Source organism: Choloepus didactylus, chromosome 7, assembly GCF_015220235.1.
Source record: "Choloepus didactylus isolate mChoDid1 chromosome 7, mChoDid1.pri, whole genome shotgun sequence".
NCBI classification, from domain to species: Eukaryota; Metazoa; Chordata; class Mammalia; order Pilosa; family Megalonychidae; genus Choloepus; species Choloepus didactylus.
In genome coordinates, this window is record NC_051313.1 from 12,600,014 (window position 1) to 12,672,102 (window position 72,089).

Consider the following 72,089-nt stretch of genomic DNA (forward strand, 5'->3'; position numbering starts at 1 on the left):
GTGGAGAAAAAATGACTAAAAATAATTCCTGTCCTCAAAGAGCTCACAATGTAGAGAAACAAAGAAAGCTAGTCAACAGAGGATTATAAGGCAATGAGATACATACTATAAAGGAGGTGTTATGTATTGTATTAAGGTAGCATGAAGAAAGGAGTTTCTACTCCATTGAAGGTCGGGATTCACAGGTGACATAGTCACTGAGTCTTGAAGGATGTGTAGAGGTCAAGCAGGAAAGGCAGGATAGGGAGTGTCTCTGGGATTGTGGAAATGTTCAGAATGAAGGACGTTTGAAGCAGCAAGAACATATGTGCCAAAGCACAGGTCCATGGTGGGCTTGGGAGAACTCTATTGTGGTGGGGCAGGTAACTTGAGGGGCAGCCGGGGCCCAGGTCCAGACAGGTTCAGGGGCACCAATAAAGAGTGTGGGCTTGATTCTGTAGACACGGTAGTGCCAGTGGAGGTGTTTAAGAAGGTGAAGTGATCCATTTTGTTTGACTTTTAGAAGAATCACCCTGGGATCCAGGCAGAGAATTCATAAAGGCCTGTGTTAGGACAGCTGCTGTAGGCATGGAGGAGAAAGGATGGATCTGAGAGATGCCCAAAAGCTAGAAGAAACAGGACTTGATGACTGGTTAGATGTGGGAGAGGCACTGGTGAGAAATGGGTGCTGCTCACTGAGCTTGGGCTCTAGGGTTCTAGCTCTTTAAGAGAAATAGTGATCCAGATAGGATGGTAGGCTGGAGAATGTTTTAAAAAAAATAAGACTCATTTGATTGGATAAGACCATTTTTTAAAAAGACTACCCCTTCTTTGTCATCATCTTCTTCTTTTTCATATGTTGCCTTTTAAATATTTAAATACTTTTGTTCCAGGGATATGTTCTACTAATGCTTTTGATGAAGTCACACTCTCTTGAGTTGGACCGCTTTGCTGGTCAGCCATGGCACCACCACCCTTATTTGTGGTCTTGTGTTTGATTTTCAAGAAGGGCTCTGGAGCTTTATAATCTTTGCAGTCACTAGTCTAAATAGTAGTTACTCACACAGTATGTCTTCTTAGATGTACGTGCCTGGCTGAAGGTCTATGTTATTGCATGTTAGTTTTGTTTTCTCTTTGTTTGTTTGTTTGTTTGTTTCTATCTTGTAAAATGTAATCATGTCAAGGGAGCTATATCCATAAATATAGTATGTTGTGCCTGATGGCTTTCAATTGCAGATAAGACATATTTCTCTTTCCTGATAAATGTAAACATCTCAGGCCACAATGGCCCATGTTTTTCTTAACATTGGCATTGGGGTAGAACATCTGGACCCAGAGCAGACCATGGGGCCTCTGCTGCTCCTTTGCAGTCAGTCACAATGAGGTGAAAAGTGAAAGCGAGCCAGGAATCAGCTGAGAATTAACACAAGCTGTTGTTTTTGAGATTTCCAAATATTTTCCAATTCCCATTGTGTGTTTTTGTATTTTGTACTGAAAATTCCTGCCAAAACTTCCCCCAGTGGCATTCCTTCCTGGGTTCCTAAGTCATTTGGACAGCAAACAACACTTCATATAGGACATTCATCTCAAGGAGATATTTATGTTTGTTAAACATGAGGAGATGGCTGGAGTATATATTTTTACCACTTTTGGGTTCACATATTTGTTTTTGAAAATAAGACCTTTACTAACCGAATTTGTAGTCTGCTTTTATTTGAATCTTTTGGATGATGATCAGCTAAGTTAATATTCAAACAGTATGGATCTAAAATAAAAATCATACCTCTGTGGAATTAGAAGGTATGGAGGTTGAGGAAAGAATGGATCAAACAAGAGAAGTCAGAAAGTTGGGGTAACCTTAAACAGACGGTGCAAAAATATACACATTGCTATTTTTCTGATGGACATTTTATTGCCTAATGACAGACTATTCTTGGGAAAAGGCTTACGCTTATATCCATTTTGTTGAATACCATGAATTTCCCATATGTCTCTTCCTTCCATATAACTATCAGTAAATTCTCTAGATAATAACAAGACAGTTTTCTTCCTTCCTATCTATATTTATGGGAACTGCATTAAAATTGATTAAAATAAATCATGTGTGTTCAGTACGAATCTCATTTTTCTTTCTTTTATTCCCCTGGCCAATGTAATAAGTAATAGCATAGATACGATGCCTCTGTGCCCCAGGAAAACAGAAAACGGAGGTTGTCCATCTTTGCCAAGAACTGTCATGTCATAATTCATATCACAGTGGAACACCTGGGAAAAGCTGTCTCCCTCCTGTCCCCACAAATCCTTCCTGAATTTCAGCTAGCCAGTAATCATGACCTCGTTCCTTTCATTATTATAAAATGGCAATGTCAAGCTTTAGTAGCTCCTTATTCAAAATACCCTTGAAGAAAGGCAATGAGATATCAAAAAATAATAGATTCTCATTATGGCTCCTCCACAGACCTTTTAAACCTTTGTGGGAATTTCTGTTGTGTTTGACTCAGTTTCCCCTGGCTTGTAGATAGCAGATGTTACAGAAACCCAAGGAGTATTTTGAGCTTGCCTTTGATACCTATTATAGTGACACAATAGTAAGATCCTGTTTGTAATATCACACTCACATTTCATACTGTCTCACTGAATTTCAAAACATCTAATGAAGACCACTAAACCATAATTTAAAGTTAACTCTCTGCCTTGAAACAAGCCAGTTCCACCCCCAGCAAAAAAAAAGGGGGTGTGTGTGCATGGGGTGTTGTTCTAAAGGTTAGGCAATTTATTTCTTAGTATTTTATATCTCATTGTCTCATTTTTTTCTTTGTAGATTCTTTCATCTGAAATCTGTCCCAAATCATTTAAATTAACCTAAAAAGTATAGGAAAAAGTTTGGAAGGAAAAAGAAAACATCTTTGAACACACTACTCCAAATATTTTAAGTCCCTTTGGAATGTACAGATAAAATTGACTGTAGCTTGTGTGTGGGATCTTGATTATGTAACTATGAATTATTTAAAGAAAGTTTATGCAACATAAAGTACAATTGTCTGAAAAGATGAAGAATTGTGCTCTTACTTTTGAGGTTGCGTGCTCATCGGTGCTACAGATGTCACAAAGGAATGCTTTATTCTCTGAAGTCTTAGCTTTCTGACGAGCTTTTTTGGCTCAGAATTTTGGCTAAGATTGGCACAGTCAATTAATGAGTTTCTCCAGGTTCGATCTGTTGTGCATGAAAATAGTCTCATATGGGACAAAACAAGGGCTCATGTGCCACAAGCTTCAGGTTGGCTTCCAAGATGTCCAGGCTGATCCCTGTTTTACCAAATGTCTAAAGTTATAGCATCTAGTTGATCACTTTTCCACAAGGGAAAAAGCATAGGAAAATCACTCCAGGTTCTGAAAGTCATTGGAACTTTCAGTTTTGGGTTAGCTTTTTTATATTTTAGGGTTCAATTGAGCTCTCTGCTTAGACTACCCTTTTTATATTTTCTCTCCTAAAATAACTCATTAGCTCTATGAGCTAATTAACATGTCATTTGAATTCCTTTACTGTCCATAGAAAAGTCTTGTGGGGTGGAACGGATGCAGAATATACTTTATTTCTCTCTGTGGGCTCAGGAGGGATACACCCATTAGTGACAAATATTAAATCTAGCACTTAGGTTCAAAAGAATAATTTGAATATATACCATGGGGAGGTTCAGTTTGATGAGAGTTTGCTATGAAATCAAGTCCCTCCAGAGTACAGGTGAGCACTGTGGATTTGTCACGTAGAGATGTTCTCGCTCGCAACGGGAAGTGCTGGCCAGTTTTGGGAGCAATCCCTGAGCCCTCTTCTGGCCTCTGACAATTGTCTTTGTTTGCAAAGCCTACATTTCATATAAGGTTTAACCCAAATTTAGGAAGCCCAGTGGAGTGTGCCCAGGATGAGCGAGGAGCGAGGGAGGATGAGATTTAGGCTGGTGCATAATTGACCCACCCAGATGTTTGAAGGGTATTATGAAGAACAGGGGTGACGTGTCTTCACGTGGCTTCAGAGAGCAGAACTCTGTCCAGCGGTGGAATGCTAGTACAGACTATTTTAGATTAAGAGAAGGAAGCCATACTTAATGGTGTGAGCTCTCTGCAGTGGCTGGAGAGGGCTGCTGTCCCTGGGGTGAGCAGAGAGAGCATGGCCATACCCTTGGGGGGATGGGGAAGGGATTGAACTGGACCATCTCTATAGAGCCTTTTGATTCAGACACACTTCGATATTGTTAGTAAATAAGAATTCTCTATGTTTCTAAATATGAGAAGACTCACCTTCTTACAGATTATCTACAAAAACAAAGTGGAGATGTTCACTGTGGAGGCATTAGGCAAAGTTCTCTGGGCTGGAGCTGGGCCACCTGGGTTGCCATTTATAAGACAATGCACTTAATGTGTCAATTTCCACCTGTGTAAAATGTGGGTGACAATAGAAACTACATTTCAGGTGGCTGTTAATAAACAAGTTAATTTAGGTGAAGCCCTACATGGTGGTCAGCTCTCGCCATCGTTACCTGGGGACTTAGGGGCAGATGCATTGAGTTACTATTGCATCTCATCAGAATTCCAGGAACCACATTTGCACCTGGTGGAGCCCCGATGCATGCTCAGGTTAATGCTCAGCTGCTTGAGACTCCATAGAGAACATCTAACCAGAGAAACTTTTTGTACCATTGGTAGAAAAAAATGATTTTTCAGACAAAACAAATGCCAAAATGCATGGCACTTTTGTTAAACTGATTGTTTTCACAATGAGCTAATAAAGAGTTTAGTTAACATCTCTTGGACTCCTCTAAAATATCAAGTTTTCCAGTTCCCCCATGTTGGCTAAACCCCCAGTTATTATTCTGAGAACAAAACTGGGTGCTGATTCAGGGAACCAGGATGAATTTTAACAAAAATAAATAAATACATAAAAGCATTGTGCCTCATTTTAGAGGCAAATGAAAAAGAATATGCTTGATACAAGCATGTGCTGCAGCAGAAAAAGGATCTAGCAGGGGGAAGGGGACATTCTGGATCAAGAGACAAGCACCAGAGGGTCAGCGGAGGTTTCCACCGGCAAGTGATGGGGCTGAAGCTAAATTCGGCTGTTCGGCTGGCTTTCCCCGCCGCCCATTCGCTGTCTCTTCCTGCATCTGCGTCTGCTTGCCGAAGAAACTGAGCAGGCTCGCAGTCTCTTCCCTTGGGTCCCTCGGTCCCCGTTGGCATAGGCTTTGAGTCCCTAATCGCCACAGCTAACGGCTGCGAGAGATTGAGACCGGAGTAAGTGGAATAAATTCAGGGACGAGAGAGAGTTAAGGCGAGTCGGAAGCTTCCTTCCCCTCAGCCGCTTCGGTGCTTTGCATGTGGAAATTACCGGCTGCCGGCATTAGCTGTCTCCTTCCGCACTCCCCACTCCTGGGAGCCGGCGAACTTCCTCTTCCCGTCCTCAGCTCTGAGCTCTTCTTGCAAGACTGAGTGGCTGTATGCACTAATACTGACATTCATATCTGCCGAGCTCTAGCTCTGAGTTTCAGGGGTCTCAGAGATACGCATTATGACAGGTTGGAATCTAGGACTGTTTAGTGATTCCCGTTACTTGAATTATCCTGTTAAACCAAGAAATGAGTTGTACAATTGAAAAGGCACTTGCTGATGCTAAAGCTCTTGTTGAAAGATTGAGAGATCATGACAATGTAGCAGAATCTCTTATTGAGCAAACCACAGCTCTCAACAAGCGAGTAGAAGCCATGAAGCAGTATCAGGAAGAAATTCAAGAACTTAACGAAGTCGCAAGACACCGGCCACGGTCCACATTAGTTATGGGAATCCAACAAGAAAACAGACAAATCAGAGAACTGCAACAAGAGAACAAAGAATTGCGTACATCCCTGGAAGAGCATCAGTCTGCCTTGGAATTAATAATGAGCAAGTATCGAGAACAAATGTTTAGATTGTTAATGGCTAGCAAAAAAGATGACCCGGGTATAATAATGAAGTTAAAAGAGCAGCACTCCAAGATTGACATGGTACATCGTAACAGCTCCGAAGGATTCTTCCTTGATGCATCTCGACACTTCCTTGAAGCACCTCAACATGGACTGGAGAGGAGACACTTGGAAGCAAATCAGAATGAATTACAAGCACATGTTGACCAGATCACTGAAATGGCAGCAGTAATGAGAAAAGCAATTGAAATTGATGAGCAGCAAGGTTGCAGGGAACAGGAACGAATATTTCAACTTGAACAAGAAAACAAAGGCTTGAGAGAGATCCTTCAAATAACTCGAGAATCATTTTTGAACCTTAAGAAAGATGATGCGTCAGAAAGTACATCTTTGTCAGCATTAGTGACCAATAGTGACCTGAGTCTGCGGAAGAGCTGAAGAGCCTCTAAGTCTATGAGCTTCTTATAGAGCTTCATATGGTTACTAGGACTTGCCTACTAAATGAATGAATTAACGAAAAAAGTCAATCTCTATTAACTCTTTGTTTTATTTTTTATAAATACTATGTACAATACACTGGCAATGACATTTTTAAGAAATAGCAACAAAAAAAAAATGTTTACTTAATGGTCATAGACTTTATTCCAAAACATAATTGAAAAATAGAAACTGAGCCCTTGTTAACTGGAGAACACATGAAAGGTTTTGACAGTTACTGCTGAATATATCGAGAACTTTCAGCACTGCTTTTGGCATTCTGTATGATACTTGGATAAACTTGAGTATTTCCAATAAATGTTTGGAAATTTATAGAATTATTCCATGTTAAAAATACAAATTTTGCCACCATATTGTAAATGGAAGATCGTCATACTAAATTTTATCCTTCCTTATTGGTATTACAGTTAACAAATAGCTTAGGCACCATGAGACTTCAGATTCAGTGATTGCCTATCATCCCATTAATTTAAATTTTTGTCAAAGAAAATTCAGTTTAAAAAACTAAGAATGTTTCATATGCACCATAAATAAAAGGTTGATTTTTGCTACTTTATGATAATTGATACTTCGCTGATGACAAATACTTGCTTAAGTGTATGAAATATTTCAGGAATGAAAGAGAAAGAATACTACTTTCTACGAAAGAAGATCATATAAGAGACATATTTAGTAGGTTAAACTACTCTGAAAGAATATGTTTTAGCTCTGAATGAATAATGACGATAAATTTTCTCTTCTCTGGTTGATTTTTAAGAATGTTATATAGCTCATTTAGCTTAACTGAGTTGAAATGTTTGATATGGTAAGTTAAGATATGGTAATTTCAAATTAAATTGGGAATTCCCTTGGCATTGACTCTAATTTAAATAATTACTCTTAAGGGATACTAACAGTAGAAAGTAAATTATGGAGGTCAGAAGATGGTGGCATAGAGAGGAGTGGAATTTAGTCAGTCCCCTGGAACAACTAATAAACAACTAGGAACAACTAGTAAATAATCTGGAATAACTGTTGGAGGACAACCATGACTCTCCACACATTGTACACCAACCTGGATTGGGAGGAATGCCTGAGATCGCAGCACAGAATCTGTCAGTAAAAGCTGCGGAACCATGCTGGGAGCCCCCTCCCGCCATGGCAGCCCAAACTGCAAGAAACTAGCAGCACTCTCCAAGTGGAGTGAGCAAATATAGTTCAGCTGAGCGCCACCTGGGGTTTTAATTAACAAATGTAGATTGTGGAATACAAGCTACAACCCACCCTCCCCCAACAAGCAGATAGAGGCTTTTAGTGACGACTGACCTAAAAGCCAGAAGACTGGGTGTTACCTCTGGCTGACAAGTGAAACTGAGGGGCCACATACTGGCACCAAAAGGGGTCTTCTGGCCCCTCTCTCTCTCTCAACCTGAGGGGCTCAGAGGGGAGAGCCGTAGCCATTTTCAGTTCGCAGTGCTCTGACCCAGATGGGTGGAGATAACAGTCAGAAAGACAATGATTCAAATGCAGATGATAACTCCCTAGGGGGGTTATCTTCCCAAAGAGTAAGGAGGTGAGGCCCAGCTTTCCCTTCAGAACCAAACCCCATAGCCTGGGCGAAAACAGCCAAAACTGAAACTGAAGGGACCACATCTGCTTACACCAGTTGGGAGTGACAGGCTGACAGGAGCCACCTGCTGGGCAGGTTAGAAAAAGCACAGCAACTGGAGAGCTCATGGGGTGTGTCAATCTTCTAAGACTCAGGTTTCCTCAGGGAAACCCTTCTGAGACCTGAGCCCATGCTGGTTTGGGAAAACTTGATTGAGGTAACCAAGGAAACCAGATGCCTAAACAACAGAAAACTACAACCTACACTAAGAAAAACGAAGATATGGCCCAGTTAAAGGAACAAACTTACGCCTCAGTCAGAAAGAGTTGACATATTGTTTCACTTTAATGAAACAATCTATTAAAGAATTTCAAAGAAATGCGCTAAACCAAATCAACAAGTTCAGGGAGAATATAACAAAATAGATGAAGGCTGTAAAGAAAACACTGGGCAAACATAAGGTAGAAATTGAAAGTTTGAAAAAACAGGCAGAATCTATGGAAATGAAAGGCATAACATGAGATGAAAAACACAATGGAGACATGCAACAGCAGAGTTCAAGAGGCAGAAGAAAACAGGAACTGGAGAACAGGACGTCTGAAATCCTAAGCACAAACAGATAGGGAAAAGAATGGAAAAATATGAGCAACATCTCAGGGAATTGAAAGACAACATGAAACATGAATAACGTGTCATGGGTGTCCCAGAAGGAGAAGGGAAAAGGGGCAGAAGCAATAATAGAGGAAATAATTGACAAAAATTTCCCATCTCTTATGAAATAAATAAAATTACAAATCCAAGAAGCCCAGCATACCCCAAACAGAATAGATCTGAATAGACCTATGCCACGACATTTAATAATCAGATTATCAAACATCAAAGACGAAGAGAGAATTCTAAAAGCAGCAAGAGAAAAGCAATCCATCACATACAAAGGAAGCTTGACAAGACTATGTGGATTTCTCAGTAGAAACCATGGAGGCAAGAAGGAAGTGGTGTGATATATTTAAGATACTGAAAGAGAAAAACCGCCAACCAAGAATCCTGTATCTGGCAAAACTGTCCTTCAAATATGAGGGAGAGCTTAAAATATTCTCTGACAAATAGGAAAAGAGAAGTTATGAACAAGATACCTGCGCTACAGGAAATACTAATGGGAGTGCTACAGACAAATAGGAAAAGATAGGAGTGAGAGGTTTGGAACAGTTTGGGGTGATGGTAGCACAGCAATGTAAGTACGCTGAACAAAGATGACTCTGAGTATGGTTGAAAGAGGATGTGGGACACCAGAAGGAAACAGGAAAGATAAAGACTGGGACTATATAACTCAGTGAAACCTATAGTGCTCAACCAGTGTGATAAAACATACAAATATGTTTTTACACGAGGGCAAACGAATGTCAACCTTGCAAAGTGTTAAAAATAGGGTGGTATTGGGGGAAAAATACAATCAATGCAAACTAAAGACTATAGTTCACAGAAACTTTGTATTATGCTTCCTTTAATGTAACAAAGGCAATATACCAAAGCTAAATGCCTTTAAGAGGGGGACGTAAGGGAGGGGTATGGGACTCTTGGCATTGGTGATGTTGTCTGACTTTTATTCTACTGTAGTTTCTATCTTCCCTTTTGTTGCTTTTTAGCTGTCATGTTTGGGTTTTTTTTTCTTTCTTTCTTTTTCTTTTTTCTCTCTACCCTCTGACTCTTCCTCCTCTTTTCTGGAAGAAATGGAGATGTCCTTACATAGATAGTAGTGATGGTGGAGAATACATAAATATGTAAGTATACAAGGAACTATTGATTGTTTACTTAAGACAGAAAGTAAGGTGGGTGAACAAAACCATCTTTAAAAAAATGGTTTGACGAAGAAACCTTGAAGGCACTACATTGAGTGAAATAAGTCAGACACATAAGGACAAATATTGATTTGAACTAATTATAATATGTAAACATATAGACATGAAGTATAAGTTAACAGGATATAGAACAAGGCTAAAGAATGGGGACCGGTTGCTTATTATGAGTAGAACGTTCAACTAGGTTGAACCTAAGTGTTTGGAATTAGAAAGAGGTGACGGTAGCACGTTATTGTGAGAATAACTAACAGTGCTGAATGGTGTGTGAATGTGGTGGAAAGGGGAAGCTTAGAGTCACGTATGTCACCAGAAGGAAAAGTGGAGGTTAAAAGAGGGCAATGTATAAAACAGTGAATCTTGTGGTGGACAATGTCCATTATTACCTGTACAAATATTGGAAATCTCTCTCATGAACTATAACAAATGTATGACACTATAACTAGAAGCTAATATTAGAGGGGTATACAGGGAAAAAATATATACCTATTGCAAACTATGTACTATAGTTAACAGTATTTTAACATTCTTTCATCAACAGTAACAAATGTACTATACCAATACTATGAGTCAATAATGGAGGGGGGTGTGGTTAGCAGGGGAGGAACTGAGTTTTCTTTTTTGTCTTTATTTCTTTTTTGGAGTAATGAAAATGTTCTAAAAATAGGAAAAAAATTAATTGTGATGGTTGCACAGCTGTATGATGGTACCATGGGCAAATGATTGTGCACTTTGGATCTTTGGATAATTGTATGGTATATGAACAATGTCAGTAAAATTAAAAAAAAAAAAAAAAGCAAGGAAAAAAAAAAAAAAAAAAAAAAAAAGAGACAAGCACCAGCACTGTGTCATTTGCTCACTCCCTCAGTAATGTTTAACGAGGCTTTATTAATTACAACACCCTTGATTTGTAAACGGGTGTGCAAGCTTGCACTGCTGGCCTCGGACCAATCCTTGTATACAGCAAATGAAGGCCAAACACTTCATTGATAATTGATTGTAGGGAGACTGGACAATTATTATACAGGCCTGCTTCTACCAGCACACAATGTACAGTTTCATTTATGAACGATCGTCTGGAGGGGACGATGGACTGGAAATTGGAGAACCTCATCAGTGCAGAGCTGGATTCAGGCTTCCTGACTCCTATTTGAAAAGGCTTTTCCTAAACCTATGTAGGTGTCTCTATCAGTAGAATCTGAACCTTGGCTGCAGATAAAAAATCTGACAGCTCAATAATATGAATCATTTCTCCAAGCAGCTCGCCGTAGGAACCTCTACACATTGTTGACTTCTTCTAAGCTTCTCAGCTAGGCTGAATCTCATGTAAGGGACCTTGAGGATGAGGTTCAGAAATTGTTTGTTTAATGTAACACAGTCCCTGGTAAAGAAGGAAGGGACTCAGGTAGCCCATTTCACAGTCTAGAACTCCATCCAACATCTCATTGCGTACTCACCTGGAAACTACGACCCTTGCTACTCACTAGTACCCAGGATGCAGGACATGATCTGCCGGGGGGTCTGGCTTGCTCTGCCCCTCATTGCCTGTCCCACTATCTCATGACGAAAACCTCATTTTGCTATTTAAATCCCACCTCTGCCCTCTAGCACCCATCTGGCATCTTCAATTTCTAACCTCTGGTCCTCAATATTGGTGCCTTGTGTTTCTACCTTGCTGTGCCATGGGGACCACCTGCTTGGGGTTCAGATGATGGTCCCCAGCTCCATGACTTGTGGGCCAGGACCAGATCACTCCTGGGTCCCACCTGGCCTTTGTCTGCAACCAGCACTTGTTTGTCTGGGAGACCTTCAATCTCTGAATTGTCAATGGCATGATGATAGCGTATTTTAACCTATCGGCAGCCCCTGGCTGGAGTCCACCTTCAGCTCCCACTGGTTCTTCACACAGCTGAGTGCTTTCTGCTCAAGGGAACAAGAGGGGGATCAGCCCACCTTCCTGTGCCCAACAATAGCAACTGCCAGCTAGAAACAGGGCTGGACCTTAGGCTGCCCATCATGGCCTACTAGTGCCTTCCAGTTACTGGGTGTGCCAGTTTGAATATATTGTGTCCCCCAAACGTCATTATCTTTGATGTAATCTTGTGTGGGCAGACGTTATCAGTGTTGATTAGACTGTAATTCTTTGAGTGTTTCTTTGGAATGTGTCCCACCCAGCTGTGGGTGATGACTCTGATTGGATAATTCCCATGGAGGTGTTGCTCCACCCATTCAGGGTGGGTCTAAGTTGATCAGTGGAGCCATATAATTGAGCTGACATAACAGAAGGAGCTCAGTGCAGCTGTGAGTGACGTTTGGAAGAGGAGCTACAGCCAAGAGGGACACTTTGAAGAAAGCACAGGAGCTGCAGATGAGACACATTTTGAAGATGGCCATTGAAAGCAGACTTTTGCTCTGGAGAAGCTAAGAGAGGACAAATACCCCAAGTGCAACTAAGAGTGACATTTTTGAGGAACTGCAGCCTAGAGAGGAATGTCCTGGGAGAAAGCCATTTTGAAACCAGAACTTTGGAGCAGATGCCAGCCACGTGCCTTCCCAGCTAACAGAGGTTTTCCGGATACTGTTGGCCATCCTCCAGTGAAGGTACCTGAGTGCTGATGTGTTACCTTGGACACTTTATGGCCGTAAGACTGTAACTGTGTAACCGAATAAACCCCCTTTTATAAAAGCCAGTCCATCCCTGGTGTTTTGCATCTTGGCAGCATTAGCAAACTAGAACACTGGGGAACCAACTGCCTCCCAGAACATGAAACACCGTGGCTCCTCCAGGCAAGAGACAGCCAGCAGGCTTCATCAGGGGTGGAGAATGACCTGCCATAGCATTAAGTCTTGATATAGGAATAGAATGTGAAATGGAACAAATTGTAAAGTTCAGTGAAGGTCTCCTGATAACAGTGGATAGAGCGACCTGAGACCCTGAACTTAGCCTTACAGAAGCTCGTGTTATGAGAATAAAAGTGTCTCTTCTCAGTTTCAGTCCTCCCTACCACCTTCCTAGCAGCATGGTGGTCCCCTGCACCTTCCCCTCTCTCAGGGAGACTCTCTTGCTGGCTAGAAGTGCTCACAGCTTCCTGACGCCCAGTCTGGACCCATGGCCAGGTTGGGTGGGTGGCCTCTGCTACGCCATTTGGCACCCAGTTCTCAGTCTGGAAGAGGAGTTTCACACCTCACTGAGATGCTAGACTCGGGGATGTTGGGTGGCTTCATGGACCAAACTTTGTTGATCAGACTCAGCTTTCAGCCTCCTTGCGGGGCATGGACCCAATTCACTGCCTGCGGAAACTAGTGGCCTGTAGGAAAACCTCATCCCAGGGTTTTATCATGAGCTGCCCCAGCTTCTCTCTGATCCCTCCAATGAGGCCACTCTCTTCTGAGAGCCACATCCTCGGCCTCTGTCATCAGTGATGTTTCTGTCTCCGGGCAGCTCCCCCCACACCATACGCCTTGTGCTCTGGTCTCCAGTCAAGCACATCCCCCTATGAAGGCATTTCCAGTGGTAGAGGGAGAAAACTGGGTCCCCAGCCCTGGAGTCTACTGTGAAATCACAGCAGCACCGTGGCCTGGGTCCCTGCTCTGTGCATGGGTGGACTCCCTAGAGTCCCACAGGTACATCGATACTGCTTGGGAGGGGCTTCACCAGGCCCCCCAGCCCTGAGAACCAACGGGAGACAGCATGAGGGCCATCCTTGACTGTCTTACACCCCTAATGTCTGGCATGTGGCCTCTTCCTCTGAAGGCCCTAGGCCACTCGGAAACCCCTTCCTGATGTTTTGTGAACTCTTGGTTCACACAGTCTCCATCAGCTATTGCAGAGGTCGGCAAACTTCTTCTCTAAAGGGCCAGATAAGAATATTTAAAACTTTATGGGCCACATGGTCTCTCTAACAACTACTCAACTCTTGTTATAGTGGGGAGACAGTCACAGACAACAACATATAAATGAACGGGGTTGTGTTTCCAGAAAACTTTATTCACAAAATCAGATGGTGGGCCAAATTTGATCCTTGGACACAGGTTGCTGATGCCTGAGCCATTACAACACCCCTTGCCGGCCGCCCCTGAGAAAGGTGCAGTTCAGACTCCAAGCCATCGTCTGTAGAGTTAGCAGGTCATATCACAGCAGATGGAACCTCAGCAGTTCTAGAACAGCAGGCCTGCTGAGGTCAGTCAAAGACAGCCAATCACTCTGGAGTCTGCTCCCCTCAACTCTGTGCCTTCAGGACCCTGGATCCCTCCATCCCTCCCTCTGAGTCTCTGTTGAAAGACCACGTCCTCTGGGAGGTCCTTCCTGATCCAGACCCCAGACCAGGTTTGCTCCTTTGCTGCTTGTCCCCTGCCAGCTACACTGAGAGGGGCCATGTCACGTCTATCTCGGTCACTGCCCGGCGCAGCGCTCAGAGTGGGTGTTTGTTTATGCTCTGAGTCTTCACTGTTGTATCCCACTGAACTTGTTTTCCACGGGTGCCTCTCCTAAAAGGTGCCTCCAGTGAACACGAGCAGTTGCACTTGGAAATGGCACCCACCCTGTCCCAGCTGCCTTGAGGCCGGGGTGCCACTGCCCACGGACTGGTACCCAGGGCAGGGCTATCAACAAACTCTGAGTCTCACCCACTCCATCCTGCCCTCTTTTTTCAATGCTCAGAGTGTTCATTTCTTATTTGTTAGGCAATTAAACCCACAGAGCAGACACACTTCTCCAGGAGCCCAGGACTGGAGGAGAAATTCTCCAGCTTGAGAAACCTGGGGTTGTCTGACTCTGTCCGCAGGCCGATGGCTACATCACCCATGCTTCCACGAGTGCCGGGGTCACCCAGGGCAGCTCTGAGAGGGGCAGAGAACCAAGGGACAGGCCGCTCCCACCTCCCTGTGGTCAGCCTGCGCTACCACTTTTCTGGAAGGAGGATTGAGAAACGACCCACCCAGCCCTGTGTGCTGGCGCTGCGGCTGGGCCAAGGAGAAGCTGGGTGCGCCCTGCTGTCCTCTGTGGTCTGGCAGCTTCGGAAGCATGGCAGCTTGTTCTGTTTCCTGTCCTGCTGGGTGCTCACTTGATGAATGGGACGTCAGCCTTGGCCTGGGATACTAGGGCAACAGCATTGGCCAATGCGGCGGCTCACGGGATTTCAGCTTTTAGCCCTCTGTGAAGTGTCCGGCATTCATTTGGGGGAAAATATCAGCTCAGACACATATCTCACATTCTCTATCACCAAAGTATGGAGAATGGAGCAGAGCTTTCCAAGAGCTGACACTTGCATGAGCACAGATAATAAGAGAGCAATAGCAGGGGTGGTGGTCAGCAGTTCAGCAGGTAGATGCTCTGCTGGTAGAAGCAGAGCAGAAATAGAAAACATTGGCCTGGGCCCAGAAACACTGTTCTTGAAACGAAGGGTGGCCTCCAGGTGACCAAGTTAGACTGGATTGCCATGAATGTCTCTTAATGACACCTACTTATTGTCTTTTCCTCTGACACCAATAGGACTGAGACCTTCACAAAGCCAATGGAGCCAGAATTTTTTAGAAATCTTTACACGGTTGTGCTTTCCTGATGTTTAAAGTGACCTTTTCTGCCTCTTTATTCTTCACCAGTGTTGATTTATATTTGCTTCGTTCTCTTTTTTTACTTCCTTTAGTGTGAAAAGGTGCTGACTGTTTCCCAAATAAGTGTTTTAAAGTAGAACAACTGACAAGGATGATAAGTTTAAAAAGGATGATTGTGAGTACTTAAATGTGCTTTTGATGGAAAATTGGAGGAAAACTCAGAAAGTTTCTAACTTAAAATTCTTTTATTATTCTTATAAATTTTTCATGCTTTTAGCTAGCTTTTTATTACAAAGAAATGGATTAGAAGCCAACAAGTCTGTGTTCTTGCCCCAACACAGGCAAATAATTCATTTCAGGGCCTACTTTCATAGCACTTTATGAAGAGAACAGCCCCAAAATGGCTACAATTAATAAAGTAAAGTATTCCTGGAGATCTCAAAACACAGTCTTTTTGCTGTGGCCCATAATATGATAGTGTCTCATTGTATTTGAAGTCCAAGTTCTCTGGGATGGCGTCTAAACATCTTTGTATTTTAATTTTAAACTGGCCTTTTCACATCACTTGCCATCAGCCTTCTTCTTGGGCCCTCTTGGAACCCACTGGACCATTTCCTGATCCGCCATTGTGTTTTGTGTTCTCCTGACTCTGGGCCTTTGCTTATGCTGGTCCCCCAGCCTGGATTGCCACCCCCACCTCTGCTTGGTCAGAAACAAAAGACTTGCTCATCTTCAAAACTCAGATCCAATGTCTCCTTTTTCATGCAGCTCTTTTTAAGCCCAGCAGAATGAGTTTCTCCGTTCTCTTTGTGCTTACTGATAAGAGAGTAATAGTTTGCCAGGGCTGCTATGACAAATACCGTACAATGAGTTGGCTCAAAGAATTGGGAATCATTGTCTCATGGTTTTGGAGGATATGAGTCCAACCTCAAGGTCTTGACAGGCCATGCTTTTTCTCAGAGTCTGTAGCATTTTGCTGCTGGCTTACCACAATCCTTGCAATTTTTTGGCTTCCTTCTCTGCTTCTGTCACATGGGAATCTCTCTTTCCTTGGTGTCTTCCAACTTCTGGCCTCTGGTTTCTACTGACTAGCTCTGTCCGAATTTCCTTTCTTTATAGGGCTCCAGTCTTGTGGATTAAGGCCCACCTGACTCAATTTGGTCTCATCTAAAAAGGATTTTAAAAGATTGTGCTCAAAGACTAATCATACCATCTTCAAAGGTCCCATTTACAAATGGGTTCTCACCCACAGGAACACAGATTAAGAATTGAACATGTTTTTAGGGGAACATGTCTCAATCCCCAACAGAGCATTTAGCATATGGGATACTTAGTTTATGTATTTTGCTTTCTACCTGTAAAGTTAGGGTCCTGAATGTAGAATGAGATTGGTCAATGGGTGAGTGTGGAAAAGGTGAATGAATGGAGGGCTTCAGTAGAATGGACTGAAGTTCATCCACTCGCTTGTACATGGAACTGTCCTGGGCAATACCCAGAATTATTACCAAAGGTAACAAAAGCACCTGGACTTGGTAGGAAGGGAATACCAAGAGTTTTCTCAGCACAGCTGAATGAAAAGCTAATTTGGCTCCTCATAAGAAAAGAGAAAAAGTTCTTTGATTAGACACACAGATTACTAAGAGGACTGAAGCCATGGTTAAGGATGGTATTTTGTGAAACAATGACTCAAGATGCACTCCCAGGATGGTAGCCACAATGGATATGGCCCTGGAGGTGGGTGATTCCTGATTGTCCAAAAGCTTGGCATGAGAAGGGATTGAAAAATACCAGGGAGAAAAGGTTGTTGGAGGGTGTCCTGCCGGGAGCTGCCTGGGCTTTAGAAACCTGAGAAGAGAACGTGGTCCAGAAATGTTGTCCTCATAGATAAGGGACAGCAGAGTTGGAGGACAGGGGGCTGTTGTCATGCCTGTATATGGAGTCAAATCACAGCTTGTCTAGAAGACTCAAGTCAGTGGCCACTAGATGTTGCTCTTTCTCCATTAGGCAAAGGGGACCCGGTACCCCAGGGACTGAAGAGGTGCTGGGCTAGGGCCAGCCTCTTGGGGAGGGAGGCCTGGAAGGAGCAGGCCACTGAGTCTCCAGATTCCTCATTTGGACAACAAAGCCTTCGTGGACTGGGCAATTTCTGAAGCCCCCGGTTCCTTTTTTTCATAATTAAAAAAAGAAAATTAAAATCATAGAGATATTTTTTTTGCCTTCTATGTGAACATACCTTTTGTATAAAAATATCAGTTTTTATCTAACAAAATCTCATTTAGATAATTAAACTCTGTAAAACAGATGGCAAGAATTAAATTTTGCAAGGGCAAATCTGTATACCTCGGCATGCTTCCTGGACCTAAACAGACATTTCCCCTGTTAAATCTTATTTATATATGCAAAGAATTGTAGAGGTAGAAAGAATCATAGAGCTTGTATAGTTCAAGACTTTACTTTTCATAGTTAGTATTTAAGCGGAAGCTTCTTCCATGAAAAGCCTTATTTTTTTCCATCACTTTAATTTCTTTTAGGGTTTGTCATTCTGGAATGACACAACTGTGCTCCAGGTCTGCTCTGCACTGCATTCTATTATGCAGGCTCTTAGATGTGACACCAAGAGATCCGAAGCTCAGTTCAAACTTGCTGAATGAAGAAATGAATGGTACCAACAACTCGCTGTAGTGCTTCAGTTTCTTTCCTTGTTGCTACTCTTGCAACAGGGGTCTACAAAGCAATGCTTTTCTCTGTGTTTGCTTCAGATCTGTTTCCAGTTATTCAGGAATTAGACTCTGAGGCAAGAGCATGGTGGAGGTTCAAATCCCATAACTGTGTCCAGCCCTTGCACAATGCAGAGGAAGTCTCCAGCTCCACGGCTCTTTCTCCTGATTGTCGTTGGTGGAGCCCAGACCACTTGAACACAGATGAGGCTGCCTCACTGCTTAACTGGAGAGCCCCAAAGTCCTTTATCTGCCGCTTCTTACAGAAATTGTAACAACCGTCTATCCATTTTAAACAAAATATTGCACCTTTAACCTACATACTGTGCTAAAACGTTCCCCCAGTAGGACAAGAGGGTTGCTGACTGTTGAAGAGAATTGGGAAAACAGGGGAAGAAGAAGCAGGAGTAGAAAACTCAAATATTTGGGGCCATAGCATGCTAATGTGGGCCCTATATATTTCTATCTGAAAAAGATGGTAAACTTCCATTTTTTTTCTTATACTTTTCTTATATACCCCAGTGGGAGCAGTTTTGAGTGGATATATGCATTCTCTTGTTTTATGAAAACAGACAAGATTGGCGATGACCTCGAACATGCCAATGATCCCCAGCAACCCAGCTGGTTGTCTTCTCCCCGGATCAGTTCAGCCCCAATATTCACAGTAACAAAATTTCATTAGGGCTGAAAAAATGTTTGCCTTTGCTTCCAAACATGGGTTAAGCTCTGATACGGCCACAGCAGGGAACAGATTTCCCTTTTTTTTTTTTTTTTTTTTTTTTTTTATCTTTTTGCTTCCCTGGAGTGCAATCTTGTCTTTGGAAATCATTGCAATCAGAACAAATTACCAAAAGTGTGGGGAATGAAAAGATTTCACAGTCATTGTGGGTATGTTTTAGCTTTCTTCAACAACTGATACCTTCCCTTAGTAATTGGAAATGATCCAAGAAACCTGTACGTACCTGGCAATGCTTTTCTAAGTGTGTGAGCTGGAGCTTTTAAAGTGAAAGATTGTTTCAGCCAGAGCTCAGGAGCTCCGGAAAATTAGGAACCTGTCTAGTTCCCGCTGCCAAAGGACTCTACACAGAGTTTCTGGGATCGCTGCTGCTGTGACTGGGAGAGAGTCAGGACTCGGGAAGAGGAGAGGGTTCGTGGCTGTCTTGGGTCCAGATTCCCCATGCGGAGTTTATTGTGATTGCCCGTCTGTCCCTCTTGGTCTTCAGAAAGGATCAGGAAAGATGCCATTTGGTGCCTGCCTTGCTTTCCCCTCTACTGCTCCAGTCCCAGCAGGACCTGGGGGATGGTCAGGAAGGCAGCCTCCCGGCCTTGGAAGCCCAGGGTCCCTCTGCCCCGGTTCTTCCATTCCTCACACCCTGCCCCTCCACGTGCCTGGAAAAACATGTGCTCATGGGTTCCGGGAGATGTAGGACATGCCTGAGGTCACGGGCACAGAGCAGAGAAGAGAGTTGGCAGCTGCTAGTGTGGGGTTCCTGACACACTCGGGGGCTGCTTGGAGGGAACACCTGCCTCTTGGTGTCATTTCTGGAGCTTCATGCTGGATGAGTTAGAAATGCATGGAAATAAGAGCAGCGGCCTTTTGTGAGGACACTATCTGGACAAAGAGTGGTGCCCAAGCCCATCCGAGGGCCCTGGGGAGCCTGCGGGAATCAGGCGTCAAGGGAAGACTCATGGGGAAAAAGGCCACGTCCCTGGTAGAAAGGGAAGAGCTGACAGCTGTCAAGCCATCGTTCTTCTGAGACCGGCCTTTCTCTCTCTGCAGGCTGTAAACTGGTTGGTCACTATCAGCTTCTCATACCTTGAACATGCTACCATCAACTGAAGGAATAAAAGAGCCAACTGTGGAAGGACCTTCTCTACAATCTATAGCACCCTGAGGCCCATGTGAATCTCCTTCCCAGGCTTAAGGTGCTGGTGGGCTGGGCCACATCTGAAAAGTCTGGGACGACGTCAAGACGTGAGAAAGGCTCAGTTGTGCGTGGTAGTAGGGATTTAAACAGGAACAAACTTGGGGCAGCAACTCAAGAAAGTGGATTCCAAATTAATGCTTTCTAATAGATAAGGATGTATATTCCTTAAGCAAGTGAAGATAGGCCCAGATTGGGGTACGTCTACATGGAAATCAGAGCAGGTCATCTCTGCAGACCTATTTAATCCAAAGGAGGCGTTAGGGAGCTGGGAGAGTTGAGAGTCTGAGGCAGCTTCTCAGCAAGCTTGGTCACTAGGAGCCTGAGCACAGGGTGTGAAGTACAGCCATGTGTCTAAGCTACTAGATCAGGGTCACTAGATCAAGGTCAAGACAAGGCCCACTGACTTCTCTGACCCTTGGACCAAGGCACAAGTCTACTTACTCACCGAGTTACTTTAATACTGGATGATTCAAATATTCTTTCTTGTCTTCCTTTAGTCAAGCCAAGTTTTCAATGTGCTTGGCCAAAAGCTATTGAAAAACCAGGATAATAGCCCGAGTTCAGAGTAAGTTCTAGAATATGGAACAAAATACGATAATTATTAGACTGCTCCTTGTAAATGAAAACAAGTAACATTACCAAGTTGAGTTCAAATAGAGCATCATGAAAATGAAGTATAACTGTGAGTTTTAACAGCTGCAATGGAGCTACGCTTTGTGGGGATTCATAGAACAGCCTGTGCCCAAAGAGGGCTTATGAGTCACGAGAATGCCTCAGGCTGGGTGGCGTGTCTGCTTCTAAAATTGATCCTAAACAGATTCAATTTAAGGGATTCTTGTATTCTCATTGGTTTAATTGAAAACCAACAAAGGAAAGGTTAAAGGGAGCAATGTGTATGAAGAGCTATACATATTCACCCATATATATTTATTATAAAATTTTTTATAATTCTAGCATGTAAGAGAGAGAGAACACACAAATGGGTATTTTCCCTAAAAAGACTCTATATTTTATTTTTGCCATACTAGTACTAGTAGTGGAAAATTCCGTTGAGATATGGATAGGAGACTTTCTAGAGTTCACTATGCACTTTATGAGATAGGTTTAGGAAATGACCCTTGAGTCAGCAAAAAAAAAAAAAAAAAAAAAAAATACCCTTGCATTTCATTTTTTTGGCCACCTTCTTTTATGTTGGAAAATTCCAGTCATTGGTTCTGGCCCTGAGGTGTACTCTGTCAAAAGTAGTGCAGCAAAATTTCCTGATGACCCACATTCAAGAGAGAGAATGGTCTTGGTTTAGCCACATCTACCTCGTCTTTGTTTTAATAATTAGGTACAGCTTGTATGTAATTACGGACCTCAGTCTGATGGGTCTGGTTTATGTATTATAAAGATCTGTGTGAGAGCCCATTAAGGCGGGTGTGTGTGTGTGTGTGTGTGTGTGTGTGTGTGTGTTATTGTGTTCTTTTTATGCCTGAAATGTAAGTACTTGGGGAACCAAATTAGTCGTATTTTACAGAATATTAAGTAAAACTTTAGAACGATTTGTTTCTTCATTTAATAAGTTCATTCAGTGAGCAAGTATCTGTGAAGTCCTTTCTGTGAGCCGGCACCGCAGTGGAGGCTGGGAATATAGTGAAGAGCACAGCAGCCTGGTTACTGCCCTCAGGGGCTTCCTGACCAGGATGGGAGCAAACATTAACCTAAAGAATCCATGGGTGACCATGCAATCACAAACGCTGCTGTGTGCCATGAAGAAAGCACAGGGTGTGTGGAGACTACTTTAACCAGGCAGCGTCGCCCAGTGCAGGGGTCAGCGAAGGTGTCACTGAGAAAATGATGTTGAGCTGATACCTAACTGAGGGGGAAGTGCATTTGAGAAGACCTTGATTCCTGGAGAAACAAGGCAATAGGAGGTACCAAGAGGTTGGGGAAGCTGGAGAGCAAAGGGCAGTGGGAGCTTGGTGATGTGAAGCTTCAGAGGTAAGGACCATGTCCAGCAGGTCCTTAGCTCAAGATTAATTGGAAAGTCTGTTCTAAGCAGAGGGATAACACTTTTCACAAAACAACTCTGACTGCAGTGGATGAGGGTGGGGGCAGGAGGGCTGCAGCCCCTGGAGAAGGGCTGGTGATTAGACTACCAGGGCCAGTCCTGAGCCGTGCATTGGGGGTGTGGAGGTAAGTAGAATATTGCTCAGTCCTCTTCAAGTTCACAAGCTGGTGGGACTCAGACTTGTAAACTGGTAATGATGACACAGTGTGATGAGCACCATATGAGAGGGGAGTAAAACACATTATGTGAACACAGGAGAAAAGGAAATTCATTTTGACTTCATGGAAAGCTGAATGAAGGAGTTATCAACCCCTCTGGGTCTTCAAGGGCCTTAAATGGCCTTGAAGAATGAGTAAGAGATGAAGAAGAGATTTAACACTATTCCAACAAGTAGGAATGGCAAGAGTCCACTTCCAAGTAAGTTGGAAATGCCTTGAGCCTCAGAGAATGGTAAGGAGTCTGAAATGGCTGATTTCTTTCCCGGTAACCACATCCCCAGTGGCCCAGATGAGATGCTTTCAGATTCTTGCCTCTAGTACCTTGACTTCAATAATTCTTTGATCACACCCAAGCCAGATACCCATCAAACCCACACCTTTCACTGAACCTCAGTCTACTCAGGTTCTCAGTCACCCTAACTAGATCTCAAGATCCATCATTAGCATTGTTTCCTGGCATGGACTCCCCAATTCCCCTGTCCATCTCTGACTTTGTTTCAGAGACCCAGCAAACCTCAACCCTGGCTGGATCCAGCTCTGCCTACTCCTTCCTGCATTTGAGTAGCTGTCCCTGGTTGGAGAAAAAACACATGCTCATACTCCTCTGGTCTCATTTGAGCCCACTAAACTCAAGTGAGCCCTTGGTGCAGCCGGGCCATCCTGCTACACTGTCATGGTCCACTCCCCCTGCCCACTCTCATAGAAGACCATTTCATACCGTCTACTCCCCCCTTGAAGCACCAGGTCCTCCTCTCCAACCTCACTCTCACTGCTCACTTAGCTTCTTGTTTCAATAAGAAGACAGAGGCCATCAGAAGAGATTTCCACATGCTCCCCACCGCATCTACCACCTGTCCGCTTCTGAGCCTGTAGACTCTCCTTTCTCTCCTGTTACTATGAATGAACTGCCCTTACTCCTTCACCTGTGCACATTTCCTCTCCCCCTTTTAAGGACATGGCTCCAGCAATTCTCCCATTTCTTTCCTCCATCACTAATTTCCCACTCTCTACTGAATCCTTTCCATTAACATGAAAAATATTACAGTAGCTCCCATTAAAAAAAAAAAAAAAACTTCCTTTGACCCCAACCCCATTCTAGAGACTGCCCCATTACTCTGCTTTCTCCTACAACAAAACCCTGAAAATGTTTGTCTTTATTTGCTGATTCTAGTTCTTATGTCCATTCTTTCCTAAAGCCACTCTAATCAGGTATCCCTCCATGACTTCCCTGAAGTTGCTGTAATTACCAACAAAGACCTGAACACCACTAAATCCCACAGTAGATTCAATCTTAATTTTGCTTAACTATCAGCAATTTTTAATAGAATTGATGATCCTTTTTCCTTGAAACACTTTTCTTTACTTCCTTCCAGAACCCAAATTCTCCTGGTGGGGTCCTTCCTCACTGGCTGCTCCTTCTCCGTCTCCTTTGCTGCCTCTTCCTCTTCCCCCCACCCTCAAATGGTGGAGGGCTCCAGGGCACAGTCCCCAAGCCTTTTCCTTTCTCTGCTTACATCCATTTATTAGGTGATCTTATCTAGTCTTACATATTTAAATATCTTCAATTTGCTGATGACTTCCAATTATTTTCTCCATCCTTGGAGACTAAATTCCAGACTTGATCTAACTTCTTACTTGATATCTCCATTTGGATCTTTAAGAGGTATCTCAGATTGGAACTGCTGATCTTTACCTGCATACCTGCCCCTCACTTTTCCCCTCCCCTCACATCTAATCCATCTTCCAATCATGTCAACTCTACCTTCAATGAGCATCCAAGAGCTAATCATTTCTTATCCCCACTCTGCCACCGCCCCAGTCCAAGCCCTCAGGGTCCCTCACCTGGACTATTGCAACACACTGTTTCCACTTTTGCCCTCTCCAACCCTCCATAGCAAAATCTCAACCCAACATCCAGAGTCATCCTCCAGGATGTAAATAACAGCTTGTTACTTCTCTGCTCAAAACTCTTAACGATAGTACATCTCATTCCACGCACCATCCAAAGATCCTACAACGGCCTGCCTGGCCCTATATGATTGGGTCCCCTGCTTCCTCTCTGACCTCATCTCCTACCAACCACCCCATTGTTCACTCCACGGCAGGTGCCCTGGCTTCCTTGATACTCCTTGTACACAGGAGGTTTGCTCCCCTCTTAGGACCCTTGCATGGCTGCTCCTTCTTTCTGCAAAGCTTTTCCCAAGAGCGTCACTTGACTTGCTCTTTGGCTTCCTTCCTGCCTCTCCTCACTTCACTTTATCATTGAGGTAGTCTTAGACCCCTCTATTTAGGGTAGCAAATACCCCCACCCTCATTCCTCATTCTTTATCATGCATAGTGCTTACAGCCCTTTGACATTCCATCTTAGTCAGGTTAATGGTAGCACCTGGAAACATTTGTCCCAGTTCACGTATATGACATAATCCCTTGACAGTTTGGTGCTAATGTTCCTAGTTGGAGGGTGGTTTTTCTTCACAGGGGGCCTGGGGACCCAGGATCACTCCATCTGGAAGCTCTGCCTTCAGGACTTGAGTCTTCCACATCTAACAGCAAACAGGAGAACAATAAGTGGAGAAGGCACCTCTGGCCTGCAAGGGACACACGTCACTTCTGTCCACATAACATTTGCAGGAATGAGTCATGTGGGCACAGCTGGATGCCAGGGAGGCTGGGAGATGCGGTCCTATGTGGGCAGCTGCCTGCTCGTCACAGCTCCGCTCTGGAAATGTCAGTGGGCAGGTGGCCATCTCTGCACAGAGGCTGTACAGTTCACTCGTTTACTGACAGGTGCCCAGGGAACAAGAACAGGGCCTGATTCATGGTAGGTCCCCAATGAATATTTGTCTATAAAAGAAAACTATATTTTGGAGGTTGGCACAGAAGTTGGAGGCAGTGGGAGAGGCTGAAAAGATAGAGCCAGATCACGAAAAGCCGTGACTCTATGCACTTGCCAACGTGGACATGCTTGAGCCCAGATCATAGCCAAATTGGACCAGAACCAAAGCGTTTGGCGATTTTCCCCACATAAAATCATTCAGACAATAGTTGCACAACCGGAATTTCTCCCTTGCCATCCCATGGCTTGGTGGATAAGCAGCAGTTAATTAGTGAGGACCAAAAAGTGGAGTTCTGTTTGACTTAGCTGCACTTGTATACACACGGTCTACGTTCCACCATGGGAATGTTTCACTTTGTCCAGTGGCCTGTGTCTGAAGCTGTGGCATAATTCCAAATTATTTCCTTGGCTTTTTCCTGTACATGATCTCTTAATTTAAGCGTCATCTGTCATTACATATGCAAGTGTAAACTACAGCATTCTGTTAATGCACTTTGGGTTGAAATGTGGTTGTGGGGGTGACTTCAGTACACAAACCAAGCTCCCAGGTGCCTACACAGCCTCTACCATGTCACCATTTGAGACCCAATACTGAACTGATGGACTGTGTTTCTGATTTAGTCACGCAAGTTGGGGTCCTTTAAAATACTCCATGACCAGGCCATGTCAACCTGAGAGAAATCACACATACCCATTTGGCTGACATGCTGCCAAACTTTCAGATAGAAGGAAACCTGACGCAACTGACTGAACATTAGTTATGTTGACGTAACCTCTGTGGACTTGTAGGTGTTTTTTATTAGTCACATACCTTACCTTTGCATCAGAAAATCATCCATTAAGATGTGACAAAAACACGTTATGGAATGTGAACTATCAAAATATGCATAATACACTGAGCTGTTACAAAATCTTTCGTTAAACATTGAGAAGTATTCTTACTATTTGAAGAGAAAACAGTCCAAAGTACTTACCAACAGAACCAGTGGGCATGTGGCTGTAAGGATAGTGCACAGAGGCACCTAAGAGAGAGAGAGAGAAAGAGAGAGAAAGAGAGGTGGGGGGAGAGAGAGGGGAGGGAGAACTTGGCAAATGCATCACTCACAAACTTCTAAAGTATTTATTTTTTTTGAAAGACCAAAGCATGTTTTCGATTCAATTCATTTTATTACATAACTTGCATGTTGAGGCCAAATTCTTTCTGAAATGCCTCCGTGGACTTCGGGATCTGTCATAAATTGTTTATCATATAATTGAGGTGTAGCTACTTTTGTACCTCAGATTAGGAGCTGAGCACCATCATCCAGAGGCCTGGGAATTCTTGGACTGAATATTATTGGGAATAAGTGGGATGAAGCTTTGTTCCATGATTTTCTGTGTTCTACAACTCCTTTGATGAAAATTAGAGCTATACAAATTAATAAAAAATTTTTTCTAGATAATAGGGAGAAAAAGGCTAATGATAGGATGTATGCAGATATTTTTTCCTTGTTTTTTCTTTCTTTTGCCAGTAGTTTTTTTTTCCCTCCAAAACACTCTCTCTCCCCTAAATTTCTCTAAGTTAATTTATCACAGATGCTTGTATCTCCTGAGAGTTATGCACCATCACAACTGGCTTTCAGAAAACTGTTGGTAAGGCAACTTGATTGATTCTTTTCTCCAATAGAAATGGTAACTAGTGGTAATCGGATCATCCAGGTGGAAGGTATTTCCTCTCCAACAAGTAGGATATTAGAAAGGAGAGGAGGGAGGGTTGTCATTAGTTCTGTACATCCAAACCCAGTTCGGTTTCCTAGATGGTCCATCTCATCCACAAAGATGGAAGGAGATACTTCAGTGTTTCCTGTCTCTGAACAGAACTCTGAACACTGAATTTGGTTTCTGTTTGCATCTAAGGAGGATAAAAAAAAAAAAAAAAAATCTACCCTACATACTGCCCAGCAGGAATAGGAGGATGAAATGAAATAAAGGATGTCACAATACTTTGAAAAATTTAATATGTTTTATCTCCAAGAGGTGGTCCTGTCTTTTTGTTTCCAGTATTATTCAATAGTCAGTGGTTCTCTAATTTGGCTTATTATGAAACTTGCCTCCAGGGTCTTGTCTCCTGGAGATTCCTGAGTGAATCCCCAGAGATTCTGGTTCAGGGGTTCCGGAGTGGAATTTAGGAAATATATCTATATATTTAGTGCTCTCCAGATAATTCTGGTGATCAGCCAGGTTTAGAATTACTGGTCTTGGACAATTTCTTAAGACTGAGCACTGTTAATAATGTGTATTTAACTATGATATTCAATATGAGGGAAATATTGATTGATGGTTCAACATTAAGGGCACTATCAATTGATTTTAGGAAGGTAATGTGAGTTTAGTGGAAAAGTTCTGGGTTGGTTATTTCTGGATTTGAATCCTGATTCTATATATAGCTTATAATGCTTATATACCCATTTGGTATACATATAAATTGGGGAAGTAATTCTCTGATCCTCAATTTCATTACCCATAAAGTGAGCATAATAAGGCCTACCTTTCAGGTTTGTTGGAAGAATTAAATTGGATAGCTATGGAAAGCCATAGAAATTAAATGTCTTCATTAAAAGGTAATTTCTTTTCTACTCTTCTAACACTTTGGTTTATTTTGAGTCACTATCTCTAACTTTTTGGAAGGGGTAAGAGTTAAAATATGCTGACTAGAGCTATATACAGCATTCCCTTTTGCTCTGCCTTTTATCCTTTTTGATTAATATTGCTTGGTTTCAAAGATTTAAATGTGTAATTGTAATTGTTGGATGCTTTCAGAGTATACCAAGTCCTAAGTGCTATATTAATTTTGTAGAAGTGTGGGAATGTTGGCAGCAAATCCTGAATTTTAGGGAAGTGGGTTAGCTAAGAAAAATCCAGTGTGATGAATGAGCCATTAACACATGAGAGGTTTGGGGGGGCATGCTGAAGGGCAGGACAGAACTGAAGGCACTGGACCCTAATGTGGTTAACTATTAAACTCTGAGTAGAAGAAGAAGAGATCTCCATAGCATGCCCCCAGGAATGTTTCAAGTAAGCCTGTAGCTTTTAATGAGTCACCATTATGAATGAATGGCAGATCTCTCCTCTTGAGAATCTTCATGCTATTGGTCTTCTAACAATGCCACTGCTGTACCACGAGTTTTCAAAGTTGGAAAGAAAACAGTGGAAAACAGGAGGAAAATGAAAAATGTATTTGCAACTGGTTGGGTCTTAGAGGTAGGGGCAATGTGCTTTTAATTGCTCAGTCTGCTTTCTACCCAAAGTAGTGCAGGCCCACCTGGAAGGGCCAAATCTGAAATTCTAAGAAAATCTCTCCGATTTCACTTTCCTTGCATGCACATTTACGGCAGATGTGAGTACCTGTTTCTGTTCCGAAGTTTCTCTTCAGAAGATTGTTCTGCCTCGTGTGTGTCATTGCATAAGGCCAACACAAAGCAAGCAGGAAGCCCACCCAGAACCTGCACTAACAAACTATTTCATTATTGATCATGAATTAATTATAATTTGGCTGGAAAATTTCAAATACTGGAGAAATTTCTATTTTTATTGGGAGGTTCTAGGGAGCTGTCTTAGTTTCCTAGGGCTGCTGTAACAAGGTTCCACAAACTGAGGGGCTTAAAACAACAGAAGTTTATTGTCTCCCAGCTCTGGAACTCCAAATCAAGGTGTCGGCAGGGCCGCGCTCCCTCTAGAACCTGTAGGAGAGGATCTTTCCTTGCGTCTTCTCGCTTCCAGTGGTTGTCTGGCCATCCGAGGTGCTCTCTGCTGTTGGGGGGTCTTGGCTCCTCATCTGCCCCACTGGCCCACTTCTCCTCTTATGAGGACGCCCACTCTGCTCCCATGTGACCTTACTTTAACCTACCTAACTCCATCTGGAAAGGCCCTATTTCCAAATCAGGTCACATTTCGAGGTACTGGGGGTTAGGGTTTCAACATATCTTAAAATTCAACTCATAACAGGTGCTATTCAGAAGTTACTGCTATGTCTTCATACACGGGGTCCACAATAATGGGTGTGGGCAGCAAAGTAAAAGTGGTGACAACTTTTTCTCCAGCTCCAGAGAGTCAGTGATGGGCCTTTACTCCCACCGGAAGACACACCAAAGAGAAAGGGTCCTGCTGTTTCCAAACAGATGAACTTTGTAATAAAAAGGGATGTTTTAAAACTCTAAATCCACATGGTCAAGATAAGTATCATCTCTAGGTTTCCTGGGAAGAGCCAAGCAGGCTGTTGGGGCCCAGAGTTTAGTCTCGAGAAGCCCAAGATGGGATTGCCAGGCAGAAGAAGGGAAAAATCAATGGGAGCTGTCAACAGAGAAATAACAAACTGAGCCGCCAGGCAACAAAGGCATTTACTTGGGGTCTTAGAATTGCAATTCAGGAAGCACAGATTCAAGAAACAACCCAAACCATGTCCCTTGTTGGCATTTCCAGGCAAGGATTTTTAAAGGAAAAGATTACACAAGTCATTTGGGGCTGGTGGGTATTTGGGATTCTCTAATTGTCCTTCAGGTTAGTAATTAACTGAGTTCTTTATCTTATGGTTTTTTTTTGACCTGGATGTCCTTGGGGTTTTGTGGAACATTGTTGCTTGAGGCTTTGCATATTTTGGCAGTTTGAGATATCTGGCTGTGACCTACAAGAAAGTAACCTCCAGAATGACCTCCCAACTTCATTTTAAATCTTCGAGCCATAGTAACTCTATTTTGTTTGATTTACTTTAACAGAGGCAAGTTCTGAGATGAAATGTATCAGTGTATGGTATCTATGGATTTCAGCCAGAATATTTGGAGTATCACCAAGAGAAGAGAGTTGATCATTGAATACATTGATGCATGGGGTCAAGAATGAGGCCAAGAATGGGGCCATGGCTGCAGGTGACCTGACGTTTGTCCTTAGGTAGCACAAGGTCAAAGTCAAAGTATCTCAGGGAGGATATAAAGAAGAGAGCACGAGGGAGCCGGAGCCCATTATAGAGAAATAAAATAAGAGTTCGTGAACTGAAACATTGACCTGGCCAGAAGCCAGAATAGCAGTTGGAAAGAGCTTTTCAAGGTCAAGCTCAGACATAGGAAAAGGAGAAACCAAGACCCCTGTGGCTTATCCACACCTCAAAGGTAGACAGAATAGACTGGAGGTAGGAAATAATGTCCATGACCAGGCCTTAGACATTTTTTTTTTTTTTTTTTTATTCCATTGGCTTGGAAAAGGCAGGCCTTAAAACTTTCTCACCTTCAGAAAAACTGGAATTACTGATTAAATAAGATCACAGTTGTCCTACTAAATGAAGTTAGCAAATACTGGGAATGCTGCAAATGCAACTCTTCTGCAATGCAAATTGGTGCCATGGGTGCCTTTTGTTGAGATGTCTGCTATAAAACACCCATAAATGTAAAGTTGTATAATGGATATGGAGGGAGCAGTTCCCAATAACTCCCTGGCTCTATATCTGGAAATAAAGACTCTTAGGTGAAGCATTGTCTGGAAAACCATCCTTTCTTATTCCCTAGTGAAATATGCTTTCTACTGCAGCAGTTCATTGCTTCAGTGCTGAACTATCCCATTCATTCATTCAGCCAATATCTGGGCATTTACTATTTAGCATGTGTCATGCTGGGCCTGCTTCCCAAGCACGGACATGCAGATTGCTTTTGTGATGGCTAATTTTTATGTGTCAACTTGGTCGGGTTATGGTGTCCAGCTGTTTGGTCAAGCACTGGCCTAGATGTTTCTGGAAAGGTATTTTGCAGACCTGATCTAAAATCAGTTGACCTTAAGTAAAGGAGATTACTCTTGATAATGTGGGTAGGCTTCATTTAATCAGTTAGAGGCCTTAGGAGTGAAGAAATGAGGGCTCCAGAATCAGAAGGAATTCTGCTTCAAGGCTATGCCTTCCGCTACTCTCTGGTTTACCCTAGCCTCATACTAAAGATTTCAACATCACTCTGAGTGTAATCTCCAGCCTCTGGCCTGCCCTACGGAAATAGGAGTTGTCAGCCCCTATAATCACATGAGCCAATTCCTCATAATAACACACACACATACACACATCCAGCTGATTCTGCTTCTCTGGAGAACTGTACTGATTGTTTCCCTGTGACTGGACATTTAATACCATTCAGACAGGGACAGAATGTAAATATGGAGGTAAGATAAAGATTAAACCTTGCTTTAGTTTCCTAGGCTGCTCCAGCAAATACCATGAAATGGGTGGGCTTAAACCCATAATGAGAACTTATTAGCTTACAGTTTTTTTTTATTTTAATTTTATTGAGATTATTTACATACCATACAATTATCCAAAGCTCCAAAGTGCACAATCAATTGTCTGCAGTACCATCATACAGCTGTGCATCTATCACAATTAATTTTTTTTCCCAATTTGGAACATTTTCATTACTCCAGAAAAGAAATAAAGGCAAAAAAAAGAAAACTCAATTCCTCCCATACCCCTAACCACCCCCCTCTGTTATTGACTCATAGTATAGGTATAGTACATTTGACACTGTTGATGAAATAATGTTAAAATACCGTTAACTGTAGTACATACTTTGCAACAGGTATTTTTTTCCTTATATACCCCTCTATTATTAACTTCTAGTTATAGTGTCATACATGTGTTCTAGTTCATGAAAAAGATTTCTAATACTTGTACAGTTAATCATGGACATTGTCCACCACAAGATTCACTGTTTTATACATTCCCATCTTTTAACCTCCAACTTTTCATCTAGTGACATACATGACTCTGAGCTTCCCCATTCTACCACATTCACACACCATTCAGCACTGCTAATTATTCTCACAATAACATGCTACTGTCATCTCTGTCCATTTCCAAACACTGAAGTTCAACCTAGTTGAACATTCTGCTCATAATAAGCAACTTCTCCCCATTCTTTAGCCTGGTTCTATATCCTGTTAACTTATATTTCATGTCTGTGTATTTACATATTATAGTTAGGTCATATCAGTGAGACCACGCAATATTTGTCCTTTTGTGTCTGACTTATTTCACTCGATGTAGTGCCCTCAGGGTTTCTTCATCAACTCATATTTTTTTAAGACAGTTTTGTTCACTCACCATACATTCCATCCTAAGTAAACAATCAATGGTTCCCTGTATAGTCACGTATTTATGTATTTACCACCATCACCACTATCTATGTAAGGACATCTCCATTTCTTCCAGAAAGGAGGAGGAAGAGTCAAAGAAGGTACAGACAAAAGAAAAAGAAAAAGAAAAAGAAAGAAAAAAATGACAACTATAAAGCAATGAAAGGAAAGATAGAATTAAACTATAGTAGAATAAAAGAGTCAGACTATATCACCAATGCCATCAACATGCCTTCATGTTGTCATTCAATTCCCTGAGACATTGCTCATATTGTTCCTTTCTTTTCCCTATCTGTTCTTCTGTGTGTAGGATTTCAGGTGTGTTGCTCTCCAGTTCCTGAATGTTTTCTTCTGCCTCTTGAGATCTGCTATTGTATGTCGCCATTGTGTTTTTCATCTCTTGTGTTGTGCCTTTCATATCCATAGATTCTGCCAGTTGTTTTTTCAAACTTTCAATTTCTACTTTATGTCCATCCAGTGTTTCCTTTGTAGCCTTCATCTCTGTTGTTATATCTTCCCTGAATGCGTTGATTTGTTTTTTTTTATTTCATTTAGCATATTTCTTTGAAAATCTTCAACAGATTGTTTCTTTAAAGTGAAACAATATTTCAACTGTATCTTGATTGAGGTATAAATTTGTTCCTTTAACTGGGCCATATTTTCATTTTTCCTAGTGTAGATTGTAGTTTTCTGTTGTGTAGACATCTGGTTTCCTTGGTTACCCCAATCAGATTTTCCCAGACCAGCACAGGTTCAGGTCTCAGAATGGGGTTATATTCAGAGTGTATCTTAGAAGAATGACAGACTTTCCTGTGAGGTCTCTAGTCACTGTGCCTTTCCTAACCTGCCCAGCAGGTGGGGCCTGTCAGCCTGTCACTCCCGACTGCTGTAAGGAGGTGTGTTTGGCTTCAGTTTCTGTTTTGGCTGTTTTATCCCAGGCTCTGGGGTCTGCTTCTGAAGGGAAAGCTGGGCCCCACCTCCTTACTCTTAGGGAAGATACACCTCCTAGGGAGTTATCATCTGCATTTGAGTAGGTTCTTTGTCTCCCTGACTCTGTTATCTCTACCCCTGTCTGGGTCAGAGCACTGTGAACTGAAAATGGCTGAGGCTTTCTCCTCTGAGCCCCTCATGTTGAGAGAGAGAAAAATGGGCAGAAATCCCCCTTTTGGAGCCAGTACATGGTCCCCCAGTTTCACTCATCAGCCAGAGGTAACACCTGGTCCTCTGGGCTCCCTGTCCTGGGACAGAGGAGTCTTCTGTTTCTTTAAGGTCATTCATCACAAAAAGCCTCTGTCTGCTCATTAGGGATTTATAGCTTGTATTCAGCATCCACATTTGTTAATTAATACCCCAGCTGGAGCTCAGCTGAGCTATACTTGCCTGCTTGGAGAGTGCCGCTCTCTACCACAGCTAGGTTTTGCCACAAAGCCTGCCATGGGGGGAGGGGTCTCCAGCACAGGTCCACAGCTTTTACTTACAGATTCTATGCTGTGATCTCAGGCATTCCTCCCAATCCAGGTTGGTGTATGATGTGTGGACAGTCACAGTTGTCCCCCAACAATTATTCCAGATTATTTACTAATTGTTCCTGGTTGTTTATTAGTTGATCCAGGGGACTGACTAAATTCCACTCCTTTCCATGCCACCATCTTGACCCTCCTCTAGCTTACAGTTTCAAGGCTGAGGAAATGTCCAAATCAAGATGATGTTTTCTTCTCAAGAACCAGCTGCTGGCTCCTCTGTCTCATGGAAGGACATGGCCGCATCTACTGGCCTCTCACTTCTCTTTTGGGTTTTGTTGATTTGTTGATTTCACCTTCTTGCTTCTGTGGCATTCTCTCTCTGACTGAGTTTCATTCTCATATAAAGTACTCCAGTAAAAGGATTAAGACCCATCCTGAATGAGGTGGTTCACATCTTAACGTATTAGCCTCATGAAATATTCTACTTACAATGGTTCCACACCCACAGGAATGGATTAGATTTAAGAACATGTTTTTCTGGGGACGTATAGCTTAAACTACTACAAGCTTTTTCTAGAATTCTAAAGCTGTAACAACATCAATTATTTCCATGGAAAACTAAAAAGCTGTCTTCCAACAACGTGATTTGAACAAAGCAACTTTTTTTGTAGGTTATCAGGGCTCATGCTCCAGGTGGACAACTCACCTTTTCACAAAGAAATCTCAGGAGAATCTGTCTGATTTCTAGTCTCTTTGCATCCAAAAAGGGAGGCACCATCCAACTTTATTTTTAGTTTGTAAAGTTCTCTCAGCCATACACAGCTTTTCTAGAGCATAAACCTCAAAGCATATCCATGCCTGCAATCTCCAATGCAACCCAGAACTGAGACAAAACTTGAAAACCTGAAAGCTATGTCAGGGAAAAATGAAGAATTGATTAAATTCTGTTTTTTTTTTTTCATTTGTTTGTGTTGAGATGAAAAGCAACAACCTTTACTGGCTGGTATGGGAACATCTTTAAAGCAATTAAGTCTTTCATAAATGCTAAAACAGCTCCTTTCTTTAAAAACAACAACAACAAAAATGTGATGCATGCCTGAATTACTGTGACTTGGAGACAGTCGGAGAAGCAAGACCTCAATAAAGCAGTTGGCTTTCATCCTGGCTCTCTCCTAGGCTCAATATTCTCTGAAGTGGAGATAAAGTGACTGACGCAAATCTCCATGGCTAAGTATATTTATTTAAAACTGAGATGGCAAGGGACAAACATTCTAGATATTAATGAAGAGATAAAACAAACATTTGGCTTCTTTTCTTTACTCAGTGATAATAAGCATATTCGCAAGCTTGCCTGACCAATCGATTGGAGGCCAACCCCTGGCAGGGCACGCCTAGAACTTTCCAGGGAATGGCCATTTCCTTTCCACGGGCTCACGGGGAAGATGCAGACATCCTGCCCAGTACATCGGGCTGTCTAGAAGGCTGCTGTAACAGAGCTCTGTTTATTGTGCAGTTACCAAAATGCAACCCAGCAAGTGCTCTACTCTACTCTGAGCCCACAGTGTCAATGCATATCACTGCTAACCCGGCAGGCATCGGCTTCTGGTGAGGCATTTGCACCACTGGAATGTGTGGGCTGTGCTTTCAAGGGGATTAACTTAATCTGTTCACAGATCAAGGGCTCACAGACCTGGATATTTCAGGAATCCACCGGGAAGCCTCATTTCGGGGAGGTGCTTTTCTTTCTTAGCTTTTCTCTCCTTGCTACAAGCAAAGCTCAAAAAGCCCTTATTGGTGGAATGTTTCTGGCCATGGCCCTTTTGGTCACCAACGTGCAGGTTGCTGATGAGATCCTGACTTCAAACAACCCTCAGTCATCTGTGCTCTTTCTCTTGCAGCACCAAACACATTCACCCTGACCTGATGATCCTCACACATTCCCCTCCTACAAAGATGCAAGATTACCTAAAGCCTCATCAACTCAGTTCCAGCTCCCCTGAGTCGACACAAAAAGGGATCCTTTATATTCTTTGGTTCTGCTGTTGCGCCTTGATTTCCCAAGCCTTCCTGCTCTGGGCCGTGTCTGAATTCAGCCTGATACCAGTTCCCTCTCTCTTGCTGCCTGCCTTGCTCCCCCACCAGCCACCACCACCACTGGGGATAGTCTTTGAGCTAAGTCAGAGACCAGTCAATGAGCTGAGAGCCAGGCCCATAAGTTACTTAATTTCAGGCCATTTATTGTCTCATATTCTCGAGCTGGCATCTGGCCTAAGTGGCTTCGTGTTTTGTGCCTCCCCTTTCCTCCCCACCACCAGCCCCCCAAACACTCACACAGCAGAGCCCTTAACCAAAGAGTGAAAACAGCCAGCACATGTCCTTCTACTCCTTATATATTAACCGCTTGCCTCTTTCAACCAGGCAGACAGAGATGGAATAAACCAGGCCCTGAGAGTGGGAAGGAAACTGGAATGTCAGAAGCACCTCTTTGGCCCTGGGTGCTTCTCCTAGCCTACGATAGACATTCTGAGCTCTGCCTCGCACTCTCTTTCATACTCCAATGTGCACTTCTCAGCACCGTGACCTTGGCCACACTGCCTGGCCTCTGTGCCTCTGCTTTATGATCTGTGAAATAGGGAAGGAAATTGTGCCAATCTTGTAGGGTCATCACAAGGATTGAGTGACTTACCATGTATAAGGCTCAGAGCATGCTGTGCCCCACAAGAAAAGTTATCGTGCTGCCTAGGCAAGATCAGATCCCAACCAGGAATGTTTACTGCTTTCCAGTTTAAGAGGAAAAAAAAAAAAAAAAAAATGAAAAATCAGCAGAGTTCTTTTTTCAAGAACTTAAAATAATTCTTTATTTCTCCTTGACGCAGCTTTCCTCTTAGTTCAATGTTGCATGGGAGGTGTGGGAAGTTCTGTGAGGTTTATGCTCTAGAAAAGCTAAGTACAGTTGAAAGACCTTTACAGAGACCATCGCTCTAAATAAAACCACCTCTTTTGCTTTTAGAAATCATTTGCTTGTACTTTAAAAATAACGAAACAAAAAAATTGTACAGAAAGTACAGAGTTCCCATGTGCTCTGCCCCCACCCATGCCATACGCAATTTTCCCTATTAATATCTCATGTTAGCGTGGTATAATTTGTTACAATCAATGAACCACTATTGATACATTATTAGTAACTGAAGTCCATAGTTCCCATTAGGGTTCACTTTGTGTGTACAGTTCTGTGGGTTTTGACCAATGTGTAATGTCCTGTATCCACCAATCCACCGTTATAGCATCATACAGAATAGGTCCACTGTCCGACAAAATGCCCCGTGCTCCACCTACCCATCCTTCCTCTATCCACGCCTCCCCCAACCCATGACAACTACTAATCTTTTTACTGTCTCTATAGTTTTGCCTTTGCCACAGTATTATATAGTTGGAATGATACAGTATGTAGCCTTTTCAGACTGCCTTCTTTCCATTTGCAATAGGTATTTAAGGTTACTCTGTGTTTCTCATGATATGAGAGCTCATCTCTTTTTATCAATGAATAATATTCCATTGTATGAATATACCACAGTTTGTTTATCCATTCACTTATGGATAGGAGTCTTCCTTTATGGCAATTATGAATAAAGCTGATATAAACATTCACATACAGGTTTTGTGTGGATATCAGTTTTCAAATCTGAGAGCATGGTTGCTGACTCCTATGGTGAGCCTACATTTAGCTTTGTAAGAAACTGAGCGACTGTCTTCAAAAGTGGTTGGATCATTTTGCATTCCCAGTGGCGATGAGAGAAGGTTTCTGTTGCTCCATGTCCCTATCAGCAGTTGATGGTGTTGTTGGTTTCAGTTTTAGCCATTCTGCTAGGTGTGTAGACATAACTCACTATGTTTTAATTTGCAGTTCCCTAATGAAAATATTTTCTCCCCGTTTGTGGCTTGTCTTTTCTTCCTTTTAGCGGTGGCCTGCATGCACTTTTTCCAAGAATAAGCTTATTACTTCATCGTGCCGGAATCCTAGGCCTTGTCCCAAGAACAGAAGATGCTCAGGAACTCCTTGTGAATTTAAAGGAGAACCTTGCTGGGTCCTTCTGCTTATTGATAAAATCCCCAAGGGTCTGATCACAGCCCTGTCCTCCCTCCTTTCTGGCCGGACATTTCTATCCTGGCAGGTGCTGTTTGAGGGCAGCACCTGTCGAGAGGGGAGGTGCGGCCAGTGCCTGGAGGAGGACAAAAAACAGCCTTTATGATGGCTGCACAACTTGGCTGGGTTTGAAAGGCTTAGGTCCTTCTGAGAAAAAAAAAATCAGTTCTAATGTTAATTCTATGTTGCACTGAACTTCTTTAAAGGTAATGATTAACGTCATGGTGAGCAATCATGGAGAGATGATAATTTAAGCAATTTTCAGGCTATTTAAAGTAATCCTTACCTTTCACCATGGATTACTGGGAACTTCACAAAGGCAAACTAAGAGGGTGAGGCTGACTAGTCAACATGTCTCACTGGATGGAAAATTAAAGAGTTTCCCTGTAGCTCAATAACATAGTTCAAACCATGTACCTGCACTAAGACTTAGGTGTTGAGAAAAGGCCTACAGTTAAGACCAATTTTGAAGTTCCAGGGACCTGGGTCTATGTGAGCCCTGCTGAGCGGCTGAGTTCCCGGCTGTTGACTGAGTTTGAACAAGGTGTATTTATTGGGTGACTGCCTCCTTTCCCTCTCTGACGTAAAGCATAGGGGACACCCCCAGCCAGAATGGCTGTCCTTGGTTTTCTTGAGCCCCGTCTTCTGTTTTCCTGGTTTGGGTCATACCAATTTTTTGTGAACCACCAAATAAGCCACCCTTCTTATTTGCGTGCGTGCATGTGTGCGTGCTCCAATGACTACAGTCGCCCAGACTCCACATTCACACTTATCAGCGCTCGTAGTCCCCCACTGTCAACAATTTCTGACGCATACTCCTGGAAGAGATTAGCTTCTCTGTGTGTAAGGCGTTACATCTGGTTTCTAGAACCTTCCAGGGTCCAACTCCTTTAGATATTATCCACTTATCGCCACGGTAAGTTAGCTTGCTGGATAACCCAGGTCTGGGGAGAGAGGGAGCAGGGGTGGGGCGAACAAAAAGGGGAAGGTAAGTTGCTAACCTGAATCCTTCCTATGAAAAGTGCAGGGCAAAGAGGGCAGGATGCAAGCTGCGTGAGAACCAGGTGTCAGATGCACCGGGAGGTCCAGAGAGGGAACCCTGGGCCGAGGGGAGAGCAGAGACGCCCTCTCATTTTCCCTGAAGCTGGCAGTTCCCTCGTAGATGGGGGAGGAGTGGATCAGCACCGCCCCTCTGACAACCTAGCTGGATTGTTTCTTCTCTTATAGGAAGAGAAGTGTTCTAAAGGCTTTGACAGCCTAATCATTTAAAACATGCATATATTACTGAAAGGTTGAAGATGTGTCTTCAATTCAGAGAAGTTGTAACTTTTCTACACTTGAAAAAAAATCCAAAGGGGGAAAATATCAAAGTTGCCTGCTAAGAGTTCAAGGCCAGAATTGGGAAAAAAACGATGGCCCTCTTCATCCAAAGGAGTATCTCTTGTTATTCCTTAACTCTCTACAGTTTTGGAAGTAAGGTGGTGGATGATGAGAAGGAGAGCAGTGTTGGAGATGGGAGGAAAAAGATAAGAAGAAACGTTCTGAGGCACATTCCAAGGTGGAATCCCAGCATTAAAATACAGCTCTCCTGCTGTTGGATGTAATTTGACCATACAGGCTGTTGTCCAGTGAGGTCCAGTATTGTCCTCCTCCTCTGGGTTGGGACTCAGTGTCCTAGTCATCTTCCTAGTTAGCATTATACAGTAGCTCATTCATATTTGTTATTTACTGTGCTGGTTTGGATGTGTTATGTCCCCCCAAACGCCATTATCTTTGTTGCAGTCTTGTGTGGGCAGGAAACCTATTGGTGTTGATTGGGTTGGAGACTTTTGATTGGATGTTTCTGTGGAGATGAGATCACTGAACTGTGGGCAAAATGTTTCATTGGATAATTTCCATGGAGGTGTGGCCCTGCCCATTCAGCGTGGGCCTTCATTACTTTACTGGAGCACTATATAGGCTCAGACAGAAGGAGTGAGCTTTCTATAGCCAAGAGGGACACTTTGAAAAATGCACAGAAGCTGAGAGAGTAGCTGCAGATGAGAGACAGTTTGAAGACAGCCAATGAAAGCAGACTCTTGCTCCAGAGAAGCTAAGAGAGGACAAATACCCCAAGAGCAACTAAGAGTGACATTTTTGAGGAACTGCAGCCTAGAGAGGAATGTCCTGTGAGAAAGCCATTTTGAAACCAGAACTTTGGAGCAGATGCCAGCCATGTGCCTTCCCAGCTAACAGAGGTTTTCCAGACACCATTGGCCATCCTCCAGTGAAGGTACCCGATTGCTGATGTGTTACCTTGGACACTTTATGGCCTTAAGACTGTAACTGTGTAACCAAATAAACCCCCTTTTATAAAAGCCAATCCGTCTCTGGTGTTTTGCATTCTGGCAGCATTAGCAAACTGGAACATTTACCAATTAGTGGTAAACACCCTAATTGCTTCCTAAATCAAAGTACACTCCCCTAACTAAGGTATTCCAGATAAAATGTTACATGAAATGAAACTAAAAATATTTATCTGAAATATATACATGAGAACTAGGGCCACATGCTCCTCAGTTTCCACCATTTTGACTAAGAATAGCATCATGAAGCTTGTTTCTCTGTTTCCAGCTTAAAATTTTTCATCACTTGGTACAGCACCCAGCAGTGTGCAAACTAGACATGGGGCTTGTCCTTTTGGCATGTGCATTTGTTGGAAGAGACAGACATTAGTTAAAGAATTGTACAAGTCTGTGATGAGTGCTGTGATGGGTGCTATGCAGAGAATGTGTTAGACACACACATTTTCCTGCGTGTGCAGACAGGGTGCTGGGTTCCCAGCTGGGTTGGACCTGGGACCCTCCAAGCTGGGGCTGGTGGACGCCTCCTTCTAAAGGTCATTCTTTCCACTGAGAAGCAGGACAGGGTGGAGGAAATGAGGATGCACTCAGCTGCCAAAGACTTGATTGTACAGTAAGCGTTTTATTGGACTCAGGGCAAGATTCCTTTGCCCAATAAAGCTTCTCGTAATCCTCTCCTTGGGTCACTGAGCTTCAAGTTGAACTGACATGACTTTGGCTCAGAATTTATGAGGCAGAGGCATTTTTAAGATCAATCCTTGAAGAAAAATTAACTTTACAAAGGCTCCACTGAATGGCAGATGAGCCTAAACTGATTTCCTTTCATTAGGAATCAGGTTTAATGCATTAAAATGAGGACTAGAAGTAAAAAGAAAAAGAATACTTAAAATAATAATGAATTAGTGTAACAGCCAAAATATAAAAAATCTAACTAAAGTAAGAGTGGCTATAAAGTACATTTTAACCCTTTGATGGGATTTTTAAAATGTCTTCAATAAATTTTCAGGAAATTGGATTTCCAATTTTATGGATAGATGATAAATTCTAAATACATATAAGTGATAAACTGTTTTTTTTTACATTCTAGAGTTTATACAGTAACTTTATTAAAAAATGAAGTGGCTACCCAGAATTTTTCATACCTAAAACAGATTTGAGAGAATTGATTGGAAGACTAAATCCATTGCTAACTTTATGACCATATTCTCATGGAATGTTGGAACTTTCAATTTACAATGTTTGCATTTATATTTATTAGCAACCCCATGTTGAACTTAGTCTTTGGGGTGTCAAAACTTCGCTTTCTTTTTCTCCTGCTACCACACCCCACCCACTCTGTGTCTTCACTATTTCCCTGCCACTTTGTCACTTCACACACTAATCTGTACACTTGGTTTTGAAGGCCTGCAATCAACGCAGTAAAGGAATTTGTCATTTATTTTCATGATAGACCTTTCGCATTTCCCTCTTGTTTTCAATAATGTTACATGAGTAAAGGATATTGATTTAGTGTCCTCTGCCCCCACCTTGTATTAGGGAGGACATCATCCTCCATAATTCTCAACATTTTAGTGAGTAATTCCTCTTAGACATAGATACTGAAAAATACTTTGCTCTCTTTGGGCAATTTGTGTTTTTTCTCTTGATGGACAAAGACTGAAAACAATGTAACTGACTGCATTTCCATTTTTACATTGGTTGCCATGAAATGCAGAAATGATTTGTGACCTGACTACTCATACTCAGTTGGACCTATGAATTAGGGCCCTATTTTTTTTCCCTTGGATCCTAACAATATTTTCTGATTTATATCTTTCTTGGCATTTTTTTTATTTTATTCTCTTTTGGTATATATACTTTTTAGGTGACCTCAGAAACTTAGTGGAATAAGGAAGACAAACCATGTATAAGGAAGCTAGGGTAGGAATGTCCAGTCATTTTTATACGCCTAATTTGTCTACATCATTTCTGACAAATGGCCAGGCAGTTCCTATGTGTTTTTAGATCAGCATGTCAGGAGGAGGAGGAAAAAGTCCATTTTCCTTAAAGGTGGCTTCTCTTGACATCTACTTTCCAAAAGGACAGTTCATTTGTCTCTGAGCCAAACTACCAGAATCCCCTGAGTCATGCCTCATTCTCAGAAGCAAAGAGACTCAGGTTTGAAAGGGACAATTTATCTCTGATAGGGAAGCACAGGGACCTTGCTTCTTGTAGTATAAAGTCTTGGAAATTTTAGGACTATTTTGTTTTCTTACATCTACAGGTAACCTACTTCAAAAAGTATGTTTTGTCTGAAAAGAAGATCAGATATATTCTCACAGTTCATAAATATATGCTTTAAGTAGAATTCCAGGCTTCACAACATAAAGAACCAAAAAAAAAAAAAAAAAATGTATTGGATTAAGTGCCAAATTTTCATCAGAAACAGCTTGGGGGCTGGGTAGGTGATGGTGCAAGAAAGTGTGTTTGAGAAATACATGTGCTGCTCTTTTTTAAAAAGATTCTATTCTGGCGTGTACAAGAGAGTTGTTGAGACCACGGTGAAAAGATGCTCCCGGAACCAGCATGGAGGCTGGGGCAGGCAGAGGCCAGAACTGAAGTGGGGCTGTGTTCACAACTCTGCTTTTGACTTACTTCCTCCGGCTGTCCTGGCTCTGTCTCCAAGCCAACTCACCATTCATGTCCAGTGATGAAAGGCAAAGGGCTTTGGGTTCTGTTTTCCCATTTCTGAATTTGGGTAGGGGTGCAGGCAGTGGACTTGGGGGTGTGTGTGTGCAAAGGTTGTAGCACACAAAAGTAATGCAGCCTACAACTCAACCACTTCTTGGGTTAACATTCACAATACTGAAATCTATCAGCAGATTAATGTTCCATTTGTTCCATGACTTTTCTATGACATTTCCTCCTCTGAATGTGTCTTATTTTCTATGAATTTATTGGGTCCATAGTGGTGTCCCACCCCTATCCCCTACCCCCAACACCCAATTTCTTTTTATCTTTCCCATTTAATAATCTGGCTTTTCGCAAAGGGATTCTCATCATTCACTCTTTTGGTTCCTGGTGGGCACATGTTAAGGAAACCAAATGACATTCAGATTCACAGAGACTTCGCTTTTAGCCAAGGAAAGCTGTTTTCCCCTTCATACAATTTTTTTTTTTAATTTGAAAGCAGTCACTGTTTATTAACTGACCAGGTTATAAAAGTAATCATAGTAGACACCATAGTTCATCCTTCTAACAAGCCTATTGATCTGGTCTTCCCTGTTGCCAGCATCTCCCCCTTCTACAAAATGGGTGGTCTTTTCTTCATCCCCCCACTGGGAGAAGACAATTTGAAGGGCCACAGAAAGTCATTTGCTTCTTCGAAGCATTTCCCAACAGTATAGATCTCATGAATCAGGTCCTCCATGCAGATGATGCCACATTTACCAAGAGATCATGCAGAGAGTTATCTGTCAAGGCAATCCACTTCTTATTGATTTTGCCATAACCACACTTATAGATCAGTTCGTTCACTGACTTCAGGTTCAGGTACCCCCGTGCAATATATGGTTCCACAGTTCTCAGCATGTTAATTGAGGCCTTGTTGAGCTTAACAAAGGTGCGATTGAAGACTTGGCGAAGGAGAAGAAGTTGCAACACTTTTTGGACCTTTGGGCTCATGGCCATTGATACCTCTGATCCTGATGACAAATGCCAATTTGGGTTCCGCAGGTACATAGAAGCTGCCAGCTTTTCTTGCCATTCTAGCCATTCGAATCTCAGTTCTGTACATTTGCCTATATTCCTTGTGAGAGTGCTTGGCTTTTTCATAGATAAGCTTCCTCCTTGCCTTTCGAAGCATCTTTTGGACAAACTTCTTTCTCAAGTGCTTGATCTTCAGTTCAGCAAAATTCCTTCACTTTTTCTTAAGTTTCCGGCACAGCTGGAATCTTCTTCTCTTCAACACCCTCCATGGTTCCAGCCGGAAAAGACCCCGTTTATACAATTTTATGCTGTAATTTTCTATGTGCTTGCTTTTCACCAGAGAAAATGGGGTTTCCTATCTCTCGATTCTGTGAAAGGACAGACATTTCAGTGGGAAGGTTATTCTTATTTTTCTAAGAGGTTAGATGGTGAAAGATAGGGTTCCCCAAATAAGTTTATCCTCAATAAAAAAGTATCCTTTCATAGCACTAGGGAAATGATCTGTGATCTGATTCTCAAGTAACTAGACTTTAGTTTAGTTTTACCTAAACAGAGAGGTTGTAATGGACTCTCTTCCAGGGTACATTCTTCAGGAAGGTGATCTGTCATATGGATCATGTGATCCAAATACTCCTAAACATTTTCTATCTTGACCAGTACATACTCAGCCTGAAATCAGTGATTTAACATGAAAGGCATGAAGTTAATCATGGAAAATTATCTTTTGTGAAGCAATCAGATTTTGTTATGGGAGCTATCATTCACATAGAACTACATTTCTCAGGAGGCACTCGCTCCGTATCTCAGAGTGGAATTAGTTAATTTTTAAAATGAAATGTCCAATGTTAAGTGCATTGTATTTGAAATAGATTTAGGGTAGAACATAATCCTTTTTGGATTTATGGTAGTCCTGCCATAGTCTCCAAATTTGGAATGGAAGGGGAGGTAACCACAAGTGTTATAAGGTTGATTTTATGCAAGTAATAATAATAAGATCTCAGAATCACAATGGACAGCAACAGCTAACCATTATTCAGCACAGTATCAACAGATTAAAAACTAGAGAGGGCCTAAGATGGAAACTGGGAGTTGGTGTCATTAAGTATTATGAGAACCATTGGCTTAGTCCCATAAGACAGCTGCATCCCATCTGCAGTGCCTCTGATGAAGGGAGGAGAGTTCTAGGGGGAAAAATGCAATATGCTAGAAAAAATATGGGTGTTTCTGGACTGCACTGAGAAGGCCAATCTCAGCTCTCAATGTATGAGTTTATGCACATTACTTAACCTTTCTGAACCTCAGGTTCCCCTATTATTGGGGAATAATATCTATAGCATTGGGTTATCATGAGAATCATATCAGAGTATAGTCTGTACCTGGGACAGGGCAGGTGCCCAGTCGTTGTTCCTTCCTACTTTCAGTCACTGAGTCACGGGAAGTTCTCCCATCTTCAATTATGCCAGAATAACAAGATTTAGTTTTAATCTGAGGATGTGTAGATTTTTATTGAAATCTATCAACAAGGGTTGGAATTTTAGTAGACACACTAACCTGTAGAATTATGATGTCTTACTCTGAAGGGTCATCAGCCTAATCTGTCACCCAGAGACACTGCCCAAACCCCAGGTATGTTGAGCCTTCTCCATCATGCATCCCTTACTTTCAGAGTTCATCTGACTATCACTCTTTGTCAGGTAAGATTTGATGTAAATCGCTGTCTCTATTGGTGGGAGGAAATCAAACCTGTCTTTAGAAGTGCCCCCAACAGGCAGAGAGATTCCAAAAGGAGCCGAGAGGTCACTCTGGTGGGCACTCTTATGCACACTTTAGACAACCCTTTTTAGGTTCTAAAGAATGGGGGTAGCTGGTGGTGGATACCTGAAACTATCAAACTACAACCCAGAACCCATGAATCTCGAAGACATTTGTATAAAAATGTAGCTTATGAGGGGTGACAATGGGATTGGGAAAGCCATAAGGACCAAACACCACTTTGTCTAGTTTATGGATGGATGTGTAGAAAAGTAGGGGAGGGAAACAGACAGACAAAGGTACCCAGTGTTCTTTTTTACTTCAATTGCTCTTTTTCACTCTAATTATTATTCTTGTTATTTTTGTGTGTGTGCTAATGAAGGTGTCAGGGATTGATTTAGGTGATGAATGTACAACTATGTAATGGTACTGTAAACAATCGAAAGTACAATTTGTTTTGTATGACTGCGTGGTATGTGAATATATCTCAATAAAATGATGATTTAAAAAAAAAAAAAAAACAAAAAAAACAAAAAAAAAACTAAAGGACAAATGGGGTGGGATGGGGGGATGATTTGGGTGTTCTTTTTTCATTTTTATTTTTTATTCTTGTTCTGGTTCTTTCTGATGTAAGGAAAATGTTCAGAGATAGATTGTAGTGATGAACGCATAACTATGTTATCATACTGTGGACAGTGGATTGTATATCATGGATGATTGTATGGTGTGTGAATGTATTTCAATAAAACTGAATTTAATAAAAAAAATTAAGGCAAAAAAAAAAAAAAAAAAAAAAAAAAGAAGTGCCCCCAACAAAGCTGTTGATTGAATTGTTTGGGGTCCACGGGAATGGGTTCATCTCTGGCAGAGTAAAAAACTGCTTGGTTAAGATGCCTTAACAGGAAGAAATATTAATGGCTTCATTCATCACTCTTCTTTGATCTATAGAACCAATTGGTTTAGATGCTCAGATTCGATTATTCTCCTGCAAGTAAGAGAGAAAGTGTTTGAGTGTCACATGTGTGCATGAATTGCATTTATCTTCAGTTTCCTAAGTGCAGCCCAAGTCTTCCCAATATTTCCATGCACCACTTATTTTATCCAAATTGACAATTAATGATGTTTCAATATAGGGCCATCATTATTCATCATTAATTCTTCCCAGCTTCTGGACATTAGTCCTGGTGTCAGCACCACAACCCACTTTCTTGCCAATGGTCCTGATCTCCCTGAGAGGTTTAGCCCAAAGTTATACCCTCTAACTTTGTGACTCACCAGAGTCTTGTTTTACCCACCAATGTTGTTTAATAAGAGAAAAATCACATTAGCAGTGCTTAAATTGGTTTCATTTGACAACTTTATTTGCTAAAATACATCTGGATGGTCTCAGAAATTCTAGTGCTTCCAAAATCCACCCTGAGCATCACTGTGAAGTGGACTAAGCAGAGATTTAGCTGACACGATGCTGCGCATTTCTTTCTACCCATGCCCTGTGAAGCTTGTGCTCTGTCCACTGTTCCTAGCTGCTCGGGACTCCCCGACATTCACACCATCCTGGTTTGCCCTCTCAACGTCTATGGCTTTGCCACCCAAAATATGAACGGGGGCCTCTCTTCCTCCCCCATGCAATCTAGTTGTCGCCCTGGGGTGAGGGCAGCAGCCATCACAGGGCAGGGGTGGGGAGAGGGAGGCCAGCCATGGCCCAGGGAGGTTGGGGCAGGGAGAAGAAGGCTGAGAACCCATCCAAGGTAGGTGGAAGGAGATAGGACTGCACACCAAGCCCCAGCTCATGCCCATTGTCCCATCAGACTTCACTTACAAAACACACATTAAAGCTACAATGATAGGTACTGCAAGGCAGCAACTGCAGAGCATTATCCACCCTCCCAACCCCACCCTGTGCAGGGTTCTGCTGCATGCAGGGCTCCCTGCAGATGCTCTGGCCTCACACCTGCAAAGCTGGCCCTGCCTACAGGTGATGCTGGGGCTACAGGTCTAGATCCACTTTATGAACACAGCCATTCTCATAGGTTTTAACCTTGGCTGCACATCAAAATACCTGGGTAACTAAAAATAAATGACCGGTAGGTGCTAAGTTCCACCTCCAGAGTCTATAATGTAGTTGGTTTAGGATGAGACTTAGACAATATTTTTAAAAGCTGCCCAGTTGATCCTTTCACTCAGCAGGTTGAAAATGAAAACCAATGCCTTAATTCAAAAGCACTAATAAGTGGGAATTACAGATATTGGGACAGGCCCAGAGCAGAGATGCTTTTTCATTCTGTTTTTTTCCTTTGGGGATATGGAAGGCAAGAAGATTGTTCTTTTTAATGCCATGTGGAACAGTTTATCATTCATCAAGTGGTTTAAAATTTACTATCTAGTTCAATCTTCACCATAACCTGATGCATGCTGATTTGTGTCATTTTATCAGTGATGAAATTGAGGTTCCGGTTTGCATCACGTTGCACAGGAGCTCATAACATCCTCTATAGGCCCCCAATGTATGAAAAAGTCAAGACTGGGGCATCTCCATGGCTTGTCTTTTGTGTTGCCCTGTGTGGTTGGCACCTTTCAGAGACTTTTGAAGCACATGGCCCATCTGTGCAGAGATGAACAATTCATTTCAGGGAAGCTTGACACCAAACGAAACTACCATTTTCACTTGCAAGTCTCATGTGTTTGTCAAGAAGACACATTTAAAAAATAATTTAATCTCCTGTGTTTGCCTTCAAGTAGTGGCGAAACAGGGATATGAATTCAGCTGAATGATGAATCACCAGCTTAGCCTGGCTGTGATCAGGCTGACTCACCCAGCGTGTGACTCATATATTGTTAGATTTTTATTGTTTGAAGAGTTGCCGTGGCCCCTGGAGGTGCTGTGTTCTTCTAAAGTTTTGAAGACCATTGTTTACAGTTTATAAAAATTAGAAGAAAGTACAAATGGTTAGTAATGAAAAGTTACTATAGATACACATGTATGAATACACCGAGACTTTGGCAAGGGAAAAATGTTACAGTTCCTAGGGTTCTGCAAGTAAGGTCATTTGTCTTGACTAGATCAATAATGAGTATGTTTCTTGACAAGCATGATTAACATGCATGAAGAAAAACATCCCTAGGATATATATTTTGAGTTGTATCTCAACAGTTGGATGGGTTTGAATGATACCCATTTGTCCCTGTGTTTTTGGCCTCATTGACAAATGGTAAAGATTTGCAAGGGAATTATGAAAACTAAGAATGTAAGCATTTTGTAGTTCAAATTTCTTAGATTTATTTCTTGAGTTTTGGCTTAGCTTACAGGGGTTATACTTGTTCTCCCCACTTCAGGACCTTTTTATTGTTTTCTCTTCTCTTAGATACACACAAATTAAATCTCATTTTTTTCTGGAGTTCTACATTTAATATTAAACCACTCCATTGTCTCTCCAATCTTTATCACAGATGGGACACTTGCTGCAGGTGTGGTACAGCTGATGGCTCTGCTCAACATTTACTCTCTTTTAACTTGGTGATTCCTCACGACACGCTGAGAGGCTAATATCTTCTCAAACTGAGTGGTAGGTTATTGAGTGGCAGACATCACTTTTGAATCAAAGCTTCCAAAGTAACATGCTGATAATTTTAACAATATCCATTAAAATGACCAGAAGTAGTCAGTCTATTCTGGGGGAAACCAAGTGAAATAGAAGATGTTAAAATACCTGGCCTTTCCAAATGTTAGTGATGCAGATGAAATAATTGATTTGGGAAACTAAGTGAAACATTCCAAAGAAGCTATGCAAAATTTACTATCTCTAATACAATGAATAAATGAAATCTCTAAATAGTACAAAAATCTCACTTTAAATCAAAATATTATATCCGAACACACTGTTTCACATAGTTGATTAACCTGAGGAAATGGCCAATTTGAATTTTATTCCCTTTTCCTTTCCCAAACTATGATTGGTAAAGATACTGTTGAACAGTAAAGTATCCAAAAGGACACTAGCAGGTATGCAAAGATCCTAGGTTTTTTTTTTTTTTAATGAATAATTTAAAGTTTATCTAAAAGAGTTAGTGTGAAAGACTTGGCAGCCATCAGCAAACCCACTCATGCAAATAATTTATGAATAACAGTAAGTTTGCTCAAGCAATCTGGAAAATCTTTAAAATCTGTCTGATTAAGACCTATATGTTTGTATACACAAGCACATTTCTTTAAGTTTCCAAGAATGTTTTTTTTTTTTTTTTTTTTTTTTTTGAGTATTTGTCTTCTGGTCTCTAGCAGACAGGGACTCTTTCAGATGGAAATAACAGAAACCCAATACAAACTATTTTAAACACAAACCGAAACGTTTTGAATCCAGGGGCTCAAGCGTTGACTGCTGACTTTGAAGCTGTTTCCATACTGCTTCTCCCAGCTTCTCTTTACACGTGGGCCTCTTTTTCATCTGCTGTAGAGGAATTATTTCTTATGGTTAGGGAAAATGACTGTAGACTGCCCCTGAATTCATGTTTCTTACAGCTCACCACCCTAGAGAGAGGGAGAGCCTTTCTCTTACTTCTCCGTAGGAAATCTCAGGAAAGGCTCAGGCCTATTCCTGGACTAATTGATTGACGGCGACTCGGGCCAGGCTCTCCCTCACAGCCCTGCGGTTCTGGAGTAAGGAATGGGGTGGGGTCTCCCCGCCCCATAGAGATGGAATTCCTTTCAGGAAAGAGGCATTCTGTTACCTGAAGAAGAAGAGAGAGAAAGGGAGCCTGGGTAGGCAGTATACAACGAACTCCACTATTGGGCCTTTTGGTCTTTTTTTTTTTAATAAACTGTGAATTAAATGGCCAACTTGTCCAACTTGTCTTGCCTCTTCAGTGACTTCTACATATGTTTTTGGTTCTGTATAGGTATGTATTTTGTTTTGCTGTTTTATATATTTGTGTTTCTTTTTTTTTGTTTTTTTTGTTTTTTTATTTCTGTAGTTGTATTCTTTAAAGGAAAGTTCAGTTTTGATTGGAAAATATATTCAGCCACATCCTGAACTCAGTCCTCACCAAAGGCTTTTCCTTGGCACTGCTTTTGAAGTTCTGAGCTGGAAACAATCTGGTTAAAATCTACCTGGAAATGGAGGAGAAAGAAGTGGACATGCAGTGTACAAAGGGGGAGATAAATTTTTCATTGGTTCTATGATACCACCTTTAAAACAACCCTAACTGTGGGCAAGATGTTTTTCTCTACTACTGCAAAAAAAATGAGATACAGGCTACTTGGTTTTTTTTCCCCATCAGAAGAATGTAAGCAATCTTAATGAACATTACGTGAATTTTTTACTTGACCTCAGGAAGGTGCAGTTTATAGGCAGAGCCTAAATCTATTAGATGCTTCCTGGTGTTGGGGGCAGGAAAACTAGGCTGAGGAATCTATGAGTGATCCCAAGAATTCCTGGAAAATCTCTTGTCCTTTGAGCAAGGGGAATGCTCTGCCATGCTGGACGTGGCCAACATGAAATACAATTTTAGTCAGAGGCCATAGAAAACCCAGGATGTTTGGCTTTAAAGAAAACTAAATAATAGTAGTAATAACAAGAAAAATATCTTCTTCACAATTAACTGAAACAACCTGGCTCGGCTGCATGTCCTGAATGTATCTGAGTAATCTTAAAAGGAAATATTTGTGGAAAATAAAAAGGGAGCAAGTGATGGTCTAGCACGTGGAGTGTTTCCATGGGCAGTGGAGGAGTGGGTGTGGGCTGTGAGGCACGTAGGAAGGGTGGAGAAGCTCACACACAATGCCACACTCGTTTGTGACTGGGCTAAAGTGCGCACAAGAACTTATGCTGGGAACTAAAACTTCAGGTTTTAGCATAAAAGAATGGAAAACTTTTAAAGAAAATACCAAAAGGGCAAACTTATTATTTTTTTTTTTTTAATTTGGGTACATGTTGTCAGTTTCCAAACTTTATGATAAGGTCAGTCAACTAACAGAAACTCCTTTGGGAAACAATGCAGACTGTATTGATAATAAATATACACCAGGCATTTTCTGTAAAAGAGAAGAGAACTTGAAAACCTGAGGGTAGACGGGATGTTGAACCTGTGAAGTTGTCAAAAACTCAGGGATATAAAAGGTTCTGTCCAGTGGGATTTACTCGTGTTCTTGAGGAAAGAAGAAGTGCTCCTCCCAGGTTGAATAGTGATATTCCCTGTCTGGACCCCATTTTCACTTCTCTTCTCTGAAACATGGCTCCCACAATTACTTCAGTGACAGAGCCTACTAGTTACCAGTGAAATATCTGTTGTCCTCACCATCCTAAGTAAAAGAACCAATTTTCATTCAGGGAGGCAATGTGCTCAGATAGAAGACTGCATTCTCCTGTCTACCTTGAGGTTGAGATAGCTAATAAGCCTAAGTGGAAGTCTTTGGGTAGAGCTACTGAGAAACATTTTAAAGAGGCTGAAAGAGCTAGGAGGCACATTTTGCCCTTCTCCTCTTCTTTCTCTATACTGGAATCTAGATGTGCTAGCTGGCACTCCAGCAGCTATTTTTGATTATCTGGGAAACTTGAAGATGAAAGATGTGCTGATGATGGAGAAGCAGAAAGATGACCTTGCCTATATCAATCACCACTGAATCCCCAAGACACACAGTGTCACTTACATAATAGCTGCTCATTAATTTTTGAATGAATGAATTAATAAATTATGTCTGTTCATCTGGACTTTCTCCAATTATCTGTAGTTGGTTCAACTCTATCCTGTACATATGATGAGGCTCCAGTTTCTAGTTCCACCCATCTCTCTATCAATTTAGCTTTTGCGTTTTAATTATGACACAGCTTTGGCCTTCTTTACTTGACTGCTCTATTATCCCTGGACAACTCTATTTGCCTGAACTTACACTTTTACTTAAATGGTGAATGGTTTTAGGAAAAATAAGGCTTCCTAGAGAATGGCACTATACTTTGATTTACTCCCATAGTGAAAAAAAAGCAGAAGTTAGATGCTCTAGACTTTTAAAGCAATTTTCAAATAGACGTATTTTTCAGACAATGGTGTTAGACTAGTTTCTATTTTCTACTGAAATCAAAAGAAGAGGAAAAAGGGATTTAAAAGGACTTGAGAATAAATCCTGTCTGTATGGCTTTTAGCTGATGGTGGGACCATTTCATTCGGCCATAACTGTGGGTTTTCCTATCAATTACTAGTCTTCAACATGGGAACAAAATTGAAGTAGCCGATATTTCTGATTCCCAGCTGTGTGCCTTGCTTGTTAGACTGGCGGTAGGGAACTGACTTCACTGGACCTTATGGTCAGGATGTTCCCGAAATATTCTTGCAAGGATGTAGCCAGAGTAAAAACATTCATATATATATTCAACAAATTTATTCAACACCTACTACATGTGTATCACAGGGCATAAGTGCTGGGTATAGACTGTTGAACTCTACATTCATGGCCCCTTCCTCATGGATCTTACAGTCTATGGGGAGAGCTATACATTAAACAAACAGAAGACATTTTAATTATACATTGTGGTAAAGACTATGAGAGCAAAACAGGGGGCTATGAGAGGGAAAACCAGGGGTTTTTAGTTTTATAAACTAATTTATAATGTTTTTCATGGAAAGTCTCTCTGACATTCAAAATGAGGCTTGAGAGATGAGAAGAGTTTCGCTAAGAAATGGGTTGAGGGAAGAGTATTCCTCACACAGGGGAACATCCAAATATGCTGAGGCAGGAAACAGCTAAAGTGCATTTGAGCAACTCAAAGCAGCCTTGGAGTAGAGAAAGCAAGGACAGTGCCTGCTGCAAGTTAGATCAGCAGGAGGGAGAGGCCGGAAAGAAAGGCAGGGCCAGACTATGCAGGGCTTTGTGTGCCATGTTGTATCTGCTATCTACAGCTGTGTAACAAATGATCCCAAAGGTTAGTGGCTTAAAAGAACAGCCATTTATTTGTTCATGATCCTGTAGGTCAGCAATTTGGGCTGAGCTCATATCAGGCAGTTCTTTGGCAGGTATTGCCTGGGCTCACTCATGCAGTTGCAGTCAAATGGCAACCCTAATGAGTGGGAGATCCAAGATGTTGGTATCTAAAAGCAAGCTACCTGCCCCCTCATTTCTCATCCTCCCATATTAAAGCAGAATTTGGCAGGCTGAGCCGGTTGGCATGCAAGTCACAAAAGCTTGCTTGTATGTTACTCAATTTGAATCTGAACCCACTCCCCCACACCCCCAACTTCTTCCTCTGGGGTGCCAATGGTAGTTCAGGGGGCAATATTAAAATTCTTATATATATTTGTGGGGTGTCTCAGCAGTAACCTGTGTGTGCTAAAGACGCAGGCAATGTCCTGGCTTTTCAGCAGATGCCAGCATGGGTAAATGATGGATACAGGTCAGGTGAGCAGATGCCCCAACCTTAGTCCTGAGTAATTAGGCAGAATTAAACTCAACCCCAAGGCAGGGGAACAGAGAATCCCTGAATATGAAGGATAGAATGAGCTCAAAATAGAAACTGAGTTATATAAAACAAAAGAAGTTCTCTTTTTCAGATACATTTTAGTTTGTGGCTAAAATTTGAATCTACTACATATATTTTTTTAAATAAAGTTTTTTGCTGAAGTATAATATGTATGTAGAAGAATGTACAAATAAATCATAGAATAAAATAAATTTTCACAATATGGGCATATTCATATAACCTGCACTCAAGAAGCCTGCTGTGCTCCAAAAATGACTTCTAGCACCATCAGTGAGTTTTGCCTAATTTTATAGATTATATAAATGAGATCATATAGTATATTCTCTTTTTTGGTATTGCTTTTTTTCACTCAACATTATGTTTGTGAGATCCATGTTGTTGGGGACAGTTTGTCCATTTTCATTACTCTTTGTATGAGTATACCTCATTTTATTTGACTATTCCCATCCAGTTGCTGGATATTTGGGTTCTTTCCAATTCTGGAATATTATGAAAAGTGTTGCTATGTACATTTTTTCATGTTGTTTGGCAAACATATGTATAAATTTCTCATGCTTATAGACCTAGGAGAGAAATTGCTTTCGTGGGTGTGCCAAATTACTTTCCAAAGTGGTTTGTATCAGTTTATGCTCCCACCGGTAATTAATGAGATTTCCAGTTATTTCTGCACATTCACGGACACTGAACTTTTGCTATTAGCTGTTTTGGTGAATATGCATGATATCTTATTGTGGTTTTGATTTGCATTTCCCTGTTGGCTACTGTGGTTAAGCATAGTCACATTGCCACAATAAATTTTTGAACATTTTCATTACTCCAAAAAATAAAAATAAAAATAAAAAGTAAAAAAAAAATAAAAATAAAAATAAATAAACAAATAAATAAAAGTTACAAAAAAATAACCCAAAACATCCTACACCCCCCCAATTTTCATTTACTTTTTGTCCCTGTTTTTCTACTCATCTGTCCATACACTGGATAAAGGGAGTGTGAGCCACAAGGTTTGCACAACCACACAGTCACACCGTATAAGCTACGTAGTAATATGATTACCTTCAAGAATCAAGGCTACTGGGTTGCAGTTTAACAGTTTCAGGTATTTCCTTCTAGCTTCTCCAATACACTAAAAACTAAAAAGGCTTATTGATATAATGCCCAAGAATAACTTCCAGAACGACCTCTCAACTGCATTTGAAATCTCTCAGCCTCTAAAACTGTTTCATTTCTCCTTCCTCTTTTGGTCAATAAGACTTTCTCAATTCCACAATGCCAGGGCCAGGCTCATCCCCAGGAGTCATGTCCCACATTGCCAAGGAGATTTACACCCCTGGGAGTCATGTCCCACATAGGGTGGAAGGGCAGTGAGTTCACCTGCCAAAGTGGCTTAGAGACAGGGGCCACATCTGAGCAACAAAGAGGTTCTCTGGGGGGAGACTCTTAGGCACAATTATAAGTAGGCTTAGCCTCTCCTTTGCAGGAACAAGCTTTATAAGGGCAAGCCCCAAGATTGAGGGCTCGACCTACTAACCTGGTAGTCCCCAAGGCTTGTGGAATATTGGGAATTCCCTATCACCGTTTTTAAATTGCTAGTGTGTTATACATCTTCTTCAAGATTCTCTTGGCTATTCTCGGCCCTTTGAACCTCCATATATATTTTATAATCAGCTTGTCAATTTCCATTAAAAGCCTGCTGGGATTTTGATTGGGATTGCTTTGAATCCAAAAGTTAAGATCTCTGTTAGGAAGTTTCATTTAGACTGAGTCTGAAAAGATTAGAAGGAGCCAACTATGTAAGGGTGTGTAGGATTTTTCTAGGGTAAAGGGAACATAGTGCACAAAAGCCCAGGGTATAAAAAAATCTTAGCAAAGTCAAGAAACTGAAAGGTGGCCTCTGGGGTGGGAGGCAAAGGATTGAGGTGAGGCTGAAGTGTAGTCAAAGCCCAGCTCCTGCAAACTCTTGGGGGCAATGCATGGGTTTGAGTAAACAAGTGATTAGCAGAGACTTAAAAATTGTTCTTTTTGCTTGTTATTAAAATGTTTTTGTTAAAACAAGATTTGGCTTTGGCATTTCTTCACTTTGGCCTTCTTTTTTTTAAGTGAGTGAGTCATCTGAAAAGGTCTCAGCTACTCACCAGGCTATAACTTTATTCTCTTTGTTTAAAAACAAAAGTGTAATACGAGTTTTGTTTGATTCTTTGACTCAAACCCATTTAACTTCCACTATTCTCTTCACTGGAACTCAGTGCACATTTCTTTGAAAACTAGGCAAAATGTCCCCGTATGAGTCAGTGTATGTTCAGTTCATGTCTACGCTCTTTTTTCTTTGTTCATTAGGAGGAGTCATGAAGACATGAGTCAACTGTAAATGCAGGAGTGTGGATCTGTGCCCATTATCCTCAAGCATCCGTGGAAACACTTGTAACTCAGAACTCTTATCAAAAGGCCTTTTGTCATTTCAAGGGCAGCACTCACATACACAATGACTATATATTTTTGAATGCTTCAAGGAATCTTTGCTATTCTCTAGAAAGAATGCAGCTGCCTTAGCATTTGCAATACCACTCCATGTATAAAATGCCTTCCAAGAGGGCCCAAGCTGTTTTATTCATATCAAATTGGGCAACCTTTATAACAGTACTCCATATCAGAGTGATTGTGCATGGCTCTAGGAAGTAAAGCCTTGTTATTTTGTCCTAATACCTTAAAAGTTCAGTTCAATAAATACTTGAATACCATTATGGACCAGTTACATTATTAGACCCTTCTGAGAATGCAAAGAGAACTGCAAGTGCAAAACTGACGTCAAGGGCCATATATTCCAGAATGCAGGGAGTGGGGTGCTCTTAAAGAAAATGTTGTGGGGTAACGTGAGAGGAAATGAGAAAACAGAGGCAAGTAAGGGAGAATTTAATAAGTACAAGTGAGCTGTAGGGAAATAATGATGCCAGCCCTTGCCTTCCCCAGCCCTGCTCAGCCTTGGTAGCCCTGACCTGGAAAAGTCTTGGCATCTGAAGTTAGTCACTTAGTGGGCTGGGGTCAGTTTTCTCAGTGCTCATTGTTACTCCTGGATCTGAGCTCCACCCTAAACTTCTAAGCCCTCACAGGGGACTAGTCTTATACTTGAGAGTATGACCATGCCAGGACAGGCCACAGGACTCCCTGCCACCTGATTTCTGAATGTGCTTCTGCCAAGGAGCTCTCCTCCTGCTGCCCAGTGGCCAAACCAAGGGCCCCGTGGTGGAGGTGCTGGCATTGCCTACATGGGACTAAACCTTCCTGGACACTGACATGGGTGGTGGCCTTACTTCCGTGCAGTACAGCCTGTCTGGCAGCTTCATTTGTCCTTTCGTTCCAGTCCTACCAAGTTCTAGTTCTTTTCCCATCCCTTAACCAGTCATATTGAGGGCCCATTGTTTCTGGTTGGAGGCAGGAAAACTTAAGTTTTATTTATGGAAGAGAACATTGGCCCATTTGGGTTGAATGTAGAATGAATGAAGGTAGTTGTGGAGATAAACCTGGAATTATCTATTGGGGCAGGCAAAAGAATACTTTTGTTTTGGGGGTTCCCCAAGAACACTCTCAGGTTCAGCTCCACTAGAAGGACTCACAGAACTCAGAAAAGCTGTTATACTCATAGTTACAGTTTATTACAGTGGGAGTAGACATTAAATTCGGTATAGGAAAAAGGCACATAGAGCAGGGTCCAGGATAGATCAGGAGAAAGCTTCTAGACATTGTCTCTCAGTAGAGCCTTACAGATAGCACTCAGCTCTCCCAGTAATTATGTGTGACAAGACATGCAAAGTATTGCCAATCAGAAAAGCTTATTTGAGGCTTGGTGCCCAGAGTTTTCATTGGGAGTCAGTTACATAGGCATGGAATGTTCACACAACTGACTTTTCTTACTCAGTATCCAGCCTCCCCGGGGATCAAACTGATATGCTTGGCCCATGGCGCCCACAAAAAAATCCCATTGTTAACATAAATATCTGGCATAGCCCAAGGCCCCCACTATACAAAGACACTCTTCTCAGGCAGGATGTTTCAAGGGTTTAGAGCTCTCCCAGGAACTGGTCAAGGACCAGTCCTTTCTTTGGAACATTCAGGGTTTGAGCACCCAAAGTTTGCTGAATTAACACTTTATTGCACACCCGTACATGCTAAGCAAAGATATTTATTGACCTGTGTTTAGCGAGAAAGGGGAATGATTTGATTGGAGATGTCATTTAGCACTGCCTGTAATACGTAATGGGTGGTACAGTCAACATTACACACTACACCAAAGTGTAGAAGAAAGAAAAAATTTTTTATTTTCTAGAACTGACTTTATGTTGTTCTCAAATCCCCCTCTCAATGGTAGGAATGAGAGGGGACACTTGTCAATTAAAGTTTTTTCGGATGAGAATACTCTACTTTAGATGTTCAGTCAAATTCGCACTACAAACTTCCTCCCCAGATGTTCACCCTTTTCCCCAAGAACATAATGTCTAGACATAGGAAATCTTTGTCCTAACGGCCACAGAGTTAGGGTTTGTTCTGCCCGATGGTACAAATACTGTGAATCAGCAACTACTACATAGTGTGCAGTGAATTTTTTCACACTGTCATGCTGTCTCAGCATCTCAGACCCTGTCATTAGGTCCCTCAGGGGCCGTCCCTGACACTTGCTTCTTCAGGATAACCAGCTTCTCCCTGTCCTCCCACATCCTACCTGGTTCATACACCCACAGAAGTCAAACACAAATTACCCAATCCCCACTCTGGCTTGGCCAACTGCTCCAGCTCCACCCATATAACACTACAAAAGTAAGTCCCCAGGTCCACTGTAACATTCTCCCCGAGAGCTTGGTTGAGTGGATGCCCTGACATGTTTCTCTTTGTGCCCCTGTGAGGCAAGGACAAATGACCCCAGAGATGTATGAAACAGAAGTTGATTAGTCCTCACAGATCCTAGAAAAGAGGAACTGTCTGACCATATAAAGATCCTCACAATACACGTACTATTCTTCTGCAACCACAAGACACAGCTGAGCGTACATGGGATGCAGGGCCAGTTCCAAAACTTTTCCATCATCCCAAAGAAAGACTCTACACCTTTTAAGCCTTAACTCCCTATGTCTTATTCCCACTGTATTTCCTGGTAACCTAGATGCTAGATTCTGACTCTATGAGTTAGACCCATAAGACACAGGTGTGTGTGCACGGGATGCAAGTTGAAGTGGTTCCTTACATGAAGACTCTTTCTTATTTATTTATTTATTTATTTGAGAAATTGTGGGTTTACAGAAATATCATGTGTAAAATACAGGGTTCCTAGGTACTGCCCTATTACTGATACTTTTGCTTTGGTGTGCACATCTGTTAAAATTGATGAAAGCACATTATTATAATCATGCTAATAACAATAGTCCATGCTTTAACTTAGAGTTCATTATTTGTGTTGTGCAGTTCCACAGATTTTTAAAAAATTATTCTAGTAGCATGTATATAACTACAATTTTATATAAATAAAATTTCCCCTTTTAACCACATTGAAATATATAATTCAGTGGTGTTCATTACATTCACAGTGTTGTGCTACCATCACTGCCATCTATTACCAAAGCTTTTTCATCACCCTACATAGAGACTTTGTACATTTTAAGCCTTAAATCCCAATCCCCACCCCACCCCATCACCTAGCAACCTAGATGCTAGATTCTGACTCTATGAGTTTGCTTACTCTAATTATTTCATGTAAGGAGAGATCATGCAATATTTTTCCTTTTGTGTCTGGTTTATTTCACTCAACATGATGTTTTCAAGGTTCATCCACGTTGTTGCATGTATCAGAACGCCATTACTTTTCACAACTGAATAATATTCCACTGTGTGCATATATCACATTTTGTTTATCAATTCATCAGTTGATGAATACTTGGGTTGTTTCTTTGGGCAGTTATGAATAATACTGCTATGAACATTGGGGTACAAATATCGGAGTCCCCAATTTTAATTCTTTAGCGTATATACCTAGAAGTGGGATTTCTGGGTCATAAGGTAATTCTATACCCAAATTTCTGAGGAAATGCCAAACTGTCTTCCACAGCAGCTGCACAACTTTGCATTCCTACCAGCAATGAATGAGTGCTCCTATTTCCGCACCTCCTAGCCAACCCTTGTAGTTTTCTGTTTTTATAATGGTGATCATTCTAGTGGTTGTGAAATGATATCTCCTTGTGGTTTTGTTTGCATTTCCATAATGGCTAATGATGTTGAGCATGTTTTTATGCATTTTTGCCATTTGAAATTCTTCTTTGGGGAAATGTCTATTAAATCTTCTGCCCAGTTTTTAATTGCGTTGTTTCTCTTTTTGTTGTTGAGTTGAAGGATGTTTAATATATTCTAGATACTAAACCGTTGTCAGATATGTAGTTTCCAAATATTTTCTCCCATTCTGTAGGTTGTCTTTTTACTTCCATGATAATGACTTTTGATATACAAAAGCTATTAATTGTAATGGGATCCCATTTTTCTATTTTTTCTTCTGTTGCTTGTACTTTGGGTATGAAGTCTAAGAAAGCCTAACACAAGGTCCTGAATGTGCTTCCTGAGGTTTTCTTCTGGGAATATTGTAGTTCTGGCTCTTATATTTAGGCATTTGATCCATCTTTTTAAAAGTAGTTTTATTGAGATATATTCACACTCCAGACAATTCATCCAAAGCATAAAATCAATGGCTCTCAGTATAATCACAGAGTTGTGCATTCATGACCACAATCAATTTTGGAGCATTTTGATTTCTTCAAAAAGAAAAGCCCCATACTCCTTAGACCCCCCCCCTACTATTGACACTTAGCATTGGTGTGGTATTGTTCTAACAACTGATGAACGAATATTAAAACATTACTCCTAACTATGGTCCACAGTTTGCATTCGGTGCATTTTCCCCGTATACTACCCTTTTATTAACATCTTGTAAAAGTGACACACATTTGATATAGTTCATGAAAGAGCATTCTTATATTTATACTATTAACCACAGTCATCATCTACAACAGATAGTTGTAGATATCTGTTCAATGTTTTATCTTCAAACTTTCCTTCTAGTAGCATACACGACCTAAACATCCCCTTTCAACCACATTCACACACAATTCAGTACTATTAATTATACTCACAATAATGTGCTACTATCACCACTATCTATTTCCAAATGTTTATAGTCAAACTAATTAGAATTCTGCACAAATTAAGCATTGGTTTCCCATTCTCTATCCTATATTTTCGGTTCTAACTCTGTGAGTTTGTTTATTATAACTAGCTCATTTCAGTCAGATCATACAATATTTATCCTTTTGTGTTTGGTGTATTTCACTCAATCTAATGTCCTTGAGGTTCATTCCTTCTTATAGCTGAATAATATTCCATTGTAAGCATGTACCACATTTTGTTTATACATTCATCGGTTGATGGACACTTGGGTTGCTTCCATCTTTTGACAGTTGTGAATAATGCCACTATCAACATTGGTGTGAAAATATCTGTTCAAGTCCCTCTTTCCAATTCTTCTGGGTTTATACCTGGCAGCAGGGTGCTGGATCAAATGTTAATTCTATGTTTAACTTCCTGAGAAACTGTTACACTGTTTTCCATAGCAGCTGCACCATTTTACATTCCTCCAGCAATGAATGAGAGTTCTTATTTCCATACCTCCTCTCCAACACTTGTAGTTTTCTGTTTTTATAATAGTGGCCATTCTGGTGGGTGTCAAATGATCGTTCATTGTGGTTTTGATTTGCATTTCCCTAATAGCTAGTGATACGGGCATCTTTTCACATGCTTTTTAGCCATTTGTGTTTCCCCTTTTATAAAATGTCTATTCAAGTCTTTTGCCCAGTTTTTAATTGGGTTGTTTGTTTTTTTTTATTGTTGAGTTGTAGGATTTCATCATATGTTCTGGATATTAACCCTTATCAGATACGTGGTTTTCAAATATTTTCTCCCAACAAGTAGGCTGCCTTTACAATTTGGGGGGAAGGTCCTTTGAAGTACAAAAGTATTTAATTTTGTGGAGATACTATTTACCTGTTTTTTCTTTCATGGCTTGTACTATGGGTATAAAGTCTAAGAACCATTGCCTACCACAAGATCTTGAAGATCTTGCTTGCCTACATTTTCTTCTAGGAGTTTTATGGTCCTGGCTCTTATCTTTAGGTCTTTGTTACTTTTTGGGTTAATTTTTGTCTAAGGTATGAGGTATGGGGTCCTCTTTCATTCTTTTGAATATGGATAGCCAGTTCTTCCAGCACCATTTGCTGGAGACTGTTGTGTCCCAGTTAAGTGGACTTGGCAGCCTTGTCAAATATTAATTGGCCATGGATGTGAGGGTATATTTCTGAACTCTCAGTTTGATTTCATTGGTCAATATTTCTATCTGTATGACAGCATCGTGCTGTTTTGGCTACTGTATCTGTGTATGCTTTAGTTAAGAAGCATGAGTCCTCCAGCTTCATCCTTTTTCAAGATGTTTTTGGCTATTTGGGGCCCCTTACCCTTCCAGGTAAATTTGATAAATGTCTTTTTCCATTTCTGCAAAGAAGTTTGGAATTTTGATTGGGATTGCATTTAATCTGTAAATCAGTTTAGGTACAATTGACATTTTAATGATATTTAGTCTTCCAATCCATGAAGACAGATGTCCTTCCATTTATTTAGGTATTCTTTGATTTCTTTTAGCAATGTTTTGTAGTTTTCTGAATATATGTCCTTTATATTCTTGGTTAGGATTATTCCTAGATTATTCCTAGATATAGGATTATTTCTAAATATTCCATTTATAATAGCAACTAAAATGGGAATAATTCCTAGATAGATTTATTTCTATTTTAGTTGCTATTATAAATGGAATTTTTTTCTTAATTTGATCTTCAGATTGTTCATTACTAGTGTATAGTAACACCACTGATTTTGCATGTTGATCTTGTACCCCACCACTCTGCTGAATTCATTTATTAGTGACAGTAGGCATATTGAGGGTTTTTCAGGATTTTCTATAGCTAGGATCATGTCATCTGCAAATATGGAAAGATTTACTTCTTTCTTTCCAATTGAGGTGTCTTTTATTTTGTTTTCTCTTCTAATTGCTCTGGCTAAAACTTCCAGTACAATTCTGAACAACAGTGGACACCCTTGTCTTGTGACTGATCTTAGTGGAAGGCTCTCAGTTATCCACCACTGAGGATGATGCTGGTTGTTGATTCTTCATATACGCCTTTTATCATGTTACGGAAGTTTCCATCTATCTCTATCTTTCAAAGTGTTTTTATCAAAAAAGGATGCTGAATTTTGTCAAATGCCTTTTCTGTATCAACTGACATGATCATGTGGTTTACCTCCTTCAATTTGTTGATGTGATGTAATGCGTTAATTGATCTTCTTGTATACTTTGGATAAAACCCACTTGCTCATGGCATATAATTCTTTTAATGCCTGTTTGATTTTATTTTCAAGTGTTTTTTTGAGAATTTTTACATCTATATTCATTAGAGAAATTATTCTGTAATTTTCTTATAGTATCCTTATCTGGTTTCGGTATTAGAGTTAATAGATTGAGGTAGTGACTTGCTCCAGTTTGCTAATGCTGCTGTTATGCAAAACACCAGAAATGGATTGGATTTTATAAAAGGGGTTTATTTGGTTACAAATTTACAGTCCTAAGGCCATAAAAGTGTCTAAACTAAGGCAGCAACAAGAGGATACCTTCACTGAAGAATGGCTGATGGTGTCCGGAACACCTCTGTTAGCTGGGAAGGCATATGGCTGTTGTCTCCTGGTCTTTTGCTCCCAGGTTGCATTGCTTTCAGCTTCTTATTCCAATGGGGCTTTCTATCTAAGCATCTGGGAGTCCTCCCTTAGATTCTTTGGGGCAAACTCTGGGCTTCATCTAGTAGCTTAACATCTCCAAACGCCCTTCTGTCTGCATCTCCAAACATCTCTAAGCATTAGCAAGCATCTGGTCTGTGTCGGCTCTTATCTTCTCTCTCTTTCTTTCTTTCTTTCTGTTTTTTTTTTTTTTTTTCAGAAGAGAGGAAAAAGTTTATTGTATTCAGCAGACCTTATTATCATTACAGTACCAGGAAGTTCATTCTCAATTCAGTTCAGCTGCAGAGGATTCTGCAGACATTTAAAACCCTTACGTTCATTCCCAAGCAAGGGGCAACACCTGGCCACTCTGTTGCACTTAACAGGACAGGATTACAGTAAGAATATTTATAAAGGTCTGTTAAAGTACATTGTTTCTTTAAAATTATCTTCTCTCTTAAATATTCCAGTGAACTAATCAAGACCCACTCTGAATGGGAGGGTTACACCTCTATGGAAATAATCTAATAAAAAGTATCACCCACGTTGGGTGAGTCACATCTCCATGGAAACACTCAAATAAAAGTTTCCTTGGGGATTGGCAAGTAGAAATTCCATAGGGCAGGCTGCAAGTTGGGACTTGATGAAGATGACTTTGAATTTTCCAGGAGAAGCTGGTTGGCTGAAGAATAGAGATTCTTGTTTCTGACTGCTGAAATCTCCAGTTTTCCCTTTAAGACCCCCAACTGATTGGATAAGGAGACTCCTCTCATTGCTGAAGCCAGTCTCCTTTGTTGATTGTAAATGCAATCAGTTATAGATGCAATCAACTAACTAATGATTTAAATCCATCTGGGAAATACCTCACAGTAACAATCAGGCCAGTGCTTGTTTGACCAAACATTTGGATCCCACAATTGAGCTGATTTGACACATGAAATTAACCATCATTTCTAGGAACCTTACAGACTTTCTTTATTATTCTTCTCTTTGCATTATACTTTATTTTAAATGAGATTTTGCAAACTTCTTCATAAAGTAGAATTGCTAGTAAAGAGTTAAATTATTAGCCATTGGGGAAATGCAAATCAAAACTACAATGAGATACCACTTCACACCCACTAAGATGGCTATTATTTTTTAAAAAAACAGATGGAAAATAACAAATGTTAGGAAGGATGTGGAGAAATTGGAACCCTCATGCTTTGCTGATGGGAATGTAAAATGGTGCAGCCATTATTAAAAACATTTTGGTAGTTCCTCAAAGAGTTAGCATAGCACTATTATTTTAGTTTCCTAACTGCTAAACAAATACCATACGATAGGATGGCTTAAACAACAGGAATTTATTGGCTCACAATTTTGAGAGTAGAAGAAATCCAAATTGAGACATCAGTAAGGCAATGCTTCCTCCCTGAAAACTCGAGTGTTCTGGGGTTAGCTACTGGCGATCTTTGGGTTCCTTTGTTTTTCTATCACCTATCAATACACATGGCAGCATCTTCTCCTTTCTCTTCTGGGTTCTGTTGACTTCCAGCTTCTGGCCGCTCCCCATGGCTTCGCTCTCTGTGGACTTCTTTATACGGCCTCCAATAACAGGATTAAAACTCATGTTGATTCGTTTGAGTAACACTTTACGTGAAGTAGCCTCATTAAAAGGTCCTACTCCCAATGAGTTCACACCCACAGGAATGGAATAAGATTAAGAACATGTTTAACTAGTGTATATAACTCCAAGCCATGGCAATTATGTTATGACTCAGAAATTCCATGCCTAGGTACATCGCTACCCCCCCAAATTGAAAACATGGACTCAAATAAATACTTGTACACCAATGTTCATAATAGCATTATTCATAATAGCTAAAAATTGGAAACACCCCATCAGAAGAAAAATAAATTTCAAAAAATGTGGTATATTCATCTAATAGAATATTATTCAGCCATAAAACAGAATGAAGTTCTGAGTTCTGATGCATGCTACAACCTGGATGAACCTTGAAAACACGATGCTAAGTAAAAGAAGCCAACATAAAAGGACACATATTGTATGAATCCACTTATATGAAATATCTAGAATGAATAAATTCATACAAAGTAGGTTACACGTTACCATGGGCCAGTGGGGAGAGGGGAATCACATGTTACTGCTTAATGGGTACAGAGTTTCTGTTTAGGGTATTGAAAAAGTTTTGGTAATATATGTTGGTGATAGTAGCACAACAATGTAAATGTAATTAATGTCACTGAATTGTACACATAAAAATGGTTAAAGTGGTGAATTTTATGTTATATGTATGTTACTACAATACAATTTTTAAAAATGCACATTTTTCCTCTCACCCCTACCTTGTATTGAGCACACACGCCACAAAGATACCTGAGTGTTGAAGAGATTGGTATAAAGCCAACAAGCTGCATGACTTGAATACACTTTTCCCAACAGAAGAAGTTATTGTAGTGAAGCTGAAGAAATTTAATTCCAATCATAGAATTTGTTATTGAGCTACTCCCTGATAACTGGAAACAACATTTGTCACAGGATTGGTGGGAGAGGAGCCAGTTGAAACCACTTGTAGCACCTTCTGGCCATCTGCATTACCTCTCAGATTCCTATTAAGTTACAACATCTTATCTGCAAAATTAAGTTTTCTTTTAAAAAGCAAGCAAGAGGAAAAAAGAACCAGTTAAAAGAAAATGAGTGCTCAGGCAAGATCGGTCTTGGGATCTGAGGACACAGAGGGGCCATTGAAGGATTAAAGATGACCTCCTGTGAGGACATGCTCCTTCTGTTCCAGACCTGTCACACTTGCCCCCGGCAGAGGCAGGTGCAAGTCACGAGGCTGACGTCATGTGAGTGCTGGGCCTGGCGTTCTTGCAAGGAAGTGTGCGTCGAAGACCTGCCCAGGAACCAACCTGCCACTGAGCTGAGCTGGCAGGTAGCTCTGCTTCCACTAAGAAATGATGGTTTCCTCTTCAAAATGATAGTGGGAAGGGCCTGGGCACTTAGACATACCTCATCCTAATTCTGGCTCTGTATCTCTGGCAAGCTGCATTGCATTGGTGATTTACTTAATCTAAGTATCAGTGTCCTAGAAGGGTTGTGGTGATGATTATGTCAAAGTGCCCAGCACAGTGCTTGGAATCGGCAAAGTTTTGCATCAATGCTAGATGATGATGAAGCTGAACAGGACCAAGCAATGGTTAGGGCTGGCTTCTGCATAAGTGTTGGATGAGCCTAACTTACTACCCAAATGAAGGTATTTTCTTCATGGTACTGTTATAGACCAGGCATTATAATACATCTTCCTATTTTTATAAGATTTTAGGTGCACATGCACACACACTTGCTGTCTTTTCCAACTTCATGCTAAAATTCATAAAAACAAAGAATGGCAGCCTTCAAACAAAATTGAGTTCTTACAAAACAGACTTGGAAAAAAGGTATTTAAATTTTAAATTAAGTTTCCCTTACTTAAAAATGTTATTTATTTAAAGGTATGAGAGATAACTTGTCTTATGGAGGGAATCTCAAACATCTTATAAGAACAGGAAAACACATAGCTCAGTTAGCAGATAATTTCAACTTTTGACTACTTTGTGCATCAAAAACTTAAACCAGTAAGCATTTCTGCATGTGTAATGTGACAAAAGATGATTTCTAGCAGTGTCTTTCTCTGAGACACCCTCATGAAAGTAGGTAGAGAAATAGAGGCCCAGGAGAGGATTGAGAGAACCTACAGCTTTCAGTTTGGGAATCCTCCAGAAAATATGTATATACTATTTAAGATCATATTGTGCATTAATTGACTTTTGCTCGAGTCATAGTGCTGCTTCTATCTGTACCAAATGGCATTGTGATGAACTGTGTACTCTTCCACTGGACTGTGAGTTCTTTGCAAACTGGAGCACCCATGCAGGGTGGGGTAGAGACGTGGGTGGCAAACTGATGATTAATTCGTGATTGTGTGTCCTGGGCTGAGTCTGGTTTTGCCTATAGTTAATGTTCAAAGAATGCATGAATGATTAAGAGAACACATAAATGATTGTATACAAGGTGACTGTGAGAAGCACAGCAAATTCTTGTTCTTGAATTGAAAAGAAACATTTTTCTTTTTCATTTCTTTGCAGATAATATAATTTGGCTTCTGGGTGGCTTATGTAAGGTTGGTAGCAGCCCACAGTATACCAGGATTGGGTCACCTTGTAACCAAATTGCTTACAAATGTAGTCTGAAGCAGGTGGTGGACACTGTTTGAGATCTAATGCCAACACTGATGGAAACCAACAGGTAACATTAGGGAGAGGTGGAAAAAGGCTTTCAGGAAATTCAATGATGAAATTCAAATTTTTTGCCAAGTTAATAGGCTTCTTAAAATGAAAGAAAGTTACATTTTATTTTAGAAAAGCTTTCCTTTGCAGATTGTATACTGACAGTGGAACACATAACAGTAAAATTGATAATTATGATTACTGGGTGGATAAAAATCAGATACAGAGTTATTACATTAGTATTTTTTGAATGAGCAATGCACACACAGAGATGAGCTTTATTAAAGAAAATAAAGAAGTTTATTGTCTGTACAGTTAGATGTTCTTGTTGCATGCTGAGTTTACTGAAAAATAATATGGAAAAGACACTTGAAACATGTTCTCTTTCAGAGTCCTTGTTTATGGAATTGTTTGCTTCAGATCCTAACATATGGATAAGATAATGCCTGGAAACTTCCCCTTCCATATATTGAGATAAAAATGCTTCCCCCTTCTGGTCTAAGTCAGCATTATTTTAGGACTGTATAAAATTTTTAAATACATTTGTCTTCTCCAGTCTCTTTTTGGACTGTTATCAGCTGTAAATCATCTTCAGGCTATATTTCAGGACTAAAGAAAAATAAAAGAAGAAATGAGGCTTAAATACAAGGTACGGATAATCTCTCTCAAGTATCATTCTTTCACACCAGTCATTTTAGAAGACTTGGCAGTGAAAATTAATTCTTAAGACATTGCTGTGATTCTGAATGTCTACTAGCAAGTGGGTGTAAGATTTAGACTATCTCCAAAAATAGACAACAGCAATGTCTATTATGCTATGCTTCAATGAAGAGCTTCTTTGAATAGAAAATTACTGCAATTCCCTCGCAGAGCAGAGGGCTAAAAAATAATGGCTGGTAGCTCTTACCCTCTGGAGTATCTACAGCTTAACTTCCCTTTGTTAAACTTCTCATACCATCGGATTTGCCACATGATGTCTGTAGATTATTCCTGGTAGAACAGCCATCTGGTGAGGAGCTGAGAAGAGCCATAGACAAGGACCATGAGCCCAAGTGATTCTTTTAGGCCTCAACTTACGTAAGGTAACAAAAGCTATTGGGTTAGGGGAAAGAACACTGTTCTGGGTTGAATTGTGTCCCCCAAAAGACATGTTCAAGCCCAAACCCCCAGTTCTGTGGATGTGAATTTATTTGTAAATAGGATTTTTGAAGTCGCTGTTAGTTAACATGAGGCCAAACTGGATTAGTGAGGACAATAATCCATTATGACTGGTATCCTTACAAGGAGAGGAAATTTGGAGATGGGGGGTGGGGGTGGGGTGGGGAATGGCCATGTGATGGAGGCTGAGACTGGGCTATGTCACAAGCCAAGGAGCAACGTGAATTGCTGGCACCCAGCAGAAGCAAGGGAAGTGGCATGGAACAGACTCTCGATGAAGCATGGCCCTGCTGATGCTTTGATTTCAGACGTGTGGCCTCCAGAACTCTGAGATAATACGTCTCTGTTGTTTTAAGCCAACTAGTCTATGGAAACTTGTTACAGCAGCCAAAGCAAACTAAGACAAGAATCAGTCTTGAAGTTAGAGTACCAGCATTTTGTCTCTGACTCTGCCACCTGGAAGCCTTGGTCAAGTCTCCCAGACACTCAGACTCAGTTTCCCCATCTCCCAGTTGGTTCACTGTGAACATGCAATGGGATAACCTGCATGCATTTGCCTTGTGAAATCTAAAGGGTTGTGTAAGTTTAGGTGTATCTTCCTCACTAATCTATGGTGACTCTAATCTTATCTGGTGTATATGTTGGAAGGCTACATAAGAATTTTTACAAAATCAAAAACATCATAATTTTCCTCTTTTTGACACATCTGCTTTACTTAAATGTGATTCCTTGGTAATCTGGTTAGGACATTTTCAAAGGAGAACTCAAACGTTTTCAGTTTTCTCAGGCCTTTATAATCGTGGTGTGAGAAATGTCTTTCTGGGCCTTTGTGACCACCCTTAGAATTGGGCAAGGAGCCAGAAGAGCTGGGTCTGTGTCCAAATGTATCATTAACTACAGAACTTTGAGCAGCTGTCATCACCAAAAATCAGGGTGGGGATAAGGATTTAAGTCTTAAAATGTACAGAGTTTCTATTTGAGGCGATGGAAAAGTTTTGGTAATGGATGGTGGTGATGGTAGCACAATGTGGTGAATGTGATTAACAGCACTGAATTATATATTGAATGTGGTTAAAAGGGGAACTTTAAGGTTGTATATTTGTTACTAGAATAAACAATTTATAAAAACAACAACATAGGACTGTACCAACACAGTGAACGCTAAAGTAAACCACAGGCTATAGCCAATAGGACAATTATAATAATATTCTTATACTGTAACAAATGTACCACACTAATGCATTTAGTGTTAATAAGAGGGGAGTATGTGTGACCTTTGCATTTGCTGCATGATTTTTCTGTAAACTTATAATTCACTGTCTGATGCACACAAGAGTCAGTTGTAGGACTTTGGGATTTTGAGAAAAGAAAGAACTTTATTGTGAGGTTGACCAGCAAGGAGACAGGAGGCAAGGCTCATATCTGTCTCCCAGATTTGAGGGCTAAGGGATATGGGATGGGGTAGGAAATTGGTGCTGCTATGGGGAAGGTTGATGTGGTGTGGTTTGATGAGATAGGTATAGATTTGTCTACGTATGGTGAGGCAGGCTTCCACCCGGATTTTCCTTGATGAAGGAGATCTCACGTTGGATTTGCATCTGATGCTTCTTGATTCATGCAACTTGGATTCCAAAGGAGATGATCTTTGTAATTCTGGGGTCTTGAAGCTTACTTAAGGATGCCAGTTGGGGTATCTGTGTGTGCTCAGGTTGTGTAACTTTCAGTCAAGAGGGCTGCCTGCAAAACAAGCACAAAAGGAAAAGTTACAAGAGGAAAAGTTACAGAGTAGAGAAGTTTCTACAAGAGGATTTTGGGTGGCTTCCTAACTTCTCTAATAAAAAAAAAAAAAGTAAATAAAACGCAAAAATGTGGTGGTGCCTTTCCTGCATCCCTGTGTTTCTGTGACCCTCCCTGGTTTGTATGGCATTCCTTCTGTGAGATGGCACTGACCCTTCATCTTGGGCACTCAGGCTCTTCCTTCTCTCATCAGTCTTTACTGGGTGAGACCTCTTTTAATCTGATGCTTCCTGTGCCCTCACTCTTATGCAGGTTTGGTCCTTCCCTGAGGGGTGTTGGCTTCTGCTGTGGGTTGAATTGTGTCTCCCTAAAAAGACATATTGATGTCCTAATCCCCAGTACTTCAGAATGTGATCTTGTTTGGAAATAGGATCATTACAGATGGAATTAGGCAAGTTAAAATGAAGTCGCACTAGAGTTGATGGACCATTAACCCAATATGACTAGAGCCCTTTAGGAGAGGGGGCAGAGAGACGAACACAGGGAGAAAGGCCACATGACAGCTGAGGCCGGGGTTGAAGGCCAAGACGTGCCTGCAGACCAGAAGCCAGAAAGAGACAAGGAAGGGGTCTCCCCTGCAGATCTTGGACTCTTAGCCTCCAGAAATGTGAGGCAATAAATTTCTGTTGTTCTAAGCCAAAACACACACACACACACACACACACACACACACACACACACACACAGCTTGGTGTATGCTTTAGGTATTTGACACAACCTAAGATGAAATGGAAAAGAACTGATCCCCAGAAAATCCAGACAATTAATCCAAAGAATTTAGCAAGGCATTCCTTTGGTTTCCTAAGTAACCGTGATTCAAATCCCCATTCAAAAGTCTCTTTTGGCCTCAGATTG

The 72,089-nt window shown here is 41.2% G+C and overlaps 1 protein-coding gene and 1 pseudogene across 2 annotated transcripts; one reads left to right on the top strand and one right to left on the bottom strand.

Moving 5' to 3' along the window:
- The first annotated feature begins 5,606 nt into the window (after window positions 1–5,606).
- LOC119539829 (FGFR1 oncogene partner 2 homolog) lies at window positions 5,607–6,996 on the top strand. 2 transcript variants are annotated; one of them, XM_037843648.1, is made up of 2 exons: window positions 5,607–6,002; window positions 6,117–6,996. In XM_037843648.1, the coding sequence occupies exons 1-2, from the start codon at window positions 5,607–5,609 to the stop codon at window positions 6,366–6,368; spliced, it is 648 nt and encodes a 215-aa protein (XP_037699576.1). In that variant the 3' UTR covers window positions 6,369–6,996. The 2 variants fall into 2 exon arrangements, with proteins under 2 accessions (XP_037699576.1, XP_037699575.1); XM_037843647.1 differs by having other exon boundaries at window positions 5,607–6,996.
- A 12,412-nt stretch (window positions 6,997–19,408) lies between these two features.
- On the bottom strand, window positions 19,409–44,219 carry LOC119540466 (annotated as a pseudogene).
- Between the last annotated feature and the right edge of the window lie 27,870 nt (window positions 44,220–72,089).

Excerpts from the sequence above, each read along its gene's own strand:
- LOC119539829 (XM_037843647.1), top strand. The coding sequence starts at position 5,607 with ATGAGTTGTACAATTGAAAAGGCACTTGCTGATGCTAAAGCTCTTGTT.